This window comes from Dysidea avara, chromosome 2 (assembly GCF_963678975.1).
Source record: "Dysidea avara chromosome 2, odDysAvar1.4, whole genome shotgun sequence".
NCBI lineage: Eukaryota > Metazoa > Porifera > Demospongiae > Dictyoceratida > Dysideidae > Dysidea > Dysidea avara.
The window spans coordinates 33,663,630-33,721,601 of NC_089273.1; the positions used below are offsets into that span (position 1 = coordinate 33,663,630).

Genomic DNA, 57,972 nt, shown 5'->3' on the forward strand with positions numbered 1-57,972 from the left:
AGGTGGTTAAACACTACATTGTAGGTCATCATTTGCCGCACCATACCATTTCCATTCTGTGGAATAGTTGCCATCACTAGTACTGATGCAGCATTACTTGTGAAATGGTATACACCGTATATTGACTTGAGAAAAATCTTTTCCAGTCAGAAGATTCTGAAAATGTTGTACTAACGACAATACACTTACTGTTACTGTCACAATTACAATTAATTTTAGAGCATTTACTGTTCAACCAATAGCATGTAGAAAGCCACAATCTCATAGAAATTTTGCAAGTTAAAGAAATAACTTTGGGTAAAAATGACAATGCATTGGACTGTAACATGAGTAATCATATATCTAATCCAAAACAACCAAGCTGTAAAAAAAGTGTGCGGCCCTCAGAAAGGCTATGGTGAAAAAAGATGTGAAATCCAAGGTGGCCAAGAAATGGCTGTGATGGTAGGTTAATGGTAAAAATTTTAATAACAACAATTCAGGTGAATTTTTGTGCCGCTTCACAAAATTTACCTAAATTGTCATTATTAAAATTTTTACCATTAACCTACCATCACAGCCATTTCTTGGCCGCCACCTTGGATTTCACATCTTTTTTCACCATAGCCTTTCTGAGGGCCGCACACTTTTTTTACAGCTTGGCTGTTTTGGATTAGATTTCATTTCTTTTTGTATTTGTATACCCCAAAGCCGGCCTATGGCCAGCTTTGGGACTTTTTTAACCTATGTTTTTTTCTTTACTACAGGAAGAAGAAAAGATGAAGTAGATGTGCTTTAAATATTTTATCAGTAAATGTACAAATTACATATACTGTATAATACATATGTGACCGGATTTGCGAAAAGGGGTCTTCCACACATCCAATTTGCCAACTTTGACAATTGATAACTTCAGATTGGAAAGAGCTATTGCCTTGAATTTTGGACAGTGGTGAGCACCACTATAGCTGAATACGTGGTGAAATGTTCAGGTTAATATGTTACTTGAACACTGAGTTATGGTCTCCAACGGTTACGGAATTGGATGTGTGTGGAAGACCCCTTTTCGCAAATCCGGTCACATAATATTATATTGATTACAGAAATCTCTATGGTGGTTTCTTTGTAACTGAGCACTCTACAAGGTGACTTCTTCTAATTGCTCTCTCTACAGGGTGAATTGTTTGTAGTTGAACGATCTACAAGGTAACTTCTTCTAGCTGATCTCTCTACAGGGTGATGTGTTTGTAGCTGAATTCTGTATAGGTGATTTGTTTGCAACTGAGCTCTTTACAGAATGGTTTCTTTGTAGCTGAACTCTCTAAAAGGTAACTTCTTCTAACTGATCTTTCTACAGGGCAATTTGTTTCTGGCAGAATTTTCTACAGGGTGATTTCTTTGCAGCTGAACTCTCTACATGGTGGTTTCTTTGTAGCTGAACTCTCTACAAGGTAATTTCTTCTAGCTGATCTCTCTACAGGGAGATTTGTTTGTAGCTGAACTATCTACAAGGTAACTTCTTATAGCTGATCTCTCTACAGGGTGATTTGTTCGTAGTTGAATTCTGTACAGGTGATTTGTTTGCAGCTGAGCTCTTTACAAAATGGTTTCTTTGTAGCTGAACTTTCTCCAAGGTAACTTCTTCTAATTGATCTTTCTACAGGGTGATTTGTTTGTAGCTGAACTATCTACAAGGTAATTTCTTCTAGCTGATCTCTCTACAGGGTGATTTGTTTGTAGCTGAATTCTGTACAAGTGATTTGTTTGCAGCTGAGCTCTTTACAGAATGGTTTCTTTGTAGCTGAACTCTCTACAGGGTGATTTGTTTGTAGCTGAAATCCCTACAAGGTAACTTCTTCTAGCTGATCTTTCTACAGGGCGATTTGTTTGTAGCTGAGTTCTCTACAGGGTGTTTGTTTGCAGCTGAATTCTCTACATGGTGGTTTCTTTATAGCTGAACTCTCTACAAGGTGACTTCTTCTAGCTGATCTCTCTACAGGGTGATTTGTTTGTAGCTGAACTCTCTACAGGTGATTTGTTTGTAGCTGAACTCTCTACAAGGCGATACTTCTAGGTGATCTCTCTACAGGTTTCCTTGTTTCTAACTGAACTCTCAACAGGGTGATCTGTTCATAGCTGAACTTTCTACTGCGTGATTTGTTTGCAGCTGAACTCTCTAAATGGTGGTTTCTTTGTAGCTGAACTCTCTACAACGTGACTTCTTCTAGCTGAACTCTCTACAAGGTGACTTGTTTCTAGCTGATCTCTCTACAGGGTGACTTGTTTCTAGCTGAACTCTCTACAGGTGATTTGTTTGTAGCTGAACTCTCTACATGGTGGTTTTGTTGTAGCTGAACTCTCTACAAGGTAACTTCTTCTAGCTGATCTTTTTACACTGCATATTTGTTTGTAGCTGAGTTCTCTACAGGGTGATTTGTTTGCAGCTGAACTCTCTACATGGGAGTTTCATTGTAGCTGAACTCTCTACAATGTGACTTCTTCTAGCTGAACTCTCTACAGGGTGGCTTGAGCTGAACTCTCTATAGGTGATTTGTTTGCAGCTGAACTCTCTACATGGTGGTTTCTTTGTAGCTGAACTCTCTACAAGGTAACTTTTTCTAGCCGATCTTCCTACAAGGTGATTGAGTTTTATGCAGCTGAACTCTTTACATGGTGGTTGCTTTGTAGCTGAACTCTCTAAAAGGTGACTTCTTCTAGCTGAACTCTCTACAGGATGATTTGTTTGCAGCTGAACTCTCTACATGGTAGTTTCTTTGTAGCTGAACTCTCTACAATGTGACTTCTTCTAGCTGAACTCTCTACAGGGTGACTTGTTTTTAGCTGATCTCTCTACAGGGTGACTTGTTTCTAGCTGAACTCTCTACAGGTGATTTGTTTGCAGCTGAACTCTCTACATGGTGGTTTCTTTGTAGCTGAACTCTCTACAAGGTAACTTCTTCTAGCTGATCTTTCTACAGGGTGATTTGTTTGTAGCTGAATTCTCTACAGGGTGATTTATTTTCAGCTTAACTCTCTACAAGGTGACTTCTTCTAGCTGAACTCTCAACAGAGTGATTGATTTTTTTTGCAGCTGAACTCTCTACATGGTGGTTTCTTTGTAACTGAACTCTCTACAGGGTGATTTGTAGCTGAACTCTCTACAGGGTGATCTGTTCATAGCTGAACTCCCTATAAGGTAACTTCTTCTAGCTAATCTTTCTACAGGGCGATTTGTTTGTAGCTGAGTTCTCTACAGGGTGATTTGTTTGCAGCTGAACTCTACATGGTAGTTTCTTTGTAGCTCTACAATGTGACTTCTTCTAGCTGAATTCTCTACAAGGTGACTTGTTTCTAGCTGATCTCTCTACTGGGTGACTTGTTTCTAGCTGAACTCTCTACAGGTGATTTGTTTGCAGCTGAACTCTCTACATGGTTTATTTCTTTGTAACTGAACTCCCTGCAAGGTGACTTCTTCTAGCTGATCTCTCTACAGCGAGATTTGTTTGTAGCTTAACTCTCTACAGGTGATTTGTTTGCAGCTGAACTCTCTACATGATGGTTTCTTTGTAGCTGAACTCTCTACAAGGTAATTTCTTCTAGCTGATCTCTCTACAGGCCGATTTGTTTGTAGCTGAACTCTCTACATGATTGTTTCTTTGTAGCTGAACTCTCTACAAGGTGATTTCTTCTATAGCTGATCTTTCTACAGGGTGATTTGTTTGTAGTTGAATTCTCTACATGATAGTTTCTTTGTAGCTGAACTCTCTACAAGGTGATTTCTTCTATAGCTGATCTTTCTACAGGGTGATTTGTTTGCAGCTGAACTCTCTACATGATGGTTTTTTTGTAGCTAAACTCTCTACAAGGTAACTTCTTCTAGCTGATCTCTCTACAGGACAATTTGTTTGTACCTGAACTCTCACATGATTGCTTCTTTGAAGCTGAACTCTCTACAAGGTGATTTCTTCTAGCTGATCTTTCTACAGGGTGATTTGTTTGTAGCAGAACTCTCTACAAGGAAACTTCTTCTAGCTGATCTCTCTACAGGGAGATTTGTTTGTAGCTGAACTCTCTATACATGATTTGTTTGCAGCTGAACTCTCTACATGATGGTTACTTTGTAGCTGAACTCTCTACAAGGTAACTTCTTCTAGCTGATCTCTTTACAGGGTGAATTGTTTGTAGCTGAACGATCTACAAGGTAACTTCTTCTAACTGATCTCTCTACAGGGTGATTTGTCTGTAGCTGAACTCTCTACAAGGAAACCTCTTTTAACTGAGCTCTGTACAGGGTGAATTGTTTGTAGCTGAACTATCTACAAGGTAACTTCTTCTAGCTGATCTCTCTACAGGATGATTTGTTTGTAGCTGAACTATCTACAAGGTAACTTCTTCTAGTTGATCTCTCTACAGGGTGATTTGTTTGTAGCTGAATTCTGTATAGGTGATTTGTTTGCAGCTGAGCTCTTTACAGAATGGTTTCTTTGTAGCTGAACTCTCTACAAGGTAACTTCTTCTAGCTGATGTATCTACAGGGTCACTAGTTTGTAGCTGAATTCTCTACATGGTGGTTTCTTTGTAACTGAACTATCTATAAGGTGACATCTTCTAGCTGATCTTTCAACAGGGTGATTTGTTTGTAACTGAACTCTCTACAAGAAAACTTCCAACTGATGTCTGAACAGGGTGAATTGTTTGTAGCTGAACTCTCTACAGGGTGATTTGTTTGTAGCTGATCTCTATACAGGTTACTTATTTCTAACTGATCTCTTGAATTCTGTTCAGGGTGACTGCTCTATTAGGATGACTGCTCTATTAGAGTATCTCGATCTCGCACTTGCTACACCAAGTTGGATTTCGTGTTATAACTCCGTGGCTTTAAGTCTGATTTTTCTACACCATTGAAGAGCCTTTCTAAGATGATAACTCCAACTGTACAGCGATTTTCAAAGCATTACCCCAAGTGGTTTATCTGGTAGGCGTGGCAAGCATAATAATAATAATAATAATAATAATAATAATAAATTAGCTAATCTTGATTGCGTAATTGTTACACACTGTTGATTTTTTCGCTGTATCTTCCTGGTTTTTAGCTCGATTTCTTTCAAACCACAAAAGGTTTGAGGTGCAATAGTTAACCTATTCACCCACCGATTTTCAGCTTCTTCCCATACGCGGTTTACCCTGTAGGCGTGACAACATATTGGTGTTATTTTTCGTGCATAATCGCTCATAACTCTTTGCCTGTTTATCGTATTCCAGCCAAAGTTGGTACAGAGATGCGCCTTTATACCCCCCCCCCCCCCCCCCCTTCTGTGTGCCAAATTTCAAGGCAATCCGATAACGCGTTCGCGTTTTATAGCAGTTTTTGTAAGTGTGAGAAAAGAGGAAGAAAAATAAGAAGAAAAAAACGAAGAAACTAAGCCAATTTTTGAAGTCGCATATCTCAGGAATGCCTGAAGCAATTTCGCTCAAATTTGGAATGTGGAGTACTGAAGTTGGAGGGAATGTACACAGCAAAATTTGCCTTGTTTCATCAAGGCAGCACAGAGCTACGGAGGTGCGAAAATTGCGTTTTCTTTCTTCCTGTCAATATACTTACGGGGTCGCGCGCCGGCTTCTTGGGCCGCACGACACACTACCGTGTGTCTTGATATAATATCTTATTTTTTCTGTTTTATATATGCCTAGATACATTTCTTCTATGTATAAATAATCTACAGTATAATATCTGTATAGTTACGCTTACAGACTGGCATCGGTGGCATCATTGACATAGGCCAGTAGATAGCCAGGTATGTGTGTACAAATTGTGTATACACAACAGTTCATATCATAGCTCTAAAATATAGAGTACTTCTCAAAACCATTAAGAAAGGCCAAACTGAACATTGCATGACATAGTATTGTGACCTAAATAGTTAAAAACTTGAAAAAGTAAGCCAATTTTGTACACATACATGGCTTGTTTCTGTAGACCCGGTCACATACAGTATTATGATCAATGGTGATTTATCCATATAGCATTTATACAAGTGCATGTAAACTGTACTTGATACATGCGTAATTGTTTAAACATTATATTCATATGTATGTATGTTGTTGAGCTGTTGTTGTTGAGTTTCAATTTGTGAAATTGTCTACCATTATACATTAGCAGCATTACTGTGAATATTGCAACTGTTGTTGTCTATGATATAATACATAATAATTATATCCTCAGTTATCCGAACCCCTTGGGACTACGGGTGGTCCATAAGTCTGAAAATCCATATCTCTAAAACTGTGTATAATATAAATGATCATAAAGAACATTTTTTGAATTTTCAGCATTATCAACAACTCTAATAGAACAGCCATTACCCTAATAGAGCAGTCATTTCCGTAGTCGGTTAACCAAGAATCCGGATAAGTGTGGTCTGGATAACTGAGGTTTGGATCCACTGTATATCAAGAGAAATTAGGCTAGTAAGGACATGGATGTGGTGCATTTTCCATAACATTATTTGTAATGTACTATCTAATGATCTGACTTCCTAATAACTAAGTATAATTCAATTAAAAATAATTTTGTACAGGACTCAACATGTGAGTAACAGTAATAGTATACGTGCTGCATATTAATACTGTAGGTGTAGCTACATATGTGTATACTGATATACTGTTAAATAAATGCAAACAGTGTCAATAAATTTCAGTGCATATAGAGTTCATGCAACAATGATTGTTATGCCTAATACAATAAACTGTGCAGAATATGTAGATACTATAATAATTATGTGCTATATGTAGTAAGATGAGCAGCTAAGTAGTAATACAAGTTGATTAATTTTAAAATTATGATATGACGCATCGTTTCAAGCCAGTAATGCTGGATAAAGGATTATTAGTCAGGTCCAAATGTTCTCTACGTAATTTGAATTTGAATAGCTGAAGAGCCATCCTTTTTAATTCCTTGGCAGCATCATCTGTGATTTGATTGTTACTAAGGTTGAGAGAGTGTAGATTTCTACAGTTTTTTAAACCACAAGTAATTCTTTTAGCTTCTTCACTTCCCATACCATTGTGTGACAAGTTGATTTCTACCAAAACATCATTTTCCTTCACTAATTGGCAAATTGGATCAACAGCACTGATTTTAATTTCGTTGTGGGATAAGTCCATTACTTTCAAGTTGGACTTTTGCAGAGAAGAAACAATTCTACCAAGGGTTTGTGAATTCAGCTTACAGTTTGAAAGAACAACTTTCTCTAGTGAGCCAAGATTACTGTGTAATGCATTAGTAATGACATCGACAGCTTCTAATTTAACAGTGATACCAACTACAGTTACTTCAGCTAATCTTGAAAATCTTGTAAAGAATTCTGCAGCGCTAGAGAATAAGCTCAAAGAATTTCTTTGTGATACAAATATTAATGAATTAGTATTTGTGATGTTCTGAATTTGACATGACCTGTTGATAGAAATATCTTTTACGGGCTCCAATACAGTAAGATAAGCAGCTGTAACACCTTCATTGTCAGTAGCACTTCCTATAGATGTTCTAAAAGTTTTACATTCAAGGATGACCTTGAATACTGCACTCATTCTGACTGTATTTATCTGATTATTGTCTATATTGAATGCAGAGAGATAAGGCATTTGAAAAGTGATGCAACCAGAGAGTGCACAGCTTTATCTGCAATAGCATTATCGCTAAGGTCAAGAGTGGATAATCTTTTAAATGCTGCAGGGATAGAGACTTTATCAGATGGTAAAATCAGCATAACAGAGTCAGAATCCAACTGGCAGTGGGTCAAGGCAAGTACTTGTACTGAGCAAAGTTCATTCACTATGGCATCAGCAATCACATTAGCAGCAGTCGCTTTGATGATAATACCACTCATATTTAGTTGCACTAATGAGTTAAACCTGCTAAACGACACATCATCCTGCAATGTCACATGATGAGATGCAATACTTAAATCCAATTGTTTTATTACACAAATGTGTTTAACAGAAACTGAATTTTCCACTTGGATAGTTTTTATAAATCTTAGTATTGTAAGAAAAGCAGTTACATCTTCACTACTATATTTAACTGATAATTGTTGAGTTCTAAGGAACTTAATGATTGAGAAAACTCTATAACCATTTTGGTAGCTAAAATCATTGTTATCAACATTCAATACTTCATGTTTGGCCATTTGTAGCACTGATGCAATGAGTGGTTGTGTCTCCCCATCAGTAATATTGTTCTTGCTTAAGTCTAGCTTTCGTAACATTTTAAAGGCAACTGGAATTGTTGGCTTACTGTGAGGTAATATCGATGTAGCTTGCTTTCCATCAAATTTGCAACGACTCAGCGTTAGTTCCTGTAGAGAGCAAAGATCGTAAGCTAGTGCATTGGCAATTCCGTACACTGCTGTGGACTCAAAATTTATTCCTGCCATTGTCATTTCAATTAAATTTGATGTTGACTCAAAAAACAAAGATGCATCTCTGGTTAAAACACATTCCTTTCTGCCAAGTAGATTACTTAAACGTAATACTTTTATCAATGTAAGCTTTTTAAAAGGATGGGATATTCTAGTGGAAGCAGTGTTTGCTGAATCAAGTATAGTAAGAAATGAAGCAATGTACTGATCTGCATCAGGTTGGTCAATATACACTACCATCTGTGGTGGCTTAAGAGTGCCAAATTCTTTTATGATGTGGAATATTTTTACCATGCTGTGTTTTTCAAATCTGTTACCTCGATCAAACTTTTCAGGTTTTGACATATCTAGAAATGATTTCACCAGAACAGGTACTGCATCATCATCTATCTTATTTTAACTAAAGTCAATCTCCTTAAGAGAGTTAAATGCTGTTGGAATATTGTTGTCATCATAACACAGCAAAGTTTTAATAACCATTGCAGAATCAAGGCCACAATCTTTCAATTTTAACACCCTTAGTAATGAAAATACACGTGCTAAGGAAATACCAATTACATTGGTACCGGGACTTGATAGAAACTCCAGTGAGAAGCAGTTCTGTTAAATTATTAAACCTCTGAAAGACTGAATTTGTTACTTTCAAACTTGTCAAGGCAGTCTTACCACGGTAAGTTTTTTCCAACGCTAACTTCTTTACCATAGACATGTTGTGGACTTGGCAAGATCTTTCTTCAGATACATTATCCATACAGCTTAGAACAGTGATTAAAGAAGCCACAGAATCTTCTGAACTGTGCACATCTCTATACACAATGGATGATTTGTGTTTTGAAAGTTCTTTGATCATTACAAATATATTTGAGATATCGGCAATTCTGAAATTGTTTCTGGTGGCATTAAATTCAAATAACTTTGGCATTTGAAGCAGTGATGAAACCAAGTAGCGAACAGCTTTATCGTCAATTGAATTGCAGCTGATATCAAGTTTACATATCATTTGAAATGCTCGTGGAAACTTACTTGAGTCATAAGAAAAGATTTGTTTAGTTGCTTGGGAGTCAAGCTGACAACCGCTTAATTTTAAAACATTTAATGCATAAAGATTGTCATGCAATGCACTAGTGATAGCATCTACTGCACTTCCCTTTATGCATAGTCCACTTAAGTTTAATTCAACTAATGTTTTAAACCTTTCAAAAGACGATGAAGACTCTTCTGTTAGTATCAGTGCTGATTTGTGTTGAGAACATTGCAAATCGTTATCTTTAAGTGATACTGTCGATTTGATGTGATCTTTCCACAGTAATATTTCTAACAAAAAGAGAAAAGCAACTACTTGTATTTCACTAGTGTAGTTGATATCTGATGATTTAAACTCATTTAACACTAATCCAATAGTTGTAATGCTTTGAGCACCAAACTGATTTCCATCAATTTTCAATAATTTCAGTTTAGGCATTTGAAGAAATGATTTGACAAGATAGCAGACAGAGCTATCAGTAATCTTATTACTGCTTAGATCAAGCACTGCTAATGTTTCAAAAACCACAGGAAGTCTCCCCTTATCACAGGGTAGAAGTGTCACGATAGCATTTGAGTCCAACTGACAATTGCTTAAATCTAGTATGCTTAATAGACGAAGGTGATTAGTTAATGCTTTAGCTATTAAATTTACAGCATCAATGTCAAAAGAAATTCCGCTAAGCTTTAATTCTTTTACATTATTGAATCTTTGGAAAGATAAAACAGCATTGCTGGTCAACACTCTTTTTCTTTGTAAGTCTACACTCAAATTTGGCTCTGCTGCCATGGTGATGTTGCTAACTACCAGTGAATGTTCAGTCTTAATAAAGCTAAGTAAATCCAGGAAAGTACTATTAAACTGTCCTAAGTTTACTTCAGCATATGAAGTCCTAAAATACTTAATAAGATGGAATATGCTAGCTAGATCATACTTGGTGAACAAATTTCCTTCAATGTTTAATTCCTCTAGTTGACATACATGGAGAAGTGATGTTACCAGAATGGGTGTAGCTTTATCATCGATAAGATTATAACTAATGTCAAATGTGTGCAAATTTGTACTCCCTTTCAAAGCTGGAAATATTGCTATAGCTCCTTTACTCCTCATTTGATTATTATTTAGTTTAATGTGTAGTAAACTGCTATTTACTTGAATAAATGCTTTGAACACATCTGCTATTTCATCATCAACGTTGTTATTTGATAAACACAGATCTTTTAATGTATCATTGTTAAGTGCAGAAATTACTTTCATGGCAGAGTCAGAATTAAGACCACAGTTACTTAGTTCCAACTCCTCTAATGTACTGTAATTATTGTTCATGCAGTGTACATACAATCACATTGATAGTGATTGTGTTAAAAATCAGACCACTTAATTTTAATACCTTTAGATTTTTAAGTATTTGAAAACAGGTCAAACCTTCTGGTATTATAAGTAGGGACCCGCCGATTATGCTCATTAATTTACCTATTATGCTATGCTGCACTGCCCAAAAAATTACCTATTATGCTTAAATTAATGCTCAATATTTACCTAGTATGCTCAAATTATGCTCAATATTTTTACCTCAGTTCCCATGTTTTTCTAATAACTTTGCACTTTATGGGAAAGCAGTAAATGGTTGAAGCACAGACTCTAAATCCTTGCTTGTCAAAAGGCATGTCACAGAAAAGATCGATATACTCTAATAGAACAGTCAGCTAACTGAATTGGAGTTACTGACTGTTCCATTAGAGTATATCTTTTTGTGGGATATGTATTTTGATAAGCAAAAATTTATAGTATTGTACAACTTTTCTGCCTATTATGCTAGCAGTATGCTCAATGCTTTCAGGCACCTATTATGCTCATTATTATGCCAGCATAATCGGCGGGTCCCTAATTATAAGTTTGCTCTTATCATCCAAGTACTTTAGAGTTAACTCTTGTACATTTGTAACACTATAAACCTGATAAGATTTTTCAGCAGGTATTCTTTCCATGCAATTCAGTAAGTTAAGGAATGCTGGTACATCCTTTCTTGAACCATCTGCAATTTTATCAATATATTCTATTGATCGAGGGTGGTGTAAGCTAATATCACAAAGTACATCAAAGTTATAGGGGTTGCTAAAATAGTTATCACTCATGTTTAACTTCTCAAACTTAATTCCAGGTATTTGGAGAAATGACTTTATCAAGGGAATGATAGCATCATCCATGATGTAATTAAAACTCAAGTCTAGCTCTGATAATGTGTGAAATGAAACTGGAAAATTTTCCTCTGAAAAACAAAACAATGTCAACACAGCATCAGAATCAAGATTGCAATGACTTAGAGTCAAACTCTGTAATAAGTGTAGACAGTGAGTTAATGCATCTGCAAGGTGGTCAATAGCATTCTCTTCAAACCAAAGGCCACTGAGATTTAATTCTGTCAGAGCAACAAATTGTTTTACAAATGATGTAGCATCTTTACTTAATATAAGCATGGATTCACTCCCTGAACATTTTAAGTTCAAGGTACACAATGAAACAACATTTTCAATTTGGTTTGATCTTTCTAATGGGACACTGCTCATGCAACCAAGTACACTGATAAATGCAGCTATCATGTCCAATGAATTGTGCCTGCTACTGTAGTCTACTGACTTGACTGGTCTCTTTAAATCACCAAGGACTAAATTTAAAGCAATTATATACTGATTGCCTTGTACGTCTACAGACTGTAGCTTAGGCATTTGAATAAATGACCTGATCAACACACTGATAGCTTTATCTGTGATATTGTTAAAGGTAATATCCAGTTTAATTAAAGTGTAAAACACAACAGGAACATTTCTTTTATTAGAGGATAACAGTTGCATAACAGACTCTGAATCAAGCTGACAATGAGACAAGCTTAGTATCTCTAAGTAGTGAAGATTGTATGTCAATGCATCAGAAAGAACATGAACAGCATCTATTTCAAACACAATACCATCAAGATCTAGCTGTCTTATATGTGCACTTGAACCGAGGAAAAAACAAAGATGCATCCTTTGTTAATACTGCTGGAATTTTATGACCAGGACACTTCAACAGTAAGATTTCTACCTTAGTAATATTTTCGACTTGCATTGATTTTCTAGGATAAATATTTTTCATGGAACCCAACATAACAAGAAATGCTGTCACTAATTTGTGATTTGCATAACTGATGGACTGTTTAAAATGTTGGTGGCTTATAATGTGACAGAGAATAACATCCATGTGGTCAACATTAAACAAGTTTCCTTCAACCAAAACACTTTTAAGGTCAGGCATTTGAATGAAACTTCTGACAAGGGGAACGATAGTTTCCTCTGTGATGGTATTGTGACTTAGATCGATGTGTACTAGTCCTCGTAAAGCCAAAATTGAACTTTTGTTTGATGTAGACAAAATCTTAACAATGGATGTAAAAGTCAATTTGCAATGACTCAAATCAAGAAATTTCTAATTTAGAAAAGTTCCTGGATAGATGTATCTGAAGAACCTGAATTGGATGTAAATGCTGAAATCATTTGAGCAAAAGTGACTCCTTCTAAAAGGGCCCCCATTTATGTTTGCTCATTTTATCATCCACCAGACCTGTCCATTGACCCCATACTGCAATTGGGATTATCTTTGAACACTCTTACACGTAGGTTTACTAAACTACCTAATATAATAGTAATGGGTGATTTCAACCTTCCAGGTATTAATTGGTTAGATGGAAGTGGTCAGGTTACCTCTAATCCTACCTATGGAGTAGAACTAAATAATGTATATCTTGATCAAATTAATGATATTGGCCTTAATCAATTTGTCAATACTCCGACTAGAAACAGCAACATACTTGATCTTGTACTTTCTACCTCTTCTACCATTTTGGACTTAACTATTGCACCAGGAATGTCGGATCACGAGGCCGTTGTCTTCCATTATAATATAGATAATACAAATATTAATACTAAATCTGAACACAAAGTTGCTTTATACCACCGAGCTAATCTTGAGAAAATTAAAAGAGACCTACTTCAATTTCAAACTTATTTTCTTGGGAATGATCCTTACGGTAAAACTGTCGAACAAAACTGGACTGATCTAAAAGGTGTAATCAATGACAGTGTTGCAAAGCATGTGCCATACAAAACTATACGTTCCAACTCCAAATTACCATGGATAAACAGAGAAATAAAGAGGGATATGAAGAGACGCAAACAATTATACAACATAGCTAAAAGAACCAAATCTAGTAATGACTGGAATGCCTATCGCAAGATTAAAAACTCTATAAATAGCAAGATTAAAGTAGGACACAATAATTATTTTAATAGAATGTTTGACAACTCATGTAATGGAAATCGTAGACAATTTTGGAAGTATATTAGAGCAAAACGTAAGGACTACCATAATATCTCCACCCTAATTGTAGATGGTGAATCTATCTCAGATACAAAGAGTAAAGCCAATGCATTAAACAACTATTTTGAGTCAGTCTTCACTAAAGAAAACTTATCAAATATCCCTTCCATGAATGGTTGCAACAACCCTGTGAATGCTCTGCCTACTATGCCAAGTATTGCATTTTCAGTGGCTGGTATCCAACATCAATTATCCCTATTAGATACCAACAAAGCCAGTGGGCCAGACAACATTCATCCATATATCTTGAAGAATTGTGCAAATGAAATATCTCCTATACTGCTAGTTATATTCACTCAATCACTAGACAAAGGTATACTAACTTCCGATTGGCTCATGGCCAATGTATGTCCAGTTTTCAAGAAAGGAAACCGTACTAGTACTGCAAACTACCGACCAATATCATTGTCTTCTGTATGCTCCAAAACTATGGAACATATTATAATAATATTATATCATTCCATAATGAATCATTTAAACTCTAATAACATTCTCATTGATACCCAGCACGGCTTCAGATCCCAGCACTCTTGTGTTACCCAACTTATTTCACTGATAGAAGACTTGTCACATGCTCTATACCAACAGAAACACTTGACTTGGCTAAAGCGTTTGATAGTGTCCCACATCAAAGACTATAGTTAAATTAAGACACTATGGTATCAACGATCACATCTGTCAGTGGGTCAATACTTGGCTGACCAGAAGGTCACAGCAAGTAGCTTTGGACGGTACTTTTTCTGACTCGATAGCTGTTCACTCAGGAGTCCCTCAAGGGACGGTCCTCTGCCCTTTGATGTTTCTTCTATACATTAATGATATAACAGAACATGTAAATTCGCCACTACGGTTATTTGCTGATGACTGTTTACTTTACAGAATTATCACCACCAATGAGGATGCCATTCAACTTCAGCATGATCTTGATCAACTACACGAATGGGCAACTAAGTGGTAATTAAGATTCAATGTAACCAAATGTATTATTATGCGGTTTACCAGATCATTATTACCAATCATTTTCAACTACAAGCTAAACAATCACAACTTGGGTACATCAAACCAACACTCCTACCTTGGTGTTATATTGGACAGCAAACTATCATGGTCTCCACATATTAGTAATATGGCTGCTAAGGCCAATAGAACATTAAACTTCTTGAAACGCAATCTGAGTTGTTGCTCATCTAACATCAAAGCAACAGCCTACCTTACGATAGTACGACCGTCAATGGAATACGCTGCAGTCATCTGGGATCCATACCACCATAAAAACAGCTAGAGAAAGTACAGCGTAGGACAGCTAGATGGGTCCTAAATGATTTCAATCGATTCAGCTCAATCACAGCTATGTTACTGCATCTTTCCTGGCCAAGCCTTCAGCTGAGACGTAAAATATTCAGATTATAAGCACTTTTTAAAATTATACATCAAGATTATTCACTGTCAATTCCTCCTCATTTTATTTCAATGACAAGATCCACCAGACTATATCACCCAGATCGTTTTATTCTACCAAACTCATCCACCTATTCATACCAACAGAGCTTTTTCTCCAGATCAATTAAGGATTGGACCATCTTCCATCATTGAGAGCAACAATATTGACTCTTTTTCAGCGGAACTGCAAACATTGTATGGAACTCAATAACTGTAATCTTTGTAACTACGTAGTTAAATTCATTTTATGATTGCTTTTTTTCCTGAGCATATCAGCTGTGCTGTCTGCTCAGTAACAATAATAATTATATAACCAAGTACTAAGAATAATACGAAACGCGGTTAAAATTACGTAATAAATAAATAAATAATTAAATAAATAAATAAATAATTAAATAAATAAATAATTAATAATTAATGTTTGAGAAAACTACGAGGCCTAGAGACATGAACTAACCGGGGATAGATTCGCCTGTGAATGAAGGCACAAACGTATAATCGTCGCTCCTGTTTGTGCTGATGACTTGACCATACGTGTAATTCTATATAACGCCCAGCACCACACCCTTGCTTAATTACTTACATATTGCGCGAAGAAGATTAGTGATGCCCGTGCAGGAGAGCCAGAAGCCACTTGTGTAAACAAGAAGATTACAGAAGCCACTTGTGTAAACAAGAAGATTACAAGTAAGTTTTTATGTTTGTAACATCTCAAGTCTCCATGCCAGCTGCCAGTGGATTCACTGATTCATGTAAATAAACAATACAAGAAAACATTAAACTGACATATGCCACGCTCTTTACAATAAGCTTACAGTTACATATAAAATACAAGTAAACAATTTTGTCTTGTGCAGCTGGCATGGCGAACTTTCTTTGTGTTGGTGTCAGGCAATTCAATACGTGCTTAATCTTTTTTGCCTTCACCTGGCGTAGCTACTAGGCTCTAGTGGCTTGGCTGTCTTCCTTTATCTGGTTCATCTGGCTTGCATACGCCTACAGCATTGTGTAGCTATCTCCTGAAAGTTGTGTATGCATAACTATGGTGTGTCACCCATCACTGTGCCATTGCTACATCACTGATGAACCTTACTTAGCTCTAGTTGATGTTGATATGCATTGCTGTATATTGGCTAATAATTTTTATCTGCATGGTGATGTTGCCTATAATGTATTGCTGCATACAATACTGCAATAATGTATAGTTCTTTCCTGTATGTTTTGTATACATATACTTTGTACACATCACTGTGCCATTTATACCACACCAATGATGTACTGGCACTTAGCTACTGGTGGCCTTTAGTTACGATGCCACTATAGTGTTATATCTGTCACTACTGTGACATATTGAGTTGATTTGGGGATAATGCATTCACCACCTAATAGCCTCACCGGGGGGCTGTCACGTTGGTGTATGTACTTGGTTATATGTGATGCGGTCCTAGTAATAATAATAATAATAATACAAAACTGGACTGCATGACTGGTAGCATTGCTGTATTAATGCTTTCTAAAAATAAATGGTCATTGAAAAGTAGCTACATAGTTAAAATTGTATGTGGATCAAGAGTAACTCTTCCATTATTTACTCTTGGTGGATGATATGAGTGATTATAATAATATGCCCTATACTTTTGAAATGTGTGTTAATCCAAACATCAAAAATAGAAATATACTCTAAATGAACATTCATGCTGTCATACAGCAGTCATGTAGCTTGATTTGACCCTCTACTTCCTGTCTTACAATTACTATTATAATTTTCTTTCTTCCTTTCATCTTCTTTCTTGGACAAAATGCTACCTGGATGACCCAGTTGACTTGGATGACCCGATTGGGTAAATGCTTTATCTCTGCACATAAACATATCTGTAGGAAAAAGCCTAATTGTTTCACAGTGTGCATAGCTTTTCCCTTATCAAGAGTGAGATACTCTTTAAGAACAGTCATATACGTAATAGCTACTCTGACAATTATTAAAATCACCTAATGGCCACATAAATGTTTGCTGCACCTAGGCACAGGAAATGGGTAATGTAAATTATAATGATGGCCTTATTATGCAAAAGCTGGTATTATCTCAATGCTTATTATCCAGGATTGCTCGCACAACATCAAGCATGTGCAGTTACGGTCTCAAAAATGTTCAACTCTAGCACCTTAATATCAAGCTTTTATGCAGAGTGTGAACGCAAGAGCCTTCAAATGAATGACCCCAACACGTTGCAGTACATGTATATTATAATTCAATGCTATGTAAACATTGTTTATGTTCAGGAAAGATGCTTAATTTAAAGCGTGTAAATGTAATGCTGTTAATGCATACACTTAAATTAAATGCTGTAAAGCATTTCTGCACATTATATGCCAGCCCTGTTGTATCCCAAAGTGCAATAAAATTTAACATGTGCTTGTATTTACTGATTTGGTGGTAGGGAATGATCTATAAATTTATTTATGTTGATAAAATCTGATCAAAAACAGCCAAGCTGTAAAAAAAGGTGCGGCCCCCATAAAGGCCATGGTGAAAAAAGATGTGAAATCCAAAGTGGCGGCCAAGAAATGGCTGTGATGGTAGGTTAATGGTTACATTTTAATAACAACAATTCAGGTGAATTTGGTGCCAAGACCAAGCGGCACAAAATTCACCTGAATTGCCGTTATTAAAATGTAACCATTAACCTACCATCACAGCCATTTCTTGGCCGCCACCTTGGATTTCACATCTTTTTTCACCATGGCCTTTATGGGGGCTGCACCTTTTTTTACAGCTTGGCTGTTTTTGATCAGATATCACTTCTTTTTGTATTTGTATACTGCAAAGCCGGCCTATGGCTGGCTTTGGTGCTTTTTTAACCCATGTGTTTTTTTCTTTACCACAGGAAGAAGAAAAGAACTTAAAGAAGAATTTTAGTACTTCAATTATTTTTGATTTTATTAGTAATTATACAAATTATATACATATATTTATTACATGCTCATTATTCCCCACAGGATTGTTTTGCAGCTGATCTCTCTACTGGGTGACTTGAAATGTAGCTGAACTATATACAGGATGGTTTCTTTGTAGCTGAACTCTCTGTAACAGGTGATTTGTTTGCAGCTAAACTCTCTACATGGTGGTGTCTTTATAGCCGAACTCTCTACATGATGGTTTCTTTGTAGCTGAACTCTCTATAAGGTGACTTCGTCTAGCTGAACTCTCTACAGGGTGATTTTTTTGTAGCTGAACTCTCTGCAGGGTGATTTGTTTGCAGCTGAACTCTCTACATGATGGTTTCTTTGTAGCTGAACTCTCTACAAGGTGACTTTGTCCAGTTGATCTCTCTACGGGGTGATTTGTTTCTAGCTGAACTCTCTACAGGTGAATTGTTTGCAGCTAAACTCTCTACATGGTGGTTTCTTTGTAGCTGAACTCTCTACAAGGTAACTTCTTCTCTACAGGGTGATTTGTTGTAGTTGAATTCTCTACTAGGTGGTTTGTATGAGGCTGAACTCTCTACATGGCGGTTTCTTTGTAGCTGAACTCTACAGAGTGATTTGTTTGCAGCTGAACTCTCAACATGATGGTTTCTTTGTAACTGAACACTCTACAAGGTGACTTCTTCTAGCATGATCTTTCTACAGGGTGAATTGTTGTAGCTGAACTATCTACAAGGTAACTTCTTCTAGCTGATCTCTATACAGGGTGATTTGTTTGTAGTTGAATTCTGTACAGGTGGTTTCTTTGTAGCTGAACTCTGTACATGATGGTTTCTTTGTAGCTAAACTCTTTACAAGGTGACTTCTTCTAGCTGAACTCTCTATGGGGTAATTGCTTTGTAGCTGAACTCTCTATATGATGGTTTCTTTGTAAATGAACTCTCTACAAGGTGAATTCTTCTACCTGATCTCTCTACAGGGTGATTTGTTTGTAACTGAACTCTGTACAAGTGCGTTTTTGTGGGTGATCACTGTGAAAAAAGAGGGATATAAGATGGTATTTCCAGTGGCTTATTGAATACAAAAAAGCTTGGTATAACCTGCATTATACTAACAATCCCTATAAGGATGTGTTAAACATACTGAAACCATATATGTGATAGTATAGTGTGGGAATTATATCAGATATAAGCTATTCCAAGTATTGTGGTAATTAAACTGAAACCATACATGCAATAGTATAGTATGCATTATCCTAAAGTATAACATGAGTATAATACAGGATTTATATTAAGGCTTATTTGTATTCAATAAGCCACTGGAAATACCATCTTATATCCCACCTTTTTCACAGTGGATCTCACTGCAGGTTGATTTGTTTGTAGCTGAACTCACTAAAGGGTGATTTTGCTTGTAGCTGAACTCCTTGCATTGTATCTAGTTTCTAGCTGATCTCTCTACAGGGTGATTTGTTTGTAGCTGATCTCTCTACAAGTTGATTTGTGTGTAGCTGATCTCTCTGCAGGTTGATTAATTTGCAGCCAATCTCTCTACAAGGTAATTTGTTTGTAGCTGAACTGTCTATAAAGTGATTTATTTGTAGCTGATCTCTCTGCAGGTTGATTTGTTTTAGCTGAACTCTCTACAGGGTGATTTACTTGTAGCTGAACTCCTTACATTGTGACTAGTTTCTAGCTGATCTCTCTACAGGGTGATTTGTTTGTAGCTGATCTCTCTACAAGTTGATTTGTGTGTAGCTGATCTTTCTACTGGTTGATTTGTTTGTAGCCGATCTCTCTACAGGGTAATTTGTTTGTAGCTGAACTCTGTACAAGGTGCTTTTTTGTAGGTGATCTCACTGCAGGTTGATTTGTTTGTAGCTGAACTCACTAAAGGGTGATTTGCTTGTAGCTGAACTCCTTACATTGTGTCCAGTTTCTAGCTGATCTCTCTACAGAGTGATTTGTTTGTAGCTGAACTCTCTATAAGGTGATTTATTTGTGGCTGAACTCCTTACATTGTGTGTAGTTTCTAGCTGATCTCTCTACAGGGTTATTTGGTTGTAATTGATCTCTCTACAAGTTGATTTGTGTGTAGCTGATCTCTCTGCAGGTTGATTTGTTTGTAGCCGATCTCTCTATAAGGTGATTTGTTTGTAGTTGATCTCTCTGCAGGTTGATTTGTTTTAGCTGAACTCTCTAGAGGCTGATTTGTTTGTAGCCGACCTCTCTACAGGGTAATTTGTTTGTAGCTGAACTCTCTACAAGTTGATTTGTGTGTAGCTGATCTCTCTGCAGGTTGATTTGTTTGTAGCCGATCTCTCTACAGGGCAATTTGTTTGTAGCTGATCTCTCTACAGGGTGATTTTTTTGTAGCTGACCTCTTTTCACAGTGATTTGTTTCTAGCTGATCTCTCTACAGGGTGATTTTTTGTAGCTGACCTCTCTTCAGGGTGATTTGTTTCTATCTGATTGCTCTACAGGTTGATTTGTTTGTAGATGAACTCTCTACAGGGTAATTTGCTTGTAGCTGAACTCCTTACTTTGTGTCTAGTTTGTAGCTGATCTCTCTACAGGGTGATTTGTTTGTAGCTGAACTTCTTACATTGTGTGTAGTTTCTAGCTGATCTCTCTACAGGGTGATTTGTTTGTAGCTGATCTCTCTACAAGTTGATTTGTGTGCATATAGCTGATCTCTCTGCAGGTTGATTTGTTTGTAGCCGATCTCTCTACAAGTAATCTGTTTGTAGCTGAACTCTCTATAAGGTGATTTGTTTGTAGCTGATCTCTCTGCAGGTTGATTTGTTTTAGCTGAACTCTCTACAGGGTGATTGCTTGTAGCTGAACTCCTTACATTGTGTCTAGTTTCTAGTTGATGTCTCTACAGAGTGATTTTTTGTAGCTGAACTCTCTTCAGGGTGGTTTGTTTCTAGCTGATCTCTCTACAGGTAGATTTGTGTTGATTTGTTCATTGCTGATCGCTCTAAAGGTAATTGATTTGTTGCAGTTGAACACCCTGCAAAGTGTTTTGTTTGTAGCTGATCACTCTAAAGGGTAATTTGTTTGTAGCTGAACTCTCTCCACAGTGACTTGTGTGTAGCTGAATTCTGTGTAACTGAATTCTCTAGAGAGTGACTTAATTGTAGCTGAATTCTCTACACAGTGCATGACTTGTTTATAGCTGAACTTTCTTCAGTGTGACTTGTAATGTTCTGAATCTCTATAGTGGTATATTTGCTTAACTCTCCACATGGTGACTGTCTTCTTGCTGAACTGTCTATAAGATTAACTGTTTGCAGCTGAACTCCCTACAGAATAACTTGTGATGTAATAAAATTCTATAATGGAGTAAATAAATTAGCCGAATGCTCTATTAGGGTGACTGTTCTATTAGAGTATCTCGATTTCGCATTTGCTACACGGAGTTGGCTTTCGAATCATAACTCAGTGGTTTGTACTCCGATTCTTCTGTACTACTGCAAGGACTTTCTATGAAGATTATTCCAGCTATACACCAATTTTCAGCTCATTGCTCTAAGCGGTTTGCCTAGTAGGCGTGAAAACTAATACTTTTTTATTCATAAAAATCGATCGCGTAATTGTGACACAGGTTGGGTTTTGTGTCATATCTCCGTGGTCTTTATCTCGATTCCTTTCAAACCACCAAAAGGCACTCCTACGATGGTTACTCCATCTACATAGCAATTTTCAACTCATTCCATGAAGTGGTTTACCCTGTAGGCGTGACAACAAATCGATCTTGTTTTACGCAAATAATCGGTCATAACTCCTGAACCATTCATCGGATTTGTACCAAATTTGATGCTATGATTCGCCTTTGGACTCCCTTTCTGTGTGCCAAATTTCAAGGCGATCGAAGTACGCGTTTGCTTGTTATAGCAATTTTTGCAAGTGTGCGAAAAGACGAAGAAGAAGAAGAAAAAAAAAACGAAGAAAAAAAAACGAAACTTTGGCAGCTCGTATCTCGGAAATGGCTGGAGCGATTTCCTTTAAATTTGGAATGTAGACTCCCTTGGCTGGCGGGCAACTGTGTAGCAAATTTGGTTCCAATCAGATAAGTGATCACCGAGATACAAATGTGTGAAAATGACGTTTTCGTTCTTCCTGTCAAAATATACTCACAGTGTGGCGCGCCAGCTTCTTGGGCCGCACGACACACTACCGTGTGTCTTGATAAAGAAACGTTACATCTTAATACACAATCACAGAATGAATAAGCAAACTTTTTTTATTTTGTAAGTTCTAATAGAATCTCTATTGGCAGTCAAACACACTAGTAGCTAGGTCTTTAGTACCATCACAGATTATTATACATAGTTGTAGGACTGTTATGTAGTACTAGGTACAGTAGTATTGTTGATGAAGAATTTCCTTGTAAGTATATGTGTGCATAATTTAAGCCTTCTAATATTTCAATGGTGTTTGTTTAGTAATGCACAGCAATGAACAAACATCAGTGAGAGGTCCTTCCCACACAACCACTGGGTGGATTTGTTATTATTCCTGTTATAACCACAAGTGGGTGGATGTGTACACTTGCAACAATAACATTGCAATGATTATGGTATAGTGATATAATGTAATACAAGAATTAATCATTATGCATGTCATAGTGAATTTAAGAATTGTGTATCACTATGCACAAAGTATTGTGTTATGTACATTCTGTAACAAAATCACAACTTTTGCAGGTGCATAAATACAAGTGTGGCAAAGCAGTGCAATTAACTTATTCAGTTTAAAGAAACATTATGCAATGTACACATTTTGCAGTCTTTAGAGGTATTACAGTTGTACACTATGGATGAAGTTGACACTACTTCTTTGGAGAATAATAGCACATATAAGCAAGTAAATCTTGTGGTTTAAAATGTTTTCACATAACTTAAAAGTGTATCAACAATGATAAAAGAAATATTGATAGTTTTTTTTGTGAAGAAGTCCATCAAATTCTTGAATTTCCTGAATTGCTGATTTAAATGTATGAATGCGTATGTTGTGCTTTTGTTCCTAATAGATTATCTGCTTTCATGTGAGTAGCGATTCACACATTCATAATCACTGTCCTACAGAGTATTAATCATATTATTAGCGTGTGTGTATGTATTGTATGCATGCAAAACATACGTAGCTACAGACAGACATACACAAAAAGCAAGGCCTCCAGCAGCCATGCAAATCACAGCTATGTAGTGAATCTATTTGTACATCACTCAGCCACTCTAGTCTGTGCAGGCAAATTCTCCTGGGGCAGGGCTAGTATCCCAAAGGGGTTGCACAGAAAGAAACTTGGAACCCAAAGATCCACAATGGCCCCAACACTACTAAACTTCCAGAGGTTAGCTTTGCTTGCTGTGTATGTGTACATATGGTAGTTATTGTATTTGGTTGCTTTGTTGTCTTAAATCATCTCATCATGAAAATATATCAAGAATAATTCAACAATTTTATTCAAAATTGGTTAAAGTTTGCCCATGAATGATGCAGGATTTAGGATACTTTCTTGATTATGGGATTAAGAATGGCAGTACTAATTTTCAGTAGTAATGAATAAATCTGATAACAATAGCGTACAAAAGTTAGCTAAAGATACCAAAGGGGTGATTGAGCCATATCAAATTCAACAAGGTAAATCTATAAGCAAATCACCTAGGCACAGATGTGTACAGTCCATATCACCACTGTACAGCAATTGGAATATTCCAGTATTCGGTATTTTTATAACTGCACTCCAATACGTTGATGTTGAGCTATGATACTTGTAAAGACCAGGAGCCCAGTTAATACTACGTATCCCTTACTATAAATCTATGGTGTTATTTAATTTGTTTTGGTATTGCTTAGTGAAACTTTAATGCATACAATTATAGTTTATTGCAATCCCATGTATTCAGTTAGTACTTTTATTTTATTTTGCAATTCACTATACCTACCACCTTTTTGTTGCTAATGAAGTATAACTTGAACACTGAAACCACATGTAACAGTATATACTGCAAAGGATATGTTACTCCTCAGACTAGTAGCCTACAAGGCCTGTGTTGTCAGTTTTTCATCAACACACACCTGTACAGTGTATTAGGAAATCTGTTCACATCATTATCATGCAGAAACCCTATTCATCCATATGTCATTCTACTGTATAATGCCTCAGAGTGAAGCTTCCTTGCCAGTAAGCTTAATACAGGGTCTGTATTATGGAGTGCTCACTCTGGCTCTGCTTTTGATTCTTTGCTACACAAGTGCTGGTATGAACAGACATTGAAACATACACACATGTATTCCAGAAACAACTTCAGAAAACCTGGCATACTCTCACAGCTGGCCTGTGGGTTTAAATGATTTTCTGTGTACTTGCTCCCTTGATTTTCTAAAACTCTATTATCAGAACACTTGGTAGTGGAAATGACTGCTCTATGAGAGTATTTGTGACTGCATTGGGCCTGCAAAAACAGGGCATGTGGGCATATGATTTTTACTTAATTTTTCAAACTTCTTTGATTCATAACTTTTTATACCAATATGCTATGGACATGAAAATTTTAATACTTAGTTAATTGGCTGTATGTTGCAAGTTACAGAATGCAACTATTCTGTTCCAGTACTGAGATATGGCTGTTAGTGTAATGGTGTGTAGTTGGCCTGTTATCGCAAGCCCGGTGAAGGAGCAGAAATAGTGACAGATGTGCCAGCGTTTCTTCAATATTGACTAAGAAGAGAAGGAACCATCATTATTAAATGATGCAGAAAGTGTACAAAAACAAAAATAAATAAAGGCAGGTAAATCCTCCGACACATGTGACTACACAGGACCACAAAAGGAACTTGCATGGGCATGGAAAGGAAGGTGTACTTACAAAAATAAACTATCTATAAAATTAAGTAAGGTTCTCTGAGAGGAAGAAATACTTTTACAGGCAGCAGCATCTTCTTGACAAGCGACTTGCAGGTAGTTGTGCCAGGGCAAGAAAAATTAATTAAATTCAACAGATTGTTCACAGAGGCTGGCTGGTAGTGACCAAGCGCTGTAATTTCAACCGTCTCATAGTAACTTGGTATTTTTAAATGATCAAACTCTGCAAGCAATTGTAGGTATTCCACTTTGGACTGTTTCTTAGAATGAGCTGATTATTTATGGTGTACAGAGTCCAGAGGGCATGTTAAGTCTAACAAAGCTATTGATGAAAGTTGAGAATTGAATATAACAGTGTCTGGTCGGTAGGGCGTTGTTAGTATTGATATTGGAATTGTTGCTTGAGGTGCTTCGGTTGCCTGGAAGTTCTGTAGATCTGCATACACTTGAACAAATGGACAAAAATTTCAATGAACACTGTAGCCAGACTATGAAGCACCTGATTGTGACGGTAAGTGTATTGTTGTACGCTTAAAGCAATAGGACAATCATTTAAAACATGGGCAGTAGTAGGACGGGTGGAATTACACAATAAACACTTTGCATCACTTTGAATGGACCAGCGCTGCAGGTTGACAGCAATGGGAAAAGTGTCAAAGGCAGCCCGAAAGAGGAATGATAATTTCCCAGGATGAAAACCAGAAGCCTATTCCAGGTCCTACAAGAGTTCTCTAATTCGGCTCAGTTTCCAAACTTAGATTGAACAGTGAGAGTTTGCTCACATTTGCTCTTTGTATGATTCACAAGTTGATGTTTGGCTTTAAGGTATAAGGAACGGGCAGATGGGAGGGGCAGATAGCTGCTTCTGAGCATCTGACAGGATAGAGTAGTTGGTGTCTTGGAATTCCATAGCAACATTTCCAAGATGCAGCTGCATACTTAGCTCCTGCAGCCGAGTGTCAGACAAAGCACTGACACAAGATAACAAACTTAGCTTTGCCTCCCTGGATATATATATGAGAGATACTGGGGCAGCAAACTCCAGGGTAATACAGTAAAACCCGAGTAGCACTACGGGACAAATTAAGCCATTTCTTAAGAAAACGGGTGGCAACTGATTCAAGCTTTGAGATAGCCCAGTTTGAGAGTGCATCAACACATAAACAAAAACGTAGTAAAGAAATTATCATAATTTCTGTAAAACCAGACCTTGTGTTCTCCGCGAACAGGGAACGCACCAGCAGCAGTAAGTAGGTCAGTCATACGGTTGATCATCCGTTTACTTGCAGCTTTCTTAGTAGCACTTAAAAATATGTCAATAAGTTTCCCTAAAAACTTGGTCTGCCCTTCAGCAAGAGACCGGGTTTCACCTTTAGATAAAGGTATTTCCTGTGACAAAATTTTAGTTCCATCAAAAAGAAAAGAGATGCATTTTTAGGGTTTAAAGCACAAATCTATATCATTAGCTCTCAGGTACAGTAGTTGCAACACAGATTTGTGAACAGCGATATCACCAGAAAGTAAAGTTACATCGTCAGCATACCCCTTAAGGGAGTGCTCCATCGAATCTACAAACTTTATCGATGGTTTCCAATTTTCCTTGATGAAAACAGGTGCTTCATTGGGAGTAAGTGATGCTATCAGCAGGGAGGAAAAGACACAGAAACGATTACCAGTGCACTTACTTCGAATTCAAGTTGACAAACGCCATTTTTCTTGTGTACACGCGCTGCGACGGAGAACCAAATGTGCATGCGGTTTTGTTAAGACTGGGCGTAACTGACAAACAAAAAGGCGCGAGCATTTCAAAAAATAGATAGAAAGGAAGTTGTGTGTTAGATGACACCAGTGTAGCCAGTTGATCGACACCATTGTACTGGAGTTAGCTACTCAGAGAAAAACAGGTGAATTTTCCATTTCGCTTACTTGGGAGTCCGGCACGTTGCGCTGTTCGCGGCTGTGTTACAGTGTGCTATTAATTTTGTTGCAGTTGGTGAAGCGCATTGTGCGTAGCTAAATTATTGTTGTGATTGTGTTTTCTATTTGTAATGCACCTATCAATGTTGCGCCCCACCATAGATATTTGGGGCGAGCCGAGCGAGCTCTACTTTCGCCGGTCACCAAGACTCTTCCTGAGTCAAGCGCGCTTATTGATTTTAGGCCAGTCCAAATGAGAATGTAGTTTCCCGTCCGAGATTTTTGAAAATTTTGGTGAGGGAGGAGGTTTTTTATGATTATCCATTATTACATCAATGGCTTTTTAGCCACAAAACTAGCGTAAGCGACCAATTATCGAACACGATTCTTATTCTTTAAAACCCAAGTCAAATCTCGTACTTCATTATGCCGGATAATTGGAAAGGCACCATGTGGGCAGCTTGTATCATAATCATAATTTGAACTGCATATGTCATGATAGTTCAGTTATAACATGAAGACTTATTGCGCTCCGATCAGTGTGGTAGTAAAGGTGCGTGTTGTTCGATAATCCATCTATGGATAATGTATGCATGTTCGATAATGGTAACGCTGTTCGATAATTGGTAATTCACGCCATTTGAAAATACGTTCATAAAACGGAAAGTAAACGGAGTTGAATGCTGAAGTTTTGCAGACTCTCGTTGAGAACAGTGATAACTCCTGGCGAAAATTGCACGTTAATATGACATTCCAGGGCTAGTTTGATGACGGAAGTGTGCCATGATGTCCAGGTGGAGCCTCACTTACATGCCCTGTCTGGTGAGGTTATGCATCACCATTCAGCTGTGCTTGATGATAATGCCAGAGTGGATATCAGAGCATCTGGTTTTTAGAGGTGCTTACATCAACGCACCTTTTTTGATGTTCGCGTTTTTAATTCTTTGCAGACTCCAATCGGTCTACCACCTTGGCTGTCACTTTTCGTAGGCATGAGGCTGAGAAGTGTCGTGCTTATGAGAAGGGTATACGCCAAGTAGAGCATGGCAGCTTAACCCTATTAGTTTTTTCCTCCTCCTGTGGAATGGGGAAAGCAGCCACTACCACCTAACCCGGGGAAAAAAAGCCACTACCACCTATAAGCATTTGGCTCAATTACTCAGTGAGAAGTGGAGTTCCCCATATTTAGTAATGATGGGCTGGCTCCGTTGCAGTTTGGGGTTCTCCTTGCTTCGCTCCTCCATCGTGTGCATCCGTGGTTCTCGATCACGCTCTAAGCGTCCTGGTGTGTCCCCGGCAATAGATCTCGCGGTTGCAGAGGGGAATCTGCCAGTTCACTGACATTCCCTGGGCTTCTGTAGGTTCTTTTAGGTGTCTTTTCTGTAGGTAAATTCTTTCATCTTCTAGCTTATTTTCCATAGAGACGTGTGGAAAATAAAAATCATGATACAAACTCGCGCACGTGTGTTAGCTACATATTTACAAATAACACTATAATGTCAATACAAATAGGACAATAACGCTCCCTGTGATCTTGATCCACCACACATTCCTCTGTACAATCTTCATGCAACCATAATCTTCCATATGTGCAAGATATCCAGACCGCTCCATCTCTGGCCAATACATAAGTTACAAAGCACATCATAGATACAATAACGCTTAGAAATGGAAGTGGGTGCATGTGGGATCCGTGTTTCGGTTACTTTTGGTACATCTGCCTACAAAGCAGAGCAGTTTCACTGGACAAAGTAGGCTCTACTTATTAGTTATGGCCATGAGACGTGCACTCAGCGTATAAATTAGTGTAAATACTCACAGGTGAAAAAGATACAAGTCCATTTTTCATCGAGTCCGACCCGCGCTTTCGACTGACACGGTTACAAAAACGAAATTGACAACCAGCAGAAACGTTTTACCTCAGTCTAACGGCTCCATTAGTGTGTAATACAACCTCGTAGCGAAGCAGTTGAAGTGAAATTCGTACAGAAAGTGAGATATCTGTACCAACGCAGTAAGGCGGAACACGGATAACACCAAAGGCTGTGACGTAACATTGGGGATTTTAAGTACACACAAATGATGACGTAGATACTTCCGTTTCCAATCCCGGTAAGCGTTATTGTATCTATGAGCACATACAGCAAGTGTTAGGGTCGATATCTTCATTTTTTTAAAACATTCATTCATTATTATCGTTGGCTAATCTCAGGGTGCCATTATCAGCTGTTGAACCATCTACTACAGTTGAACATTGTGTTCCCAACTCCTGGTTATCATTTCCTTCTACAACCAGTGGTTGAACCAGCGCCCATGCAAACACCCAACATGGTGTACGAGAGTCCCAATATTTAAGTATTTCATCACGTATTTCTGCATTATTTCAATAAATATTTCATGTATTTATAATTGGATTTCTCAGATAGTGTACGAGAGTCCCAAGATGTTAGCTACCCCTTGGGTTGAACTGATACAGGGGTCCGTTTTGAAGCAGGTACGCCATTATCAGTTGCTGGTGGCCGTTTTTTGCTATGATTACGAGTCACACTTCTAGAACTATCAGCTTTCTTAGCCAATTCATCTGCTTGTCTTCAAGCATTCTTCTCGTTTTTTCATTTTTCTTCCAACATTTGCAGTCTTGCTTTCCTCTAGCAGGCATTGGGAAGAGACTTTTGCTACATTAGCCTGCTCATTGATAGTAGGATGCACAAGATATTGTGATAGTGGAGAAACTGTAGAACTGCTACTGATCAGTGCTGGCTGAGTAGCATTGGTAGCATTACCAGAACTGATTTCTTGCTATGAGGTTCCATTTAAACCTATAAGCATCATGCATAAATAGTAGGTAAACCATTGTTGAGCAACATGTCTTTTATATCACCTTCTGATGTGTGTGCCATATCACAGGTCCTATTACTGGAATGGGCTACACCTGCTTGATCATCAAGCAAACTTGACTCAGGGTGATTAGCCTTCAGTCACTAGATATAGTCTGGATCAATGGAAAGGTTGAAGCCTTCCCTCTGAAAAATGTTCCTCTTGTTCCAGGGTGAATGGATTGTCTAGAATAGCTTCACTCACATCATCACAATTGTCATTATACACACCTACAAAGTACAGTCAAAACAATTAAATCATGTGGAACAATTTAATACATAAAAAATGACAGACTGCTTTATTAGGGTATTTGAAAATCTTTCTATCATACAACAGAGATAGCTGTACTGAGACATGATTGATGTATATAAACATCTTTAGTTGTTGATCAGTTGCCTATCTAACCAATGAAATCCCTACAAGTGCAAATTATATTCATATGAAAATATGTGACAGTAAGCCTTTTCTATGTCTCATTAATTTTCTTTAACATGATTCATTATTGAAGGGAATTCATTAGCTCATACAGTGCACATAATAATTGCCTTCAATGCAAACCCTTCAATTTTTCTTCAAGTGATCACTGTTTACTTAAAAAAATTAAATCCAAATATGGCCGACTACTTTATTAGAGAACTACAAAATAATTGTTATTGCATATCAGAAACAATTGTACTTAAAATCAGTTGCTCTGTATTGCCTTCTTTAGTAGTCAGCTACTTAATTATTCAGGTAATGAAATCCTTACAACTATTAAGTATGTTCATACCACTCAATGAGACAGGTATGACATATTTGGTTTCTTAAATGTTATTCATTATTAAAGCAAATTCATTAGTCCATATGATGTATCTAGCACTTTACTAAGTGTCTATACACACAAACATTCTGAAATTGTTATGTATATCAATTAAATCCATGAAAGGCTGTATTTACATACTCTAATAGAACATTCACTGATGTCGCAAAATTGTTTCCATGTTATAAGTTAACGGAACTCACGTATTGGCTCCAACATAGACACACCTTCAAAATAAGTAGCCAATGGTAACCCATCATCAATATTAGTCATAGAACTTGGCATTGCAGGGTTATCAACACTCACTATGACTGTGTTCAGGGAGTTTGATTGGTGGGAAGTGGGCAGCTCAACTGATTGCTGAGAAACAGGTAGCTCAACTGAGTGGCAGGAATTGGGTATCTCATTTAACTGATTGGCGGGAAGTGAGTGATCATGAGTTGGCTAAGCTGCCATCATTTACTGCAATCGCAGAAACATTAAAAGGATATACCCCACACTTTCTAAAACCAGCAATCAAATTAACTGGTGTTACTGCATTCAGTCATGCCTTTGAAAAAAAGACCATTGAAATTAAATTTGGTGATGACCCTTCCTGGATTCTGCTGAATAAATTGGTGGCATGTACATGTACTTCTCCAGTGTGACTTCAATGGTGAAAACACACTACAATCAAGAGGCTGGGAATCATGTGTAGTATGAGGAGGAAGACAAAGAATTACAACATCTTTCTCACAAGCACTCTGGATCAGCTCATACTGATGGTGTGTGCTATGCCCATCCAGCAAGAGAAGAAGTGGGCATGTTGCAACAGCATGTTTCAAGAAATGTTCAGTCAGCCAGCTCTGGAACAATTCAGTAGTAATCCAACCCTTAAGCACTCAGTCCATAACTTGTTCCTGGGACGTCATCTCTCGTCCATGCATGGCACAGCTTCTTTGCATCAAAAATGATCATCAGTGGAATTACTTGACCAGCAGCATTGCCCACTGTTACTTGCCCCTTCCTTCCTGTTGACCTCACTTGTACCTTCTTACTGCCTTTCTTAGCCACCACATTCAGTGCTTTTGGGTCTAGGGGCACACCACTTTTATCAACATTATAAATCTGGTGTGGTGCATTCATCAATCCATTCTTGTCAAGGACATAATGCTGCATTGTTTCTGCATTAACTGCATCCATCCTACTATGTTATCTCCTCTCCTCAAAGATAAATCTCCCTGCCTTTCTATGAAATTCCTCCACCATCTCTGGCTGATTTTGGTACCTCTTAATATATTCTTATTACGTGCAACTCCTTCTGCAATAGCCAGCATTTCCTTTCATAGCCTACCTCAGAACAGTGTTCAAAAACATTGCCAAAGTGTTCTCCTCCACTGGAGTCAAGTACCTGACTGGTCTGGGGTTAACATTGTGAATGACACATCTACCTAACCCTATCATGCAATGTGGTGGAAGGAAAATTGTTACGCTCTGCTGTTTTGCGAATGGACATCAAGTAAGACGCTGCCATTTCCATGGCTTGCTGCATTGATCCGGTGTATACTGTTATCTTTTCTTCTTAGGAGGTGAAAAACGACTGTTTGCTTGTCGTGTAGTGCCATTTCTTCCTGTTTCTTTTAGTCTTTCTTTGTCCACTTGCCATACGAAACCGATTTTCAAAACCCACCCTACAAAAATATGCATTTCTTATAAAATTTATGCCTGTAAAACTCCTCTAGATACGATATGATATGATTACAGGAAAAAAAGGCATATAAGCCTGTGAGTCCTGCTCATGTACATAAAGAAAATAATCATTAGATATACGAATTATCAAATACAATCTTAAAGCTATTTACAGAGTTAGTTGACACCACTTCGTTAGGTAGACTATTCCAAGCATTTATTGATCTTATAGAGAAGAAATTACTTCGAACAGATCTTTGTGCATGTGGCTTGAACAATTTGAGACTGTGTCCTCTTGTTACACTAGACAATTGTTGGTGAAAAAACATTTCAGACTGTAAACTGACTATAGGGTTAGTACGCTATAATATAAAAGTGGACCGATACCGATACAAGTATTGGTATCGATGCTGATACTAGTGGTATCGGATCGGATCGGTATCGGTAATACGAGGCACAGATACCACCAGTAGACACTCACCACTTTTAATTACCTAACCGATAAACTTATAAGAAAACTAGAAATTAGTAATCCACAATGATGTTTATCACGTTTAGACAATGAATATTTTGTAAGTTGGTTGAACTGAGATCAATCAAACTGAACAATTACCGCGATATTTTAATAGCTAGCAGTGGCGGATCCAGGATGGGGCATTTGGGGCAAATGCCCCCCCCCCCCCCCCCTTCAAGAAATTGCATACAAGATCGAGATACTCTAATAGAGCAGTCAATTACTCTAATAAAGCAGTCACAATGTTCATGAGGCAGTGTAGCTTACCTATGAAGCTATAAATAGGATTTTATTTTACATAACAGACGTGATATAGTTGGTAAGGATAACTAGCTATTATTGTCGTGACCTTTTTTTTTTTTTTTTTTTTTGGTCTTCAACTAGTATTCAGCAAGTTTTTTGGTCTTCAACTGTTTTTCAGAAAGGTGCCCCCCCTCTTTCCAAACTCTGGATCCGCCCCTGGCTAGCTATGTGCTACAACAGTAAAATTTCTATAATAAACTTGTCTTGGCTTCAATGTTTAGTATCAGTATCGGAATCGGTATCAGCAGATAATTTCAGTACAAATACTTGTATCGGAAATATTGGTAAAAAGTGGTATCGGTCCATCTCTACTATAATACTGTACCTTGCTGGGTAAATCTGGGGCTGATTTCCTGTTACACCCGCCAATTAACAGCTGCCAAATAATTATGTAAACTTCTGAATTCGCTACGGTTTTAAAAAAAAAATTAATTTTGTTCGACATTAGGTACCGTTCGATAATAGGTCACTTACGCTATCTATGAAATGAAGTCAAAAATCTACTGTGGTGTTGTTTCATACTCTTCTTTAATTTTCACATACCCTATAGCACTACACTATCACTCTAGAAAGCAAAGCAGTTACACATAATGCTTCAAACTTAGCAGCTGAATACAGTGGTGTAGCTTTTCTGCCAGGTCTAGATCTACACAGACTGATTTACAATCTCTACAACTTAAAACGATGTTTATCTTGACCAAGAAAGCTTACAAAAAAGAGCCAGAGAATGAGATATCATGTAGTCTCTGGACATTGGCTGACACACTTCTTGAGCTTGTGACTTTTTGCTTCTTATACTCAATTAGGCTTCACATAATCTTATATAGAATCTTTTATTTTGTATGTCATTCATTCTTTCAGCATTCACCAAGGACTTTGAGGCACATGTCTAGCAGCAGTCCACTATTAGTAAAGTTCACTACTTTAGAATGCTGAGCTCCAAATAATCAATCATGTTACCAGCTATGGACTATTTCCATATAATTATCATGTATTCTGACTTCTATATATCATCATTCTTCAAGGAGCAGATGAACCATGGCTGCATATACTGTATTATGGCAACGGTGATTTTTGGAGCATCCAAATCCTTCCTGCCAAGCATCATTATAGTAAGGAGATGCCTCCCATGTCATGATTCATGATTTTGAAAGCATTTGCTAAAACTTTTGCCAGTCCTTGTTGATGATGATCATGTGTTCTCACATAACCATGTAGTACTTTACATAGCTAATTACTAGTAAATTTGGAAGTTCTAGATTATATTCACAGATTGAAGACTACAATCACAATAACAAGTTGCGGTTCAACTATCCATATTTCATCAACACTGGGTAAACAATCCAAACAAAATTTAGTATTGTAGCTAACTATGAATGAGAGAACCATCATTATTAAATGAGGAAACATGTACATATAAGTTACAATATTGACATTGACCACAACCAGACTCTTTAAAGAGATTTGTGTGGGAATGGCAAGGTTAAACAAACAAAAAACCCTAAACTACATAGCGTTAGTTTGATTTTACCCGATGTGCGATTTGGATCAGTTTTGTAAAATCTGGTCACATATTGACATGTGGTCTTCCTCCATTTTTGAAGTGTATCTCTTGCCCACCCTACCACCCCCCATTTGTGAGCATTCATGATACACCTTCGCTCATCCATCTGCTGAGATTTTCTGTTTTATTGGGCAGGAAACTCTATAAGCAACTACAAGTACTGGAAGTGGCCTGAAAGGTAATAGATTAATACATCTCTTGTGTAAATATCACACGCATGCTTACCATCCTTGGCAAGTTATGCTGACTTGAATTCTTTAAAACTGTTTATCTCAAAACTTCTAATGTATGATTTGAATCGTTTCTCCAAAATCCAGTCACATAATATTATGGTAGGCTTTCTACATGTATGTATATGATATTATGTACATACGTATGTATAGTATTTAGAACACTCCATGTGCATTATAATCCACTATAAATATTCTGCACTTTTAATGTGTCTTTCCATATACATAAAAATATGTTGTCATGTGCTATGTATGCATTACAACAGAATTCAATCAAAAATGGAGTACTTAAAAGTTCTGAAAGACTTCAATGTGAAGCTTATTACTTCATTACCTATGAAAGATGTTGTGTTTCTTGCAACATTAAACCAAAAGGGTCTATTCTCTGGTAATATTAAAGCTGAATTGAAGGCAAAGTCAACTTCAACAGAGGCAGCTGACTATTTTTTAGATCATAAAATTGAGAAAGATTTAGCTAACGGAAATAACGATTCTTTCCTACAACTGTTGTCAGCAATGGAGGAATATAATACATCACTGAAGCCATTGGTCACAGAAATTAATCAAGTTTTAACTGCAGTAGTAGTGCTTCCTGTTGCAAGCAAGGGTGAAGAATCTTTAGATGTAGCAAGTGAGTACCCTATTAATAAATATGTCCATGTCAACATATTGCTTGCACTGAGTGTAGGGATTTATCGTGCAGTATGGTATAGTAGGGATCATGAGAGGCCTACAAAAACATTGACCGGAAACAGCCTGTAATTTGCAGTGGGCTATCACTATTCACTGGAATACTGGATTGGAACTGACATATGTGACTAGCTGAGCAAAACCTGGTAGTTTTTGCACATCCCTTGAATTCTATTTTATTGCTTCTCTGTTATTTATAGTAGCATAGGAGTGGACAGTCAAATTTCAGCCTTTGGGATAAATAGTTTTGGAGTTATAGCACTAGAAAGTTGGAACAGTAGTAAATTTGATCTGTACAGCAACAATATGGTAAATAAATTATAGGAACTTATTTAATCAATCATAGTTCACGACTGCAATAAGCTACTAAGATGGGTTAGGTTCAGTATGTTCACCATGAACTGGCAAATTGATCAAGATATAGTTTTAAACCAGGTGTATGCCAACAGCTGGCCGAAGGCTGTCTGTGGGTGTACACCTGGTGTACTGAAATTGTTTTTGTTTTCATAAAAACATGTGTGTGTACCTACCTATGTTTGTTTGTTCCTATGCACCTGCATGAGCAAAAATGGTAAAACGCAGTTAGGATGTAAGAATTGAAAGCTAAATTAAGTCTGTATTAAGCTTCCACACATGTAGCCTTAGCTCTGAGGTGGTTTCTTCTCGGCGGTCTGCAATACAGGTTGATGACTTCATATACTTCGTGAACGGTCTTCCTTTTTGGTTTATAGATGCTTAACAATTTTAAAACAACATTGAAGGCCTCTTAGGTTACCAGAGATAACATATCCTTCGAGTTGAAAGGGGGGATTATCTGTACTTATGTGAATGAAGGGCAGAATTGAGGCTTTCTATAAACAATTTGTGTAAGATGATACGATAAACAGACTATAAAACAGTTAAAAAGATAATTTTGTGTAATTTGTGGTTCAAAGTGAATTGTTCGAGTTTTGCTTCCTTAATGATGCATAGCAAGTAGCAACATAATAATTGATGAATTATGAAATAATTGGTGAATTATGGAATATGTTTAATGTTAATGTACTGTATGTATCGTTACAAAACAAGGCGAGAAATAAATGCTATGTGTTAATTTATGAAAAATTAATAAATTCAAGGGATAATATTTACTGGGTGCCTGATGTTTAGAAGTAGCACAGTATATACTTGTGTCCCTGTACGTCTCTGTGTGGACAAAGAAAGAAGGCCATTCCAAATGACGAAAATTTAATAATGATGGTAAACTTGCCGTATTGTAAATAAGTGCCCATAACTCACGTGCCCATAACTCACGTGCCCATATCTCACGTGCCCATAACTCACGTGCCTTACACTGTAAAAATACAAAACAAACATTTTCTTGCTCCCCATGAAAAGGTGAATCTGATGGTCTATAGGTTCTATTGATTTCAGTTTTGTTTCAGTGCATACCGAAGTAATTAAAGCGTGCATATTCTTTTATGTAGTATGCGGATTTTTACCTGGTTTATTTCAAAACGTTTTTATTGCAAAACAGAATTGCCGGATTTTGCTCAGTGGGTAACATATAATTGGTTTTTGTACATTCTATGGTTGGATTTACTGAGTCTTGCCAGTTAATAGAGAACCTACAGCCTGTTACTAAACACTGAATATGATCAGTGGAAGATGCAAAAACTGTCTTAATAATTTTGCCACTGTTTGTTACACTGTATACAGCATTTTAACACTCCTTATTGCTGCAGGGAATGTGACAGAGGTAGTTAACTAATGATCAACTTGTCAGTTGACCATGTCCTTAGAGATATACTTAGACTCTATTTAGGCTGTTTTGGGTGGGTAATAAATCTCATATACTCCACCTTGTTTTCTAATATACTCCACGCCTTCAGGCACAATATAACATATGCTCAAAATCTAGGTTCATCCAATCGCTATGCATTGTTCATGTGCAGTGATTTAACGAGTGCGATTATTTGTCACGTGAGGATGCATAGTTGCCATGGCGCTAGTATTATCGCAAGAAAACCAGCCATTTTTGCCAAGCCTACAGCAGAAACAGCCGTGGATGAGGTAAGTAATCTGAGTGTAATGTGAAATAGAGTCTAAAGCAGTTCCACAGGCACAATGTGGAGTCTATGAAATTTATAAACCCTCAGGCCCTTAGTAGCGCCCTTGCTTCCCTTGTATGCTACAGCCCGGGCCTTTGGGTTTATAAATTTCATAGACTCCACATTGTGCCCATATAACTATTATTTGGCTTGAAAAGTGATCAGTCTCTCATGGCCAGGCCTCCATTTAGCATATCAATTGTGACTGGATTACTTCACAGTTGCTGATATCTTTAGAGATATCTTTACTAGAGCAAGTTTGAGGAGCAAGCTTAATAGTTTCATGTGACCAGACCTCTATATCAGTGCAGGGGCTTATTGATTAGAGATTACTGAGCACAGGCATATACTGTAATCTCTAATTGTGACCACATTTGCAAAAAGGTACCTTTTCCACACATTTGACATACCAGCAAACAAAGTGATGTAACACTTGACTCCTTATACTGATTAACTTGCTCTTAGTATCAAAATGTAGCCAGATACTGTAGCTACATTCATTGAAAATTTCAAGCAATTATATTCCATATAATCAAAAAGTTATGAAGCTTTAAAGTTCAAAAATGGGTCAAATTTCGTGTGTGAAAAAGGTACCTTTTCACATTGATTGCTGGTTAACTATTGCTGTCACATTCACTGCAGCACTTACCCACGTTTTCCCTGCATTTTGTGTATGTCTCACGCGTCCATATCAAAATTAATTATGTTTCGCCACATAGAATCTACGTATGTGTCACAATATAAGTTTACTCACGGTACACCTTGCAGGAGGACACGACTAGCCTTGTTTTGTTCATGTTTCTCTCGCATTTTAGACGTGGGCAAACGTTACCTTGGAGCTGAGCTGTATTGTAGCTATTGGCTTTCTTAATGCATACGTACAATACATCTGCATTTGTCTTAATTCTTAACTATGAAGAAACTTGAATTAAAGCACAATGCGCTTATAGTGTTTCATCACGTGATGACTGTGCACAGCCTAAAAAAAGAAAACAAATTCTAATTAAAAACAAGTACTTTATACCATTTGAACTATTACTAAGTAGGGATGCCACAACATAGACATTTTATGTCACATGTCATAGAGGTTTACGTCACGACATGTCGTATGTCATGACATAAGCAATTCTTAAAGTTTCACAACTGAAGCTGTTACTTATGAAACTGTATAGCTATTTTGATTCAAAAATGCAAAAATATCAACTTAAACATCAGCAATATTAACTATGATATCAACTACCAACATTGCTCATATTTATTTGTCAATTTTTCTCATATTTATTGCATCAAATTTGATCAAAATGAATGGAAAGTGTACATTATTAGGAGAAATTTATGTCACGACATAAAGAAGCCTATGTCATATCATATCATGGAGCTTTATGTCATGACATGTCGTATGTAACAACTAGTGTGGCATCCCTATTGCTAAGCAGTGTCCACCCCTGTATCCACGTAGCTCATGTTTCAAATAGTTCTGGCTGTTTTGTCTCTATTCTCTCAATGCCAATCCTCTGTCTTGCATACCTTGTCATGATGCTGCACATGGTTTATAATCACTAATCACATTATCTCACTTCTATCCTACCATTGATTGCACCACTATCAATTTACTTGTAGGGAAAAATCCATCTCTGTCCACTGGCTAGAAAAGCACTGCAAAGTTGACATGGATTATTAGTGTTGCATAAGTTATGGTTATTCTAGTACTATCATGGATGTTATAGCTCAGCAACTGTACAACAGTGGATTCAGCCGAGATAATTTTAGCATTACTTTACCACAGTGTGACAGAAAGTTGCTGGAGTAAGTTATTTCTTGCCAACTTGAGAGTCACACCACTTGTATGACTTCTTTATCAGCTAGAAATGGTTTTATAGTTCATTTCGAAGTTTCCAAATGCACCCTAAGGCAATGATTTTGATGTGGCACCATATTTCAATTCTTTTAGTATGCCTTACTCAATTTCCACAGAAAATTTGGTGCTTTTATCACAAAGTGAATGATGTTTGCAAAATTTGTGGCTTAGCTTGTGCTGTCAGCAAAAAGAACCAGCGACATAGCCAGACCCAGGCAAGGCCAGGAATCAGACTACTTTGCCCTACCATCAGCTACCCTGAATTTGAAATTAAAGATATGGCTCTTCAGGACAGTGACAATGATGATAATCTCCCCTACCCTTAGTTATAGTGTTCCCCTTTATGTATTTATGTAGTTGTAGCATTAGTCTATTATTTTTTGCTCTATTTTATATTATTTGTGATAATTTTGCACATTCAAATTTGACTTATGTATAATTATGGCGTGTGATCCATTAATTTTACTATTGCAGGTGCATCTTTCAAAATGTGGTATAATAAACTGTTTTAGTTACTCTTCTAAAGGTGCCAATATTGAGTGTAAAATTAAATAATATGTTGCATATCTATGGATTCATGTAGCATGACCCTCTGTGCTTCTTATGATTACAACCTAATGACCTGGGTGGTCACCTCCCTTTATCAATTTCTGTATCTGATCATCCTTTGCTTGTCAACAAAGATACAATGTTTTAGTATGTACACTATTAAACACTTTTATGATTTCTGCAATACATTTTCTATTGGTTTTTTGTGAGTTTTTTTGTGCATGAACTTCCAGTTCGACTTCAAGCCAGTTGAGCAATTCTCTTGACACGAAAACTGCTAACACATGCGTAACTATTTGAAACTTTTGAAACAGCCAACTTTGTTCTGGATAATGATTGGATGCACCATAGAGGCCCACCCTCTAGAATAATTTCTTCTCTAACATTTGAAAGCTTTCTCCTTCAGGTACTGTAAATCAGCGCTTCTCCCATACAGAGTTCTATAACTACCTCTATATAGCACTGCAGTCACGTATATAGCACCGTGGTTGCATATATAGCACTGTGGTCACATAGACCACTCTGTATGGTGAATAAAGCACTGTTTTTTTGCTTTGCTATTTTTAATGCCTCATACAGTGGCCGGTCATGAATAAAATCCTGTTCTCGAATAGTGGCCAAAAGTTGCCTACATGTTTATTTCACTGAAATAACTTTTCACTCAAGACACTGGGTCTAGGCGAAAGTTGCAGTTGCTCGAAAGAATTAAATGCCTGGGCCACTATACGAGACAATATGGTGAATAAAGATGAGATATGAATCATTTGTAATTTTTGTGCCAAGCTTCAACAGTTGAAGTAAGAATACTGGGTGTAGGCTATGTAGCTTCACATAATTATTGGTGTGTGTTGTGTGTGCGTGCGTGGGTGTATGCGTGGGTGCGTGCGTAGGTGCGTGCGTGGGTGCGTGCGTGTGTGTGTGTGAAGGGCTGCATTTGCGTAAAAGCCAAAGGTAGGGCATACTTGAATACTATGCAAAATACTCACATTGCTTATTAGTAATTAGTATAGAGATACTCTTTTTGTCGTACAATGATAATTAGTACTATTTATTGTGACCTGCTGAGTGAAAACCAGCTGTTTTCACAAAATGTGACTGGATCTGGGAAAACCGGTCTTATTGCTCTAGTAAGCAGATTCGTGAAGCTACATAAATAAACTATCAAATTTCACAATCAGAATCAACTAGACTTGAGTGGTCTGCTTTTGCTGTCTGCTTTTCCCAAGCCCAGTGGTGATCCATATTTGTGGTGTGGGGCCTTAATGGAGCTATGGTGAGCCTGGGGATAGCTATATGTGGCTGTGCGGCTCCGTGGTGTTGACCGAAGACCTGTGCTGTGAATTCCTTCCATTTTAGCCAGTTTTGAGACATGAATGGCCCATAACTTCGCGTAATCATCCCTACACATTCCTCCTCAATTTTTTGAACAGCCTCTAGCCCTCCTTCCTGGCCCCTGCCTCCCACCCCATTTGGAGCTCACCTGATACAGCCAACCTCAGTTCAGAAACTATCTAAAGTGGCGGGAAACTTAGCTGCTAGCCTTATTGTACAGTGGATGCTCTGGAAGGTAAGGAATTAGTGTAAAACGTGTGATAATTTGGTACACATACAGATGTAGTTTCAATCATTGGCGAGCTACAACACACTAAATACTTAAAACTGGTATTTCTCAATACTTAAAAATAGGTGATAAGCCCGGTTTCGTCATAAATTCTATTTTGCCATTAAAACGTACTGTGTGAAAATGCACGTGCTACATAAAAAATTTACGCACGTTTTAATTGCTTCATTATGTACTGAAACAAAGCTCAAATCAATAAAACCTATACATCACCAGATGCTCCTGTTCATTGGGAGTATTTTGTTTTGTGTTTGTACAACATACAGTTCGTGAGTTATGCGTGCTTATGTACAACGTGGTAGAAATAAAGTTTACCTTCGTAATTTAATTGTTGATATGGCCTTCTTCTTTGTCCACATGGAGATGCACAGGAAAAACGCTATACTTTGATTGATGTGCCAGTTCACGGTGAACAAACTGAGCCAAATCCCATCTTCATAGCTTCTTTTAGTCGTGAGGTATGATTGATTAAGCAAGCGCCTGTAATTTATTATTATTATTTATCTAGGACCGGATCACATACAACCAAGTACATATATCAACGTGACAACCTACCCATAGAACATGTATAAACAATGCCATAACCAGCACTCAGAGCAGTGGGTGTGCCAGCAGAAATGATACGCATGCATACACAGGAAAGAGTTTAACTGATGTCAGAAAATCACAACACTAAAATGTAACTTACACAAAGAACGAGTTAACTATAGTGGTATTAACTGATTTGTTTATATAGTAGGTGTGAGATGTTTCTGAAGGTGACTCAATCAAAAAGTAAGGCCACTATGCATGACAAGGTGGTGAAGGCCAGCACAATCAGCATATGACCCCAATATGGCACAGACTAAAGGCAACTATTGTAGTGCTCGGCAGTATTAAAATTTGAATACACGGCATTTTAAACAGGAAACTATCACGGCATATCGGCATATAGTTAGCTTGTATTGCATCATTTCTTGGGCCTATTATGAAGTGGTGTGCTTCCCAAAAACCAAAGAATGTAGTTCAGTACAAGTAGGCAGGTGCTTGTAATGTGGCAACCTTAGTGTTTGTTTAGGGTGTGGCTTGCTAAACCATCAACAAATTGAATAATTAAACACCAAAGGCTTGGTTAAAAACAATCCTAGATATACCAGTTATCAAAGACTGTCATGGTATGATAACCGGTTATGTTAATAATTATATCACGATAAACCAATTGTATTGCTAAGCACAAAGGGCAACTTTTAGCTAAGTGCCAGTATATCAGTTGTGTGACTGATGTATACACACGATATGCATACACAACATTTCGAGCCATAGAAGACATACTGGAGATACACATTAAAGCAGTAGTGTATGCATGCAGCAATGTATTATTGGTGGTGGAAAATCATTTTATTAGCAAGCCAGGTGAAGGATGAAACTGTCCTGCAGCAACTTGGGACTCACTGTGCTAACAAAGAGACACCAGTCATGAACGATCACAATAAACTTTGTTGTAACTAGAGGTCACTGGTATGTGCCAGTAGCATTGCATTGGCACAGTGATCATAGTCTATAATATTATGCATACACATTACACAACATATAGTAGATAGCTACACATTATTGTATATGCAACAATGCATCTTATAGATCACAGACTAGAGATGTGACCTGGACCAAATATACATAACCGGTTATTGATTCCCTATAACCGATTGATTAACCGATTAATTGGGTTAATGATTATTTTTACATTTTCAATGTACGTTTAGTACATTAACAGTGTTTTTAAATCAAACATGCTGTTAACATAAGAGCAAGGAGAAAGAGTAGCTTTGTGATGTGTAATGCCTAACAAACACCCTCCTCACTCACTTCAGTACACTCTTTATGACTAAAACTATAAACAATTATGTGGTCATGTGATCCAATTGTATAATTGGTTGTTGCATACGTAGCCCGATTATCAATCACCTTCACAATAACTGATTGATTAACCAATTATTGCATAACCGATTCGCAGCCCTATCACAGATCATTGGCATAATCCCAGAATAATCCCAGCTAACAAGCCAGGTGAAGTACAAAGCACAGTAAAAATGTACAAAACATTGAACCAAGTAAATGCAGCAACTTTGCAACCTACATGAATAAACAGTGCCACATATAGCCAGCACGCATACCGCCCATCAAACATGGTCAGAACATAGTAACCAGTGGCCTTAAATTTATGTATTTTGATGGCGTGTAACATAGAGAAGTGGGAACTACGTGACTTACGGTCCCTTACGCTATAACCAGTGAATTAAAGGTGTTCTTCCTTGTCTTTGTTGCTGTCATTAAGGTAGTGCATACATTGCTACATACAATGAACCGTTGTATCCAAAGTTTATGCGATGTATTTTGCTGCATGACACATGCATGTAATTATGCTGGATAATGTGCTGCATGCATGTATGTACTTGTACTAAGATTTTGCGTGAGTAAGTGTCTTATATATAATTTCATTACAGTGAAACCATCTGCAAACAAGAAGAGAAAGATTTCTGAATCTGACAGCTCTGGTACGTATGTACTGATTTTGATGCATAAACAGTGTTTTACCCAGCAAAATGAAATATAGGAGTCAATTTTCTACTACATGGAGACATGTGGAAGGACTCAGTTAGCATCGCTGTATAGTTTTTGCCACAAAAGTGTATAACTTGGGCTTTACATCCATGAAACAAAATAATAATTACTATGAATAATAATAACAAAATGGCAAATTGCTAATGGCCTATACTCACTGCAAAAAACCAGCAGAGGGTTGTTTTGAGTTGAATTCATGATAGTAAAATGTTTCTAATTTCACAATTTCATGCCTATTAAACTTTTTGACATTTCCTCAATTTTCCGCCTGCTATGCTTGTATTATGCTTTTCAGAAATGCATTATGATTATGTTTTATGTTTTTTCTTCATGCAAACAATTTCTTCCAATGATAAAATGTGAATGCAGAAGTGTTACATCAACTGCAACATAACAAAAATAGAAATGGTTTGAAAAGGGGATGTGTTCCAGGTTTATTGAGCAGGGCTCTGGAGGCATATCTAGCTCCCCTGAAGCTATAGGCATTTATTGTCTAATACTAAATATCTTATTAGTAAATACAGTATAAATTATTATGTAAAATAATAATATTATTATGCATTGTTTCTGATCTACTTACGTTAAACATGAGTTGTAGTGATTGGTATTCAAGGGATAACAATTGCTCAGTATAATATGTGACCCAGTCTGGGAAAACTGGTCTTATTGCCTATCTGAAAGTATCGAGAACACCTGTTTTAAATATTCAGAGTGTTGTAGTTTGCCAATGGTGATAGGTACGTGTACCAAATTTTCACATATTTTACAACAATTTATTACCTTCCAGATCATCCACTGAAGAAGTAGTCAACAGCTAAGTTTCCTGCCATTTTAGATAGTTTTTAACTGAGGTTGGCTGTATCAGGCAAGCTCCAAAAGGGGTGGGAGGCAGGGGGCCTGGAAGGCAGGAAAGATGCTGTTTAAAATTGAAGAGGAACGTTTTGGGATGAATTAGGCCAAGTTATGGGACATCCAGGTCTCAAAACTGGCTAAAATAACAGGAAATTCACAGCAGGTGTATTAATTCAACACCACGGAGCTGCACAGCTACATACAGCCATTTCCAGGTTTACCAGAGCTCCATTAACGCCCCACACCGCACGTACGGATCACCACTGGGCTTGGGAAAAGCAGCAAGCAAAACCAGACCACTCAAGTCTTGATTATGAAATTAGATAGTTTATTGTTTATTCATGTAACTTTGTGTTCTGTGTGAAAAATCGAATCTCCTGACATGGGCGAAAAGACCAGTTTTCCCAGACTGGGTCACATATGCAACTTAAATGCGCACCATGCCATGAACATATTAACAGACGTGGTCAATTCTAACATGCAGCTATGAGTATCATAGAAGTAGAGAAATATATAGGGTGTGTAATCAGCCTAGCAGCCTGCTTTTAATAATTTTGTGGTATCTACATAAGCAAAGTTTCAATACAGAAAATTAATGCATCTATATGGTTTTGTTGCATGAAGAAGGAATAGAAAGGTGCAGAGGACAAACACTCGTTGGAACCCTAAGGTACAAAGCACTGGTGAGCTTGCTATTGTGGAGTATTATGGTGGCCACACAATGCATTATTTAGCCTCTAGCATTGTGCCAGTCAGTAGACAGGCAGGCAGGTAGATAGGCAAGCAGACTATGGGCAGATTTTTTAAATTCAGTATTCATTTTTCTGTAAGGGTTTTATGATTTTTAATGCTGTATCTCACATTAGTAACAACAAGACTATCCTGTAAAGGGGTTGCACAAGATATTTCTAAGATGATTTTTATAGGCAGCAATTTGGGGGCATGCCCATCCCTTTGGGGGTATCCCTACTATACAGTAGTACTGTATAGTATGACGTGGTTACTAAGTAGTTTTGTGCATGATAAAGTTAACACAATGTGATTCAGCAATTTGGCCAGTAGTTGCTGAGAATTTGGCTTTTAATGTATATTTTAATGGGTTAAATAGCAAACTGTGTTTGTATTTAAAATAATAACAATCATGTTTTTTCCACTTTGTTAAAAAAAATACATAGTTGCTTTGATATTTCAGATTCTACAGTAAAAAACTCACTAGAAATCAATATGCTAGAGGGCATTGCGTTTTACAAGCATATGAATTTGTTTGAAGATGAACAAGATTGCTCTTGTGTGTTAGAAGATCTTGAAGAACATAAACTTTTGTCGAAACATGTGATAGCAAGACTCAGAGGTATTACAAACAAGAAACGTAAGAATAGGTTAGTGTTAAATGCTATAATACATTGTTTGTTTCACAATCTTTGTTTTGACATGTTTGTTGCAAGAATTTTATTTTATAATATTTGGCATAATATAATCCCCCATATTTGCAAAACCATTTATTTCCTTGGTAATGTACTGCTGGAATTTGTAATGAAATTGGTTGTGAAAACACAAAGTTACTATTTTGATTGATTAATAATAAGAACTGTATGAATTGCTGCATGTTGAAAGAGATAAGTAAGTCTCTATCAGTGACAATTCTAAAAGCTGACAAAGCAAACTAATGTGTCTGATAGGAAAATTGAGACATTTTAGCTTCTGAGGTTATGTTTGGTATTAAAGCAATTTTAGTTTAAATTTTCTGAATAAACATTGTAAGCAATACTTATTATTAAATAGAAATGGCAATTATGAATCTGCAGGACATGCAATGGGACTCATGCAGCGTAAATGTGACCGCCTCAATAAAAACTCGTCTTGTTCACGCATTTTCCATATTTATTTTCGCAGCATTATCTACGGTGTTGAAGGAATAGGTCACCAAAATTTCAGCCTATTCTGGTGAGTGGTTTTAGAAATATAGCGCTAGACCGTAGGAAGAGCAAGAAATTTATTTGTACTGAAAATAAACTACAAGCGTTCATTTGCATTAGCCTATATAATGTAGGGATTTGGCTTAAAACGTTTACCATTGATTGGCACATTAACCAAGGTATAGTTTTAGCCCTGTAGTCACTTGTGCATACATGTATTTGTATGAAGGTGGATTTGTTGAAATAATAATGATGATTTTGTTTACGTCTACCGCATTGTAAACAAACTCATGTGACATACACACCTTTGGGGCTACAGAAACAGAACAAATATTTTTGAACTCTCCATTAGCATTCGAACAAGATGGTGTATAGATTTAATTGATTTGAGTATGCTTCGTAATTGGTCAATAACATTTTGCACACTTTTCTTTGTAGCATGCGTAATTAAAAAAATTTAAATGTATACTTGTGTGAACAAGGTAGTTTTTGCTGAGATGGTCACAAATGTAGCGGTATGATTTTAGGGGGTCTGAGGTGCAACTCCCAGAAGCTATAAGGTGCTTGCAATATATATCTATAGCACAAAAATGTCACATCCAGCAACATTGTAACTATTCTGAAAAGTCTTAAAAATTTATTTTTATTGGTAGACCCAACCTCAATCACACTGCATGTGTTTAATGCAGAGAAGAAGGAAATCAGGTTTAGTTGAAGGAATGGATGATGCATTTAGCTGTTTACGTAGATAAACAACTATATTACAGTTGTACCATCTGGTGCATACAACTGTTCTTTATATGACTGCAGTATTAGAGTAACTGACTACTCTATTAGAGTTGCTGACTGCTGTGTTGCCAATCTTAAAAGTGAATCCCATCGTTGATATAGTCTCATACCACCATGCCCATCACCCAACCCTGATAGGAGTGATGCCATAGCGCATTAAAGGTTCACCATGTTATATAGCGCTTTGCTGTACAAAGTTATGTTGTTTGACCCACCCCGTGAAATGATTTTGGTTGTGCGCACCATTTTCAGAGGGGATTTCAGTTGAAACCAGTACAACCTCCTTTATCTGTCACTGCTGGCTATCTGTATACACCTATATACTGCTGCTTATCACTATTAAACTATAGCTAGTATTGTGTCTATACGTACATTCTGTCACCATCAGCTATGCTGCCACTCACTGAAATTCATTAAATTCTGGTATTGTATATGTATTTATCCTTTGAAGGCACTGGTATCTTTCACAGTAATCAGTCACAGCTGCTTGCTCTCCAAATTTCATCTTGTAGTGTATCCATGCCATCACGTGATCATTTTAGGACATATTGCCCATTTCATATTAAAAATTTAACTCAAATCTTTGGTTTCTCTTTCTCTTGGTATTCAGCACATTTATGCATCAACAAAATAATGATACCCAGAACAGATACTTTGTGTATGATTGCACGTTATTTATCATTACACTAAATACAGGTTTTGACAGTTGAATTTGTCACTTTGGAAATTGAATTCGTCACTTTTGGCAATTGAATGCATCGCTTTGGCATTAGAATTCATCTGTAACAAGATTGGCAGCTGGAGAAAACACGAAAACAAGATGTAGCAGCTGCTACAAGACCTTGCTCAGTTACAACTGTCGTAAACAACTCTTTATAAGGTGATAGTTCTTCCACTACAACTTCTTCAGCAACATTCGCAAAAATCGCAACTGTACTTCGCCATTAGCGATGGGCGTGGTCACTCGCAAATAAGCTAATTAATTTGCCAGACAGTTATCAGCTTTGCATACAATCTGCTTCAATTATCTTATAGTATCTCAAGTGTAACTCCTCCATGGCGAAAATGATTCACTTTGTGATGAGCGGTTGTTTCCTGGAGAACAATTTAGTTATGACGAATTCTTGTGCCAACTTGATGAATTCAATTGCCAAGGGGACGAATTCAATTGCCAAGGGGACGAATTCATTTGCTAAAGTGACGAATTCAATCACCAAAGTGACGAATTCAATTGCCAAAACCTGTAATATAGGACTTATAATGTAACATATGTGTGCCAGTTGGCAGTATGTCATGCACGTGCACTGATATTAAACCTTTATGTGTGGCAGTGACAAGGGGCAGCCACAAACCCAATAAATAACTTTAAATTTTGGGTACAATGTATTGCTTACTAAGGCATAAATAATTGAAGTTCGGTACCTACCCACATGAAGCTGTAGTCTATGTTACCATAGCCTAGATGGCTTAACTAAGAATACAATACTGCTCAAGCATCACATTAACTTTGTACACATGTACATTTCCATTGCTATTGCTGCTGCTATTATTGCTTTGCATGACTGCATTACCTATCCCACATGTATGCTGTTGTACATTTGTGGTTCCCATTGCTGCTGCTGGTACTATTATAGCTTGCATATCTGCTTTACCTACCCCACACTGTTGTTGTACACATGTGGGTTGACTGGGTTTCTATTGCAACCGCTGCTATCATTGCTTTGCATTGCTACTTTACTTACACAAAATAGCTGTTGTACATGTGTGGACTCCCACTGCTGATGATTGCTGTGTTGCCTATCCCACATAGCTGTTGTACACATGTGGGTTCCCACTGCTGCCTGCGGCTGTTGCTGTAGCTGCTGCTATGATTGCTTAGATACCTAGTCCACATAGGTGTTGTACACATGTGGGCTCCCACTACTACTGCAGCTGTCACTAGTGCTTTGCACGATCGCTTTAATTACTCCACATACATAACTGTTGTACACTTGTGGGTTCCCAATGCAGCTTATATACTTTTGGATTCCTGCTGCTGCTTGCTAAACAATGAAATTAATCTGATCTATGAACTTACTGTGTAATCTATACCACAAGTCATCAAATGTGCAGCTGGATAAATTACCTCAGTTGCCCTTTGTCACTCCAAAGTTAGCATAGCAAGCTATGGTATGTACGGTTATGCAGATATAATGTGCATGTGTTCGTGGTGGAGAATATAGATCCCCTTCCCCCTTTAGGGGCAGGTGCAAGGAGTCTGGCATGCCTGCATTAAGAGCTTGGGGGCATTTGGGTAGCATACGAGCAATACGTAGCTCCCTTATGGGGGTGCTTTGCATGTTAACAGGTGGCACAGTGAGTACCAAGAGCATGTGAGATGTACTGACAGCACACTGTGAATAACATTATGGGTATGTTTCCTTGTTTACAAGATTGCTGTTTGTATTGTTTTATTGTATTGTTGTGTATTTTGTATGCTTCATCCTTCCCCTGGTTTGCTAGCTGAATTGTTTTTCACCTTCAATGTTACCAACAATGCATTGCTGCATACACCACTACAATACTGTGTATCCCCCATGCATTGTGTATAAATAATATAGTGTATACACATAACTGTGCTGTTGCCACACCACTGATGCACCAGCACTTAGCTACCAGCAGTCTCTAGTTGCAACAGAGTTTATCACCATTGTGCCACATTGGCTTACTTTGGGATCAAATGCTTAATAATATTGTGCTGGTCTTCATCACCTTGTTGTACTTAGTCTCACTTCTTGAGTCATCTACAAAGACATCTCACACCAAAGTACAAGTTAACAATTGTACTTAAAATATATGGCAAATTTAATCTGAATTTGTTTTAGTGTTATACGTAATTTTCATTAAAATCCCCTTTCCTGTGTATGTGTTGATACACACACTGCTGGTGGCTATGGCACTGTTTGTATATGCCGTATTGGTACAACTGTACGATGCTAATAGCAAGGTGTGTGTGTGTGTGTGTGTGTGTGTGTGTGTGTGCGTGTGTGTGTGTGTGTGTGTGTGTGTGTGTGTGTGACTGTGTGTGCATGCTAGCCAATGTACATTATGATTGACTCATTGTGATTATCATGACAACCGTGACTGAGTCATGCGGTTTGCTGGACTACAGAACTTTATACAGAACTTAATCATCTTGTATCTGTGAGATATCTTGGCAGTCACCTAGCTCTCATCTAGTCTTGTGTGGCCAGGCCACTTTTTTTCTTTTGTGGTGGGGTTTTCTACCTCAACACAAAAGACAAAAAGCAGTTGGCCACTCAAGACTAGCTCTCATCATGGCCACACAGGTTGTGTCTTGCAACAACAGAATAACTCTTTACTATTTATTTATTTAGTAATTAGCAAACCCATATAAGCTATTTACAATTTGTGACCGGATCTGCGAAAACTCAACACAATCATGCAAGTCTAAATTTACAGTGGATACAATGGGTGAAATACTTGTGTATTATTAAAAACTCCATAAATTTTTTCTATGCTTTATTCTTAGTGAAGAAAGGGTCTGACAATAAAAAACTGGATATCATCGTATTCGTCTACTCAGTAGAAGCTCGAAAATCTTTGCAGTAGACCCAAGGATATGCATGTTATTGGCATTAATCATGTCAAAACAGTAGTATGTGATTGATCCTTCTTCACTGATTTTGTTTTGTATGTACTGAAGAAAGGTGATACAAGGACAACTTACCAAGCAATGTTTTCTCCTATTCATAACAAATAGGATGGCTTAAATTTCAGCTCTGTATGGTATTCTGTTCGTAAGTTACAATCGTTTTAGTAGGCGCCTATAATTTATCTTTTCTCTATTGCTGTACAAATTGATCTTTGTGTTTTTGCTATTTTGTAGGGATGTAACTCCTAAAGTTATTGTTATATGAAGCTGAAACTTTGCCAGAACATACACATTTGGCTAAGTAGATTATAAATATTTAATAAACAGGAATTCAAAAAATGCACAATTGTGTCAGGTTTTTGCAGATCCGATCACATTAATTTTTATGTTCTCCAAGTACCCTTTTAAAGTTTCAGTAGCACTTCAAACACTGCTTGTTTCCCATATACAACTTTTGCAGTCATTGTCTAAAAGGAATCAAGTGCCATTCAGAGTTCTGACCACCATCGGATTTCAATATATTCCATATTGGGGTAATCAAGAGAACAATCACTCTAATAGCAGTCCCTCAGAATTCATACAGAATTCCTCTCCACTACCACAAAGGTCACATGGTCTTCATACAGCTATGCGAAGAAGCTCAAGTTATTGACTCAGCAGTTTTGCACTTGTGAACAGCTAGTCCTCCTTTGCTATCGAACCATTGGTGACACAATGGACATTTAATGGCTCCTTGTTGTTCTTCAATTGGCAGTGATCTTTGTTCCAGACACTTGTGTTGTTTCAGATTGCTAGGCCGGTTAAATGATCTTTCACATATAAAACAATACACTCTATTGTTAAAATTTTACGGTTGTTTGAGTTATATTCATGACAGCTATGTACAGCAAAACCACCTTACTCCTAAACCAAGCAGTACACTGTTGTTGGTGCACTGGCTTCAATCTCTCTTCAGTACATTAATTTTATGCCTTGCTTTATCTTGTTCCCTACGGGAAGTCCTGCTGCACACAGTACACTGCACTGTTGGTAAATCTGCTCTAGATAGATGCTAACTGTTGCACATCCTTTCATTACACAGGTTGTCCCACTGATCTCTGTGAAGTACTGAGGTATACAAAGTATCCAATTGTTCAGTAATTTTAAGGTCTGCCTTCACAACATCTCTCCATCTCTTTCATGGCCCACTAGGTGGTCACTTCTTGGGAAACCATCCGAACAATGTTCTCTTAGGGGTCCCATAGTCTCCCATCCTTGCTAAATGTTCCAACCACTCCAATCAACGCCTAACCAGCTTCTCAGTGATGGTCTCAGAATCACCCCACATCAGACGAGTTGCCTCAGAAGTATTATGCTGCTCCCACTGCTTCCTCTTGCTTATTCCAAGAATAGTTCTAATACACTGATGGTGAAAACGGTTCAGACGAACAAGATGTTGCTTGTATGGTGTCCAACACTCTCCTTCATATAATGGTACACTTAGGGCACACAAGTCTCTTAGTTGTAACTGACAGCATTCTATCTTACCCCATATTTGGGGTGATCAAGAGAACAGTCACTCTAATACCTAGCAGTCCTTCAGAATTCATACTGACTGTAACTGTGTATGAATGTATTACTCATGTTAATGTGCCACTACATCAATTCCCCTAGAATTGTGTTCTTGGGTATGTATATCTTTTCTACAAACATGCACGCATGCACGCACGTACGCACGCACGCACACACGCACGCACGCACGCACGTACGCACACACACACGCACGCACGCACACACACACACTCACACATGCACACGCGCACGCACACGCATGCACACATACTGTGCTGGCTATGCACTGTGGGTACATGCCCTATTGGTAGGTTGTCCCATTGATGATTGTACTTGGTTGTATGTGCCTCAGGCATAGTAATAACAAGTATTTTTGTCAATTCAAAAATGAAGTAGGGACCTATGCAATAAAAAGTAGTGAAACAAGAGATGAATGATGGTATTATAACATAGCTCGGTGGGAAAGTCCCTACTTTGGCATTGAACAAAATTATGGCTAATGTGCCAAAATAGGGACTTTCCCACTGAGCTATGCTGTATTACCATTATTCATTTCTTGTTTCACTACTTTTTATTGCATAGATCCTTACTTCATTTTTAAATTGACAATTTTTACAATAATTTTATTAGTTTGTTTAGTGTTTTTTTTGTTGTAGCACAGCTAGTTATAGTGTAACTTGCGACTGTTCTATTAGAATCATACATGACTTTTGTATTAGAGTGACTGTTCTATTAGAGTATCTTGAGTCAACCAAGGGGTATGCAGCTAGCTATAGGCCAATAAGGGGTGAAGTCATCTTGTTTATGGTTAAATAAATAGCTAGATTGTTAAAAGGTGTAGTCTCTGCACTCTATCGCTATTAGTCCACCTAGATCTTTATTTGATTGGGGTGGTCGCGAACGGTATCCCAATCACTAAGTTGCAGATATCTAGCTAGTATACCTCATATAGTAGTGCTGGGATTAAAGTGCTTATGAAATCCAGCTCTAAATAATTCTGTGGCGTCTATACTGTATTTCATGTTAGATGTACTAATATTATTCCGTAAAAGTAATTTTTGTGGCATAAGATGTCTCCAGAATGATTTTTGAAGGCAGCATTTTAGGCGGCGCACGTAATTTTTTGGGGGATCCCTACTTAAACAGTACTACCGTACTGTTTGATACTACTGTACTGTTTGATAATAATCTCAACGCAATAGCATATTTCACTTCTTCAAAACTTTTATCAGTTCCTTCTGGCTCCTTTTTTACTGGTGGATCTAAAGTAACTCATAAGGCTTCTTTAGTAGTTGGGGAAGTTTACTAAGGTGGTGTTTAGCTGAGTGTTCTATTAGGATTTTGGTAATAAACATATTGATCTCGGTAGTGGTTCATGACAAGTATGCTTTTAATTAAGGTTTTCTTCACAGGTTGGCGATAGAAGAGATTGCCAAGATTTTGACTCCTTATAACTTTGCTCTAATTTGTTCCTTATTTTACTCAAAACCTTGTTACACAGACTTTGTGGACAGCATCATTGAACAGTTGGCTATATTTCAATGCACTGATGTAATTTTAAATGAAAACTTTAGACTTGACATCTTCCTTGACTTACTTTATAAACAAAAGTTTTTCTCTATTGAGGAGTGCAAAAAAATTGAATGCTACATGACATTTAACATCATTAGCAAACAGGAAGCTTTCATTGATGTACTAAAAGCAAAGCCTGTTGATGGATACTATGACTTCCAAACATTTTTTGACTGTTTGAATAGAGATAGAACACTAAATGAACTTGAATTGAAAATAATTGAAAAGAAGCGTAGTCTCCAAAAGATCATCGTTGCATATCGTTTGGCATCCTGTAATAACCTTGGCTCATTACGTTCCAGTGGAAATCTTTGTCAACTAACTAAATCTCCTTCCAAATTTCCTGTCAAAGATTTGCTTTCCGATTTTGTTTCAGACCAAAAATGTGTTCTTGATCAGTACTACCGATACCTAAAGAATAGATATCTCTCACTTCCTGAAGTTTCATTACAAGGTTGGCATGACAGCAATATAAACACAAAGAAATTTACTGACATTACAATTGTCAAGTCTATACAGACGGGAGAGAAAGACCCACAGAGCACCAGTACAGTTGCACTTTTGAACCGTGAAGTAGAATACAGCATTCATAAATGTAAATCATATGATGAAATTTTTAAATTTGATGACAACGAGAATGGCAAACTATTGATTTTGATAGAAGGAAATGCTGGTACTGGTAAGACCACATTTGCTCAGATTGTTTGTAAGAAGTGGAGTTCTGGTGATATGCTTGGTGACTATTCTTTTGTTGTACTGATTCGTTTACGTGATCAAAAGCCTGGAGCTATTAGTGAACCGAAAGATCTATTTATTAATGTTGGTAAAACAGCAATCGATATTCACACTGAGCTATCATCACACCCTACAAAGAGGGTACTCTTTTGGTTAGAAGGATGGGATGAACTACACGATGGTTACAAAGTGCAATCTGTGTTCACACAGCTTCTCACTGGGGAAGTGTTTCCACAAGCTGTGGTTGTAGTATCAACAAGACCACTTGCTACTGCTAATTTAAACAGTCTTAAATTTGTACGGAAATTTAATTTGGTGGGTTTTGACAAATCACAAATCAAAAAGTGTGCTCACGATTACTTTTTTAACTACTATCATGATCATACTGACCTTGACTCAACGTTCTCAAAATTTATGGAGCAATTAGAGAGTGTTCATGCTTTGGCACAATTAGCTGAAGTTCCATTGAACCTTGCAATCATACTGAAACTATTTGTTCACAATAAAATGTTACCTACTACGTTAACTAGCGTGTACACTAACATTGTGCTGGTAATTTTACAATACCATAAGAACAGAAATTATCTACACAGAAAAGCTATAACGAGTGTAGATGACGTTCATATACCACCTGATATGAAAATAATTTTGCGTGGTTTAGAAAAGCATGCCTATGATACTATTATAACACAAAGACCATTCACTTTTGAAGAGATTTCAGAATACATACCTGGTCCTTTAGATGAGAAAGAATTTGATGGTATGGGCTTTTTTCAAATAATAGAACAGAAATCAATGACAGGTGAATCAAATAGCTATCTTTATCGTTACAAAGTTATTCAAGAATATCTTGCAGCAATTTACTTGACTAGACTAGAAACCGAAGATCAAAAGCAAGAGTTGGTAACTATATTTGGGGAAGCCAATTTTGAAATGGTTTGGATATTTTATGCTGGAATTACAGGAATGACTAGAATACCAATTCAATTTGTACTTCCAAGGTTGGTTTTGCCATCGCAGTCTAATGTAAAACTACCTGTACATACACGTAGAGATGTGCTGGGAGCATGGATGCAATGTCACAATCATTTTATGGACATGACCAGAAACAATGAATTTAGTGTAGATTTTTTACTGACTCAGATGTTGTGTTGTTATGAGGCTAAAAACCCCAAAGCTTGTAAAATCATTGCAGATTATTACTACCCAATTAACATCTGTCGAATTGAGATTCCACCTAACCGTGCTACGCCATACATGCTCTTGGCTGTTTCATACTTCATAGCACATTCCGGAAAGAAGTGGTCACTACGATGTGTTTCTGCCATACCATCTGGTGTTGAATTATTGTGTAAATATATCAATGATCCAAAACAGCCTGTTTTAAGTGATGACACAAGTGGCTTGTGGTCATGGTGTTTTGTAGTGAAGCCATCTGACATAGATGCTTACATTAAAGCCATCAAATCACAGCCGAATCTACAGTGGATACATTTGCTTAATGGAAGTCATTTAGGTGATGATTACACAACAAAACTTTGTGAATGTTTAAAGATTGACTGTAATGTAATTAGGATAGTGCTAGAAAATTGTGGCATTGGAAGTATTGGGCTAAGATCTATTGCTTATTTGCTCAAGATCAACAGAAAAATTTTGCACCTTGATTTACGGAAAAACAGCTTTTCGTTAGATGATGTCATCAACTTTCTATTAATAATCAAAGACAAAACACTCTTAGAGTACCTTCTTGTTGACAAGGAATACTCAAAGGATGCACAAGTTAGGACTATTTTACAAGATATCAACCTGAGGAGAAGACAGCAGGGACAACTTGAGATGAAAGTTGAAGATCGCTAATTAATATATTAAGTTTAAAAATTGACATGTGTGCCTGCCTAAATTGTTGTGTATTTTATGTGTGAAATTTTAATACCTCAATTGTTGTGTATTTATTTTCTAAAGGTATATTATATTAACTATTAATTTGTTATCGGTGCACTAATGCATAGCATATAATGAAAAACCTATATTTTGTACAGCAGGACCTCCATTATCCAAATACCTGTGTACTAGTTCAATCACAAAAGTGTTCAGATGAGTGAATTAATGAAGCCCATTCATTAATATACAGAGCTGTATCTAATACTCTAATAGAACATACACTACTGTAATAGAACATTCACCTGTTGACAAAATATTCTGATAGAACAGTCACCGTTGGATAGTCAAGGTCCTATTGTACTAAATTCAGTGTACATTGTATGTTGTCAAAACTATAATATATAGCTAATATCATATTGAAATCATAAGCTAAAAATTAATTATGATCTTCAAGATCATAGCAATGACAAAAAGTAAAAGTCTTTTTGTCAATACTCTGTGTTTACCTTTTATGATTACACATGATAAAAACATATCATAAAAGAAGTTTAAGATTTGGAGGATTTGATTTTGTGCTGTCATTGCATTACAGAAATAGTCAACTGCATGTACAGTACATAGAAACTATGTACCCCAGCTGTGGCGGATCTAGAGGGGTTTCTGGGGTTTCGA

General features: G+C 37.2%; 3 protein-coding genes across 6 annotated transcripts; 1 reads left to right on the top strand and 2 right to left on the bottom strand.

The window, feature by feature from the left end:
* Positions 1–6,816: 6,816 nt before the first annotated feature.
* Positions 6,817–7,566, bottom strand: LOC136248026 (leucine-rich repeat-containing protein 74A-like). Its single transcript, XM_066039843.1, has one exon. The coding sequence runs from the start codon at positions 7,564–7,566 to the stop codon at positions 6,817–6,819; it is 750 nt and encodes a 249-aa protein (XP_065895915.1).
* A 1,226-nt stretch (positions 7,567–8,792) lies between these two features.
* Positions 8,793–10,746, bottom strand: LOC136248028 (uncharacterized). Its single transcript, XM_066039844.1, has 2 exons — positions 9,420–10,746; positions 8,793–8,935 (listed from the first exon to the last, which is right to left on the bottom strand). The coding sequence occupies exons 1-2, from the start codon at positions 10,744–10,746 to the stop codon at positions 8,793–8,795; spliced, it is 1,470 nt and encodes a 489-aa protein (XP_065895916.1).
* Positions 10,747–26,841: 16,095 nt separating this feature from the next.
* Positions 26,842–57,407, top strand: LOC136247118 (NACHT, LRR and PYD domains-containing protein 3-like). 4 transcript variants are annotated; one of them, XM_066038744.1, is made up of 5 exons: positions 26,842–26,975; positions 35,210–35,574; positions 44,232–44,282; positions 46,394–46,580; positions 54,525–57,407. In XM_066038744.1, the coding sequence occupies exons 2-5, from the start codon at positions 35,223–35,225 to the stop codon at positions 57,274–57,276; spliced, it is 3,342 nt and encodes a 1,113-aa protein (XP_065894816.1). In that variant the 5' UTR covers positions 26,842–26,975; positions 35,210–35,222; the 3' UTR covers positions 57,277–57,407. The 4 variants fall into 4 exon arrangements, with proteins under 4 accessions (XP_065894816.1, XP_065894819.1, XP_065894820.1 ...); XM_066038746.1 differs by lacking the exon at positions 26,842–26,975 and adding an exon at positions 33,480–34,891; XM_066038747.1 differs by lacking the exon at positions 44,232–44,282.
* Positions 57,408–57,972: the final 565 nt, after the last annotated feature.

What these genes read in the sequence shown, in the direction of transcription:
- LOC136248028 (XM_066039844.1), bottom strand. Translation starts at nt 10,746, where the DNA reads ATGAACAATAATTACAGTACATTAGAGGAGTTGGAACTAAGTAACTGT. An exon ending in AATCTTTTCTTATGACTCAA is followed by an intron (nt 8,936 to 9,419) that starts GTAAGTTTCCAC and finishes GTATTTCCTTAG; the next exon opens with CACGTGTATTTTCATTACTA.
- LOC136247118 (XM_066038744.1), top strand. Translation starts at nt 35,223, where the DNA reads ATGGAGTACTTAAAAGTTCTGAAAGACTTCAATGTGAAGCTTATTACT. An exon ending in AGAATCTTTAGATGTAGCAA is followed by an intron (nt 35,575 to 44,231) that starts GTGAGTACCCTA and finishes ATTTCATTACAG; the next exon opens with TGAAACCATCTGCAAACAAG. An exon ending in AACAAGAAACGTAAGAATAG is followed by an intron (nt 46,581 to 54,524) that starts GTTAGTGTTAAA and finishes TTTTCTTCACAG; the next exon opens with GTTGGCGATAGAAGAGATTG.
- LOC136248026 (XM_066039843.1), bottom strand. Translation starts at nt 7,566, where the DNA reads ATGAGTGCAGTATTCAAGGTCATCCTTGAATGTAAAACTTTTAGAACA.